Source organism: Oryx dammah, unplaced genomic scaffold (assembly GCF_014754425.2).
Source record: "Oryx dammah isolate SB20612 unplaced genomic scaffold, SCBI_Odam_1.1 HiC_scaffold_25, whole genome shotgun sequence".
Taxonomy (NCBI): Eukaryota; Metazoa; Chordata; class Mammalia; order Artiodactyla; family Bovidae; genus Oryx; species Oryx dammah.
Window position 1 is genome coordinate 43,282,651 of NW_024070209.1, and position 51,450 is coordinate 43,334,100.

General features: G+C 42.0%; 1 protein-coding gene and 2 pseudogenes across 1 annotated transcript; 1 reads left to right on the forward strand and 2 right to left on the reverse strand.

Annotated features, from left to right (window-relative positions):
- Nucleotides 1-4,826: 4,826 nt before the first annotated feature.
- MRPL19 (mitochondrial ribosomal protein L19) lies at nt 4,827-15,701 on the reverse strand. The gene is made up of 6 exons (XM_040224182.1): nt 15,560-15,701; nt 15,253-15,370; nt 11,800-11,918; nt 11,458-11,592; nt 5,556-5,737; nt 4,827-5,463 (listed from the first exon to the last, which is right to left on the reverse strand). The coding sequence occupies exons 1-6, from the start codon at nt 15,660-15,662 to the stop codon at nt 5,242-5,244; spliced, it is 879 nt and encodes a 292-aa protein (XP_040080116.1). The 5' UTR covers nt 15,663-15,701; the 3' UTR covers nt 4,827-5,241.
- Nucleotides 15,702-24,417: 8,716 nt separating this feature from the next.
- LOC120852374 lies at nt 24,418-24,605 on the reverse strand (annotated as a pseudogene).
- Nucleotides 24,606-39,306: 14,701 nt separating this feature from the next.
- On the forward strand, nt 39,307-39,741 carry LOC120852249 (annotated as a pseudogene).
- Nucleotides 39,742-51,450: the final 11,709 nt, after the last annotated feature.

A 51,450-nucleotide genomic window follows, 5' to 3' on the forward strand; every position in this document is an offset into this window, starting at 1 on the left:
TCACAAAGAGTCAGACACGACTGAGCAACTGAACTGAACTGAACATATGAAAGAATAAAACTAGACCCCTGTATTTGACCACTCACGAAAATTAATTTAGAGTGCAATGAAGACTTGAATGTAAGACTGGAAACCTTAAAACTCCTAAAAGAAAATATAGGAAAAATGCTTCTTTACATGGGCCTTGGAAATTATTTTTTGAACATGACTTCTAAAAGAAAATAAAAAATAAACAACTGAGACAACATCAAACTTAAAAATATATACAGAACAAAAGAAATCAGCAACAAAATGAAAAAAACAGCCTACACAATGGGAAAAAATATTGGCAAACCACGTGTCTGATAACAGGTTAATGTTACATATTAATATATATATATTATATATATATATATTAATGCAGTGCTATGCTTACGATGAACACCCTGAGTCAGACGTACAAATATGCTACTAGAGAAGAGTAGAGAAATAGCCCAGAGGAATAAAGAGGCTGAAGCAAAGCAAAAACAAAGCCCAGTTGTGGATGTGTCTGGTGGTAGAAGTCACGTATGATGCTGTAAAGAATAATAATACATAGGAACCTGGAATGTTAGGTCCATGAATCAAGGAAGTAGATGATGCCTTAGTTGAAATGCTTAGTTGAAATGCACTGGGTTGAGGGCCAGAACACGGATTTGATGAACCAGCTTTGAACTTATATATGTAACCAAATTTTCAGGCTTGTTGCTAGTTAACTCCAAAATTCTCGCACAGTTGGGAAAGTTCTATAAAGCAGCTTGTTTGAAGAGTGGCCTGGCAGGGGGTGGCAAACTGAATTCCATCATTAGCCCACTAGTAACTTATATGCAGAGTACATCATGAGAAACGCTGGACTGGAAGAAACACAAGCTGGAATCAAGATTGCTGGGAGAAATATCAATAACCTCAGATATGCAGATGACACCACCTTTATGGCAGAAAGTGAAGAGGAACTAAAAAGCCTCTTGATGAAAGTGGAGAGAAGCTCAACATTCAGAAAACGAAGATCATGGCATCCAGTCCCATCACTTCATGGGAAATAGATGGGGAAACAGTGGAAACAGTGTCAGACTTTATTTTCTGGGGCTCCAAAATCACTGCAGATGGTGACTGCAGCCATGAAATTAAAAGATGCTTACTCCTTGGAAGAAAAGTTATGACCAACCTAGATAGTATATTCAAAAGCAGAGACATTACTTTGCCGACTAAGGTCCGTCTAGTCAAGGCTATGGTTTTTCCTGTGGTCATGTATGGATGTGAAAGTTGGACTGTGAAGAAGGCTGAGCACCAAAGAACTGATGCTTTTGAATTGTGGTGTTGGAGAAGACTCTTGAGAGTCCCTTGGACTGCAAGGAGATCCAACCAGTCCATTCTAAAGGAGATCAACCCTGGGATTTCTTTGGAAGGAATGATGCTAAAGCTGAAACTCCAGTACTTTGGCCACCTGATGCGAAGAGTTGACTCATTGGAAAAGACTCTGATGCTGGGAGGGATTGGGGGCAGGAGGAGAAGGGGACGACAGAGGGTGAGATGGCTGGATGGCATCACTGACTTGATGGACGTGAGTCTGAGTGAACTCCGGGAGTTGGTGATGGACAGGGAGGCCTGGCGTGCTGCGATTCATGGGGTCGCAAAGAGTCGGACACAACTGAGTGCCTGAACTGAACTGAACATTATGTGGAATTGTCTTAAAAAACCAACAAATGAGTCTATTTTTAAACACCTGTCTCCTTCTAAAAAAATAAATAATTACAGGGCATTGTAGTATGGTAGTTCAGAGAAAGAATTGTGGTGATAAGCATCAACAAAATGCCATCGGTAAACTCATAAGGGATTTAAACCTGACTTAAGCTGATCACTTTTGGAGAAGGAAATGGCAACGCACTCCAGTATTCTTGCCTGGAGAATCCCATGGACAGAGGAACCTTGTGGGCTGCAGTCCATGGGGTCACAAGAGTCAAAAAACTGAGTGACTTTGACTACTATACTAGTATTAAGCAAAATAAGACTGTAAGCCAAAAATTGTTTTAAGAAACCAAAATCCATATTACATATTGATAAAAACTCATCAAGAAGATAAAATTTATATACAAAATGACAGATGCCCCCAAATATATGAAGCAAACATTGACAGAACCAAAGAGTAAAGTAGATAGCTCTGTAAGAATTGTTAGAAACTTCAATATTCTACTCTTGAAAAATGGATTAAACCTTTAGACAGAAGATCAGTGAGGAAACAGAAGCCTTCAACAACATCATAAACAAACTAGACCTAACAGATATAAAACTCTCCACCCAACAACAGTAAAATGTGTTTCTCAAGTGCACAAGGCATGTTGTCCAGACCATATGTTAGGCCATAGAACAATTTTTAGTACATTTTAAAAGAGTACATGCAGGCCTCCATGGTGGCTTAGTGGTGAAGAATCTGCCTGCCAATTCAGGAGACACGGGTTCAGTCCCTGATCTGGGAAGATCCCACATGCTGCAGAGCAACTATACCCATGCACCACTATTGAACCTGTGCTCTAGAGCCCAGGAGGCACAACATGCTCCTTAGAGCCTGTGCTTTACAACATGATAAACCACCACAATGAGAAGCCTGCACCCTGGAACTAGACAGTAGCCCTCACTAACTGTAACTACAGAAAAAGCTTGTGCAGCAACAAAGATCCACCATAGCCAAAAGTTAAATAAATAAAATTATTTTGTAAAATGTGACTATTTATTCTATTTTATAAAAAGACTGAAATCATACTAAGTATCTTCTCTGACCACAATGGAATGAAGAAATCAGTAACAAAAGAAGTGGAAACTTCACTTGTGGCATATTAAATGTGGCAATTAACATTCTTTAACAACCAATAGATCAAAGAAAGTATAAGGGAAATTTCAAAATATGATCCAGCAATTATACTCCAAGACATGTATATACCTGGAGTATATGTTTTTAAAATATTAAAAAAGAACAAATACTGTATGATTCCAATTATAATAATCAGAATAGGTAAATTCATAAAGTGAGTAGATTAGAACTTACCAGGAGCTGACACAGAGAGAGGAATTGGGAGTTATTATTACTAGTTACAGTTCCTTTCTGGAGTGATGAAAAAGTTTTGAAGATAATGGTGATGGCCACACAATATCAAAGTAATTAATGCCACTAAAGTTGCATATACAAAAATGGTTAAAATGATAAACTTTGTTATAATCATTTTTAATATCAATTTTTATTATGATAATTAAGATCTGCTTTTTCTGGGGGGAAATTCAAAAGAATTTTAAAGAAATTTTATAGAGTAAAAAACATGACTGGCTATGTTATTATAAGCACATGTACTTATGAGCCAATCATAGATTTGCACAGCTTTAGTCTTGAAATGTAGTATTCATCTGCCCTTCTACCAACGCTGAAGTGTATTTATCAAGGTAAAAGATGAACAAACTTTAATGGTTCTCTTCTGACAAGAGAAGAAAATGTAGGACATAGACTGTTAAATTTTTACTTTGAGAGGCTATCTCAGCAAGTAATCTAAATAAGTGAATGATGGTATATACCTTGCTTTCTGAAAATAAGTGGCTGTGTAACTTTTAGTGAAAGCAAGATAGCACTGAATGTTGAGAACCTCAAGGACCAATATCTGAAAATTTCTTCAAAAGAAATCTATTACTGGGGAAAGTGGCTAAATAAGTTAATTTGTCAAATGAATTATTCAAATAACCACCAAAATATACCACAGGGAAAAGAAAACCTACACGGAAGGAGAAAACAGGACAAGACATACACAGTAGAAAATGTCGAAAAACATATGGATGAATATAAAACCACAAGAACAGGACAAGAAACAAGCAGAACAAAATTTTAAAAGCTGAAAAAACATGAATGGACTGGCAGACTTAAGAAAGGCAAATCAAGCCAGCAGTGGAGAAAGATGAGAACCAATCCAGTTAACCTCAATTGTTAGCACATCAGCAACTAGGGCGTCAAGGACAGTGGCTAAACTAGTGAGAACCTGATGAAACTATCTGGAAGTTTCAAACAGGATATCCTTTTCCCAGCTCCCCACAGTTGCTTGTCTGGCCCTCCTCTCCATCAGTTAAAGTTAGGAGGTTTCTCTAGAGAAGCTAGAACAGTTTTCTGGACTGCAGGCACTTGTGTGGGGGTAAGAGGATGGACAGGATGGCCATAAAAATATAGCATGCCAGAAATCTCATTCTTTTTCTTCAATATGTGTAAGGGTAGAAAGACCCTTAGCTTTCAGGAAGGAGATTGGAAACCTTTACTTTGGAGACTGACCAAAGCAAGATACTCATGTGGAGTATCTTTTTGTAAATTCTCATGGAAGCTGAAGCAACTATGATCCAAAGAACTTCATGCTCTCCCTGAAGCCTTCATGTAATAATGACAATGTTGGGACTTCCCTAGTGGTCCAGTGGTTAAGAATCCACCTTTCAATGCAGGGGACACTGGATCAAACCAGGGTTCAATCCCTGGTTGGGGAACCAAGATCCCACATGCCAAAGAGCAACTAAGCCCTCGCGCCACAACTAGAGAGCCCACACACAGCAAGAAAAGTCTGTGTGCCGCAAGCAGAGAAGCCCTCTCATGCTCTGACACCCAGCACAACAAAAAAAGGCTATCTTGTCCTTTTACACCTGCAAACAGATTTTTCAAAAGTAAATGTACTGTTTAAGAAAGTACGTTATATAATAAACTAAAAGAAATGCAAGGGAATGATTAACACAAAGTTGGGATACTGCCTACATGTGGGAGAAGGGACGGATACAATTACAGACACACAGTCTTCTTAGATTCTACTAAATGCTCTATTTCCTAACCTCCTTCAATATTACAAATGTTTTACTTCTTAATCTGGTGGTGGGTATATGAATGCTCATTTTATTATAATTTATTTCACAACTTCAAAAAATCATCCTACTGACTTCCTTGTTCAGATCCCAAGCTCAATGAAAAGCATTCCAGTAACAGTTTTATGCTATTATAGCTTTGCTTTCATCAAAAGAATGGACATCAGACCACTTGGCACGCACATTTTTCTTTTTAAAATAATAAACGGGTGTGATGATTTTTTAAATAGAATTCATAAAATAACGCTTAATTGATTTAATGACTATGTCTTTATATACGAGATTAAATTGGTTTCTAAATAAATCCTCTGAGAGTCAGTATATCCTCTGCCAGTAACCAAACCCATTCTCAGATCAGGAATTTTTCGATGCTTCAATTTCATTCCATATTGCAGCTTCGATCTTTGACGTGTCATATTCCCTCATCATATCAAACTCAAGCCATGGCTGACTCCACTTCTGGGCTTCTTTCATTTGCTCTTCGGTTAAACAAAGGTCAAATCTGATCCCTTTAACATTAAATTTTGGACGTTCCCAGCGTTTGGACCAGGGTTTTGGCTTCATTTTTACTTTTAGCTAAGGAAGATATAAGAAAAGGAACAAATTAGGCTGATAATTGCCAAGAAAAGTTATTCTTGAACTTCCAGTTCCAAATGTACAACTTATACCTGATTAATAGGAACTTCTTCGTTAGGTTCTTGTGCTACTGGCTTCATGTTCATATCAAAAGTGCTGTATTCAGGAAGGGCATCTCGCAAGTATAGCAAACTATCATCGAGCCGTTTCTCTAATTTGACAACTTGGATCTCCTGGATTCGAGGATTATAAAGTTCAAAGCAAATCTCAACACCTAAAAAGAGAAAACATATTCTTACAATCTAAATTCAGATTCCTGCATACACCTCATACTACAGTAAAGACTATTTCATGGAGTTAGCTCAGGGTTTTTACATGTAGGAAATGTGATATAAATTTGTAACCTTTAAAATGAATATTATTGAAAGAAATAGAAATAAATCCACTAGATTAAAAAAATGAGGAAACCTGAGTTAGAATGATAAAAGTCTAAAGAAAAATGTCTTCTATAAATATAATGAGCCATTTATCTCTTTGATTTTGCCAGTATTAGTTGGAAGTCTGAATAAATTCTTCACTCATATTCTTATTTCCCAATTACTTTAATAAAACTGGATCTTCTACACTTAAAGCAACAGAATTAATGATTCAAAAGAGTTAAGTATAATTTTTAAGTTCTAATTTTGATTCAGAAGTTCTCGTAAGATGGCCTAGGTTTGTAAATATTCTGTGCCCTCTATAGGAGGAACAGCTTTGAGTGTTTCCAAGATGCTGATATAAAAGGTTAATATATATAATCTGTATCGGGAACATTTAAAGGGAAGTGTATTCTGACCCAAGAGAAATATAGATAGTAAAACATAAGATCAACATTAACATCTAGTGTTAATATCAGGATTTAATCAAGTTTCACTCTACATCTATTCTGTTATAGGCACTGATTTAGGAGCTGTACCTACAGCAAAATCAAAATAGGTAAAACCCTTCTCTTCTCATAAAGCTTATGTTCTAGTTCAGTTCAGTCACTCAGTTGTGTCCGACTCTGCGACCCCATGAACCGCAGCACGCCAGGCCTCCCTATCCATCACCAACTGCCGGAGTCTACCCAAACCCATGTCCATTGAGTTAGTAGATGACAACAATAAAGAGATGGCAAACAATAAATTAAAAATCCAGCAAGGTAATTTCATATAGTGAAGACAATACAGGGTGATTACATTGTGACTGAGAAAGGGGCAACTTTATTTATCCTGAACCAGGCAGCTTGTGGGATCTTAGTTCCCCAACCAGGGATTGACAGCAAAGCATCAAGTACTAACCCCTGGACCACCAGGGAATTCCCAGGAGCAACTTTAAACAGTATCGTCAGGAAAAGCTTCTTTGAAAAGATAGCATTTCAACTGATACCACAAAGGGCCAAGAATGCTCTAGGCAGAAAGAACAGCAAATACAAAGGCTCTGGGGCCTTAACAAACCTACCATGTTGGAACAACCAGAAAAAGGTCCATCTGGCTGAAGTACAGAAACTTGGTGGATCAGGAAGGTAAGCCAAGGATACTGCACAGCTGTGGGCAGGAGATGATGGTGGCAAGGACAAGAGCGGTAGCAATGGAGGTGGAGACACAGACAAAGCTGGGATAAGTTTCTGGAGATTAAGCCATGAAAACTTGCTGACTGGATGTGTAAAAATGAACAACTAAAAAAGCTCCTAAGTTTTGGGTTTAAGTAAATGGGTATGGAGTAATACAACTTATGGAAATAGAAAAAACAAAAAACAAACCTGTGAAAAGAATACATTATGAAGGAAATGGAGTTCTGTTTTGAACTTGCTTTAACAAGATACCCAAATGGAGATGTCAAACAGGTAAGTGTATGTGAGTATCTGGAATAAGGAAAGGGTCAGTCATCAACATAAATCTGGGCATTTAATACCACATGAATGGTATCTGAAGCCAAGGGACTAGGAAGAATCATCAAAGTAGGAAGTATCAATGCGGAAGGTACAAGCAAGTCACAGTCAAAATGTTAATGGTAGAAAATGCCAAGACGGAGCTAATACTTTTGAGAATTCTGTGTCAAGTACTTCACATACAACATGAAAATTAACTGACCACAACCCAGGGAGGTAGATCTGATGGCCAGAGTGCCTGAAGAACTACGGATGGAGGTAGTGACCAAAACTATCCCAGAGAAATAAAAAAGAAAAAATGGTTGTCTGAGTAGGCCTTACAAATATTTGAGAAAAGAAGAGAAGCAAAAGGCAAAACAGAAAGGGAACTCGATGCAGAGTTCCACAGAATAGCAAGGAGAGATAAGAAAGCCTTCTTAAGTGAACAAGGCAAAGAAACAGGCGAATACAATAGGATGGGAATGAGTAGGGTGCTGGGGAAATATTCCATACAAAAACGGGCACAATAAAGGACAGAAATGGCAAGGACGGTAACAGAAGCAGAAGCGATTAAGAAGAGGTGGCAAGAATACACAGAATAACTGTACAAAAAGATTTTCATGACCCAGATAACCATGATGGTGTGGTCACTCACCTCAAGCCTGACATCCTGGAGTGTGAAGCCAAGTGGGCCTTAGGAAGCATTATGATGAACAAAGCTAGTGGAGGTGATAGAACTCCAGATGAGCTATTGCAATCTTAAGAGATGATGCTGTTAAAGTGTTGCATTCAACATGCCAGCAAATTTGGAAAACTCGGCAATGGATACAGGACTGGAAAAAGTCAATTTTCATTCCAATTCCAAAGGCAGTGCCAAAGGATGTTCAAACTACTGTACAACCGTGCTCATTTCACATGCTAGCAAGGTAATGCTCAAAATCCTTCAAGCTAGGCTTCAACAGTACCTGAACCAAGAACCTCTAGATGTACAAGCTGGATTTTAAAAAGGCAGAGGAACCAGAGATCAAATTGCCAACATCCACTGAATCATAGAAAAAAGCAAGAGAATTCCAGGAAAACATCTACTTCTGCTTCACTGACTATGCTAAAGCCTTTGATTGTGTGGATCACAATAAACTGTGGAAAATTCTGAAAGAGATGGGAATACCAGACCACCTGACCTGCCTCTTGAGAAACCTGTATGCAGATTAAGAAATAACAGTTAGAACCAGATATAGAACAAGGAACTGGTTCCAAATTGGGAAAGGAGTGTGTCAAGGCTGTATATTGTTATCCTGCTTATTTAACTTATATGCAGAGTACATAATGTGAAATGCCAGGCTGGATGAAACACAAGCCGGAATCAAGACTACTGGAAGAAATATCAACAACCTCAGATATGCAGACGACACCATCCTCATGGCAGAAAGTCAAGAGGAACTAAAGAGCCTCTTGAGAATGAAAGAGAAGAGTGAAATAGCTGACTTCAAACTCAGCATTTGGGACTTCCCTGGTGGCCCAGGAGAGCTTCCCACGTGGCTCAGTGGCAAATAATCTGCCTGAAATGCAAGAGACCCAGGTTTGATCCCTGGGTCAGGAAGATCCCTTGGATGGGAGTACAGCAACCCACTCCAGTATTCTTGCCTGGAGAATCCCATGGACAGAGGACCTAATGGGCTACAGTTCATAGGGTTGCAAAGACATGACTGAAGCTACTCAGCATGCATGCTTGGTGGTCCAGTGGCTAAGACTCTGAACTCCCAAAGAAGGGGGTCCCAGTTTGATCCCTGGTCAGGGAACTAGATTCCACATGCCACAACTAAGACCCAGTGCAGCCAAATAAATAAAATAAATTGGAAACAAACAAACAAAAATACCTGAACATTCAAACAATTAAGATCATGGTGACCAGTCTCATCACTTCATGATAAATAGATGGGGGAAAGATGGAAACAGTGGCAGATTTTATTTTCTTGGGCTCCAAAATCACTGTGGACAGTGACTGCAGTCATGAAGTTAGATGCTTGCTCCTTGGAAGGAAAGCTATGACAAACCTAGAAAGCCTATTAAAAAGCAGAGATAGCACTTTGCTGACCAAGGTCCATATAGTAAAAGCTATGGTTGTTCCAGTAGTCATGTACGGATGTGTGAGTTGGACCATAAAGAAGGCTGAGCGCTGAAGAATTGATGCTTTCAGACTGTGGTGCTGGAGAAGACTCTTGAAAGTCCCTTGTATAGCAAGGAGATCAAATCAGTCAATCCTAAAGGAAATCAACCCTGTATATTCATTGGAAGGACTGATGGTGAATCTGAAGCTCCGATATTTTGGCCACCTGATGGGAAGAGCTGACTCACTGAAAAAGACCGTGGTGCTGGGATAGATTGAGGGCAGAAGTGGGTGCCAGAGACAGATGGTTGGATGGCATCAGTGACTCATGGACATGAGTTTGAGTAAACTCCCAGAGATAGTGAGGGACAGGGAAGCCTGGCATGCCGCAGTCCATGGGGTTGCAAAGAGGCAGACATGACTTAGTGACTGAACAACCAACTACTGGGAGACAGAAACTATTATCACAATTTTACAAAAAAAAAAAAAAAATCTACTGAGGTCTATCACACCTTTGCTCGTGTCTTTCTATGATAAGATTTCTCCAAGTACACAACATGATTAGAGTCACAAGTTTCTATGATCATTTCTGCTGAGGTCCTACATGCACAGCACCATAGGATAAGGGAGACAAACCATTTTCACATGTTCAATTTCTTTCAATATAGTACTTCCCTGCTGGGGACCATGAAGCATACAACTTTAAGTATGAAAAGTTTACTGTTCTTACCATTTTTTTTGCCTTTTATTTCTTTAAAAAAGATCTTTTTTAGTTTTATTCATGTTTATTTTATTGAAGTATAGTTGCTGTATAACATTATGGAAGTTATATGTGTATAATCAAGTCATTCACAACTTTTAAAAGTTACATTCCATTTGTACTTACTGTCCAGTGTTGCTGTTGTTGCTCAAAGGGTCGTGTCTGACTCTTTGCAGCCCCATGGACTGGAGCATGCCAGGCTTCCCTGTCCTTCACCATTTCCCAGAGTTTGCTCAAACCAGTACAATATTAACCATATTTCCCGTGTTGTACAACATATCTTGTAGCTTATTTTATACACAGTAGTTTGTACTTCTTAAATCTGCCACCCCTATATTGCCCCTCCCTTTTTCTCTCCCCACTAGCTACCACTGGTTTGTTCTCTGTATCTGTGAGTTTGCTTCTTTTCTGTTATATTCACTAGCTGTAGTTTTTAGATTTCACATAGAAATGATAACTTGTCCTTCTCTATCTGACTTATTTCACTTAGTGAAATGGACTTCCCTGATGGTTCAGACAATAAAGAATCTGCCTGCAAGACAGGAGACCCGGGTTCAATTCCTGGGTTGGGAAGATTCTTTGGAGGAGAAAATGGCAACCCACTTCAGTATTCTGGCCTGGAGAATTCCAAGGACAGAGGAGCCTGAAGGGCTGAAGTCTAGGGGGTCACAAAGAGTCAGACAAGACTGAGGGATTAACACTTTCACACTTTCAATACTCTCCAAGTCCATCCATGGTCCTGTCATTTTGATTCATAATTTTTCTAGAATTTTACCACATATTCCCCAATCTTATTGGCATAGCAAAAATAATTTTGCCTTTAAAAAAATTCCTCCAGTTCTTATTAATTGTGGTGAATGTTGTAATATAAAGCAAAATGGGGGCCATTCATTTCAGGGGAAAGTAACTTATAAGGACATTATTATGTTTGTCTTAATGTTTTCAAGGGTTATTTGGTCCAAAAATTAAATGTCCCTGCACTGTTTTATAGTCACCTGTCTCATCTTTTGATGTTGCTATGATTTGGAAAGTCCACTTCTAATGGCTATTGTCTCTGTAACAAAAGAAGCCTTTGGAAGCAACCTCAGTTCTCATGTTTTTAGGCCACAGGCTCCATGTCATCCCTCAGAGTTCTCTTTCACTTTCAGGTTCCAGATGTCTTATTCCAGAATGAAGAAAACAGAAAAGACTCCTGAGAGAACATTTTCCAGAAAATGAAATTAATGAAATGAAACCTACCTTGTCCTTCAATAGTATTCCTAAGGATAAAAGTAGCTCCAAGTCCTTTTCCCGATCTCTGGATGCAAATCCCCAGAAACTGGCTGGTTTTTCCAGTGGCATATGGGTCAGCAGTAGTAACACGAAGAATGCTTCCTACAAATTCAAGGAGAAGTAAACTTTTACATGAGATGCAGAATCAAACAACAGCATTTCCACTAACTCCAAAACTTCCAAAATATATTAATATAATATTGGAAATAAGTACCTCATATGGGCAAAACTTGTTTGAAAAACAATTTCATGCATCATGAAAACTAACCCTCCTACCACTAAAGATAAAAGCATCCAGCTCTTACTGACCAACATAGAACTCTGGAATGTGCAGTATTTTTCTCCTTTCTAACATATCTTTTCTTTCTATTTGAAATTTCAGAGGATTTGTTCTTTCCCTTGGAGGAATGAATTCAGGACTCAAGAACCTATGAAAAATATAGAGTAAAATAAATTAAAAGCAAAGTTAAAGACCATTAAAGCAGAAACCATTGTTTTACCAAAAATAGTGAAAGATTAGGATGCCGACATGTTTTATTCTTTCTTCTCTAAATAAGAAAAGTCCACCTATTTCTATAATTGTTGTCAATTCTCATAAAAATAACTAACAATTCCTGAGTACTCACCAAGCATTGTGTTAAGTTTTATTAAACATGATTTTGGTGTCATCATTTCCTTTTCACAGATGAAGAAAATGAAGCTTGGAGACAGTAAATAACAGATTTATTATTACATTAGCTATAAATATATCATTAAATGTAGGCATGTCTGTCAGATTCCAAAGTCTGTAACCCATAGGCTTTCACGTTACAGTATTATGTTGGAAAAGATATAAACATATAAATCATCAACTGCAAACTAACTTTAAAAATAATCTCCCTATTCTCAAACTAATTTTAAACTAATTATAAAATATTTAATTTATAGAAGAGTATAAACGACATTATAATGAGCATACCTATCCCTGTCACACATCTCAAGAAATAAATTATCAATACCGTTGAAGTTCCAGTGTACCCCTCCCTACCCCTACAGTTAATTTTGTTGTTGTTGTGTGTTAGTTGCTAAGTTGTGTTTAACTCTTCAGTGACCCCATGGACTGTAGCCCACCAGACTCCTCTGTCCATGGGATTTCCCAGGCAAGAATACTGGAGTGGGTTGCCATTTCCTTCTTCAGGGGATCTTCCCAACTGAGGTACTGAACCCAGATCTTCTGCCATTTCCTTCTCCAGTGGATCTTCCTGACCCAGGGATCAAAACTGTGTCTCCTGCATTGGCAGGTGGATTCTTTACCACTGAGCCACCAGGGAAGCTCCACAGTTAATTACCATGGGATAATTTAATTTGGTGATGATTATTCCTAAGAATTTCTTCCTTTTCCTCAATTTCCTACTTTAAAATGCTTCAAACTTACCAAAAAAATGAAATAGTAATACAATGAACACTCATATATACTTCACGTAATTTCACCAACTACCAACATTTTGCCAGATTTGCTTTATATATAATTTTTTCCTGAACCATTTGAAAATGTAAGGCATTTCATCCTTCAATACTTTAGAAGGCTTCCAATAAGATAAGAATTTTTTTACATTTATCACAATACCTTTATGACACCTAAGAACTTCAGCATTAATCCAATAGTATAATCTAACATAGTTCATATTTAAATGTGCCTAATTGGTCCTGAAAAAGGTCTTTTATAGCTTCTGTTGCCCATTTCAAACTATAATCAAGCTTCACACATTATATCTGGTTTTTATTGTGTTAAACTAGTACTCTTCCCATATCTGCAATTTGTAATGCTTTTTTCTTTGAAGAGTCAAAGCTTATCGTATTATAGACCACTGCTGGATTCTGGATTTGTTTATTGTTTCCACATGCCTAGACTGAGGTTAAACATTTTGGTAAAAATATTACCAAGGTGATGATGTGATCTTCTTATTCTGTCACATCGGGAGACACATAATGTCAGCTTGTACCACTATTTGGAAAACCAGATTTGATTGCTCTGTGAAAATCAAGAATTTCCCTTCTACATTTTTTAAACTTTACATATGTATGAATGTATGGGCAATATAAAAATGCTACAATACTTGTCAATTCTTCTGCAGATTGCTTTTTTACACATCGTATTTGTGAAGTTCATCCATGTTAACTCTAGTTTATTTATGTTCCATTGCTGTATAATAGTGCATTATGTGAATGTATTTGGCCATTCACCTCCTGAAGGATATCTAGGTTACTTCTAAATTTTTATTACAAACATTACTTTTCTGTTCATTTTTGTACATGTCTCCTTGTACATATTACATGTCTCTCAGTACATATTACATTCCTTAAACTGTATACTATCTAGGTAGAAAGGTACAACCTCAAATTTACTAAGTCTTGTCAAATTATTTATCAAAGTAGTTATTCCCATTTAACTGAAATATATTAAGTGTTGCCATTTAAGAGAAATATTCCTTTCCACCTTAAAAAAAAGTACAGAGAAATATTTTCTGAGTCTCTTGGTTCCATAAATTCAAGTTTATTTCAACTTACAATCACAGGATATTTAAAATGTTAAACACAAATACACACACAGAGATAATCCAATCAACAATATAGAACTCTTTCATACAGCCTGTGGGTGTTGGTCGCTCAGTCCTGTCTGACTTTTTGCGACCCCATACCATGCTCCTCTGTCCATGGAATTCTCCAGGCAATAATACTGGAGTGGGTTGCCATTTCCTTCTTCAGGGAATCTTCCCAACCGAGGTATTGAACCCGGATTTCTGCATGGCAGGCAGATGCTTTACCATCTGAGCTACTAGGGAAGCCGTTCATATAGCCTAAATCACACCAATTGTCCCCCCTAATATTTGCTTTTTAATAAAGTTGTTACACAAGTTTACAGAAACAGTTACTGCAAATCCTAGATCATCTAAATTTACATGTACTCCAAAGCTACCACTGTACACTTAAGTGAACCAGGTTTTTAGAAAATATTTACTTTTAATTAATTGTTTGGTATTCTTGCCTAGAGAATCCCAGGGATGGGGGAGCCTGGTGGGCTGCCGTCTATGGGGTCGCAGGGAGTCGGACACAACTGAAGCGACTTAGCAGCAGCAGCAGCAGCTGGGTCTTAATCGCTGCAGGCAGGATCTTCCATCTTGCAGCCTGTGGATCTTTAGTTGCCACATGTGGGATCTAGTTCCCCCACCAGGGATCCGAACCAGGCCCTCTACATTGGGAGCACCCAGTCTTAGCCATTGGACCACCAGGAAAGTCCCTTAACCAGGATTTTAAGCACACTGTTTTAAAGAGCAAATTTCAGGCACAAATTAGCGGAAATTTCTACCATTGTATCGCTTTTGCAGGGACACTAAAATACGATAAGTTGGGAAACTACAACAGGTTGTTTGGGCCAATTCATTTCCACTTAGGGAAGTAAGATCCCTTCCTTAACATCAACAGGAAAAATACGACGTACTTCACAGAAAAATTCTTGGTACAGGCCAAACAGCTTCCAGTCTGGGGAATCTCTACTTGAAGTTCTGATCTAGTATGACTGCAAAAAGTGCTGGCTTGGGAGAGGCAGGAAGACAAACCTGAGCTCGGTGTGCTTCCCAGATTCATGAATTCTGCACACAAGCTCTTATACTGGGAGTTCTAGATCCTAGGATAAGACCCGCTTCAGACTTCGGAACCAACTATAGGTTTGAGAACGCACAGACCCTAAAACGCAAGAATCGCTTCTAGGTCTGGTGGCCTCACCTGCTTTCCCGGCGCTGGGGGCCGCGCTTGTCCACTATAACCGGTTTCGGCGGTGGCTGGAACACTCCAGGCTCAGAAGGTCCAGTGATCTGCCGCCGGCCCGGCCCCGCCAGGACCCCTGCAGGGGCACACCACAGAGGTCAAAACTGCTTCCCGCAGCCCAAAGCCCCTGAAACCTCGCACTCTCCCCCAACTCCCGGTCCCAGGAGAGGCTGCTCTCAGGTCGCCCGTGACTTCAGACTCGCCTCTCCCCTAGCCTGACCCGAAGCTCCTTCTGCCTCCGGCTAGCAAGCTCCGCTGCACTTACGGCTGGCGACAGAGGTTGACACAGGGAGTAGAGCCCTGGCGGATCGAAAGCTCGGGCCCAGACCCTTTGCAGCCTGGCAGCCCCTCGCGATGGAGGCCGCCATGCTTGCGCTCTCTGTTTAGACTACAACTCCCAGTGATCAGTGCGACAAGGAAGCGGTCGCCTACGGCCAGATGGCAGCTTCTAAGGGACAAAACAGTCAAGTCTTTCTCTACCCTCCCCGAGTCCCACTACCCACAAGGGCCTGACTATCTTAGGGAAAGTGCCCTGTATTTCTCTGCAAGGAGATCCAACCAGTCCATACTAAAGGAAATCAGTCCTGAATATTCATTGGAAGGACTGATATTGAATCTGAGACTCCAATACTTTGGCCATATGATGCTAAGGGCTGACTCATTTGAAAAGACCCTGATGCTGGGAAAGATTGAAGGCGGAAGGAGAAGGGGACGACAGAGGATGAGCTGGTTGGAAGGCACCACTGACTCAATGGACATGAATTTGAGTAAACTCCGGGAGTTGGTGATGAACAGGGAGGTCTGGCGTGCTGAAGTCCATGGGGTGGCAAAGAGTCGGACACGACTGAGCGACTACACTGAACTATATTTCTCTAGTTTTCCATAATGTGCCAAGTTATATCCGTCCACTGGGGTGATCTCTCAGCCTAGAAAGCATTCCTTCCTCTTTGAATCCTCAATTATTTATCTTCAGTTTCTCAGGCAAGACTTCAGCTTGTCAAAATTCTCATTATAGACTTTCATCATTCCATTAGCAACTCTGATGTCATTTACAATTTTAATTATTAATTTAATTTTTAATTACTTGTGTATTTATTGGATTAGATTCTAACTCCACCCTTATACTGCAGGCTCCTGAGGGTGTGGAGGTTGTCTTTCTCACCATTTTCTCTCAGCATCTAGCTGGTCCTCACTCTTTGTTGAATGCAAGGAAACGAAAAGAAAATAGTTGTTGACAGAGGAGCAGCGCAAGTCTGAGACTACACAGAGCATTACTTCCCTAAGGAGCTAAACTTGAGTTTGGACTGGACAACTGTAGGTAGTCACAATATTACCCTGAAAACTGGGTGCACCTTGAGGCAGGAGGTAGATGGTTCCTCCTAGGGTAAAGCGATTAGAGATTCATTCCCCTTAGACTGAAACTCTAAGAATAGCAGGACAATCATGGACAGAGGAGCCTGGTGGGCTGCAGTCCATGGGGTCGCTAGGGGTCGGGCAGGACTGAGCGACTTCACTTTCACCTTTCACTTTCATGCATTGGAGAAGGAAATGGCAACCCACTCCAGTGTTCTTGCCTGGAGAATCCCAGGGACAGGGGAGCCTGGTGGGCTACTGTCCATAGGGTCGCACAGAGTCGGACATGACTGAAGCAACTTAGCATGCATGCATGCATTGGAGAAGGAAATGGCAACCCACTCCAGTATTCTTGTCTGGAGAATCCCAGCAAGCAGCCTGGTGGGCTGCCATCTATGGGATCCCATAGAGTTGGACCAGCCTGAAGCGATTTAGCAGCAGCAGCAAGGGAGAAGGCTGGGCCCTGCCCGGATCACATATTTCTCATTCTCAGCCAGTAGAGAATTCTCTTTTCTGACCACACATGCACAGAAAAGGCTCCTTGGAGGCCACAAGGGTGTTATGTCAAGGGATGTACCCTGCTGAGACGCATTTTTAGTAAAATTCATCTTTGCTAAGAGATGCATGCATACTCATGGGAGGATCCTGAGAAATACCAAATATGAAGTGTGAACCAGGCAAATCAAAATGATCGGCCAAAGGAAACCCAGAAGAAATACCCTATAACAGTAATTCAAACTGCCAGAGGGCGCAACCCAGGGACTCTCCCTCTGAATGTGCCCTTGTGCCTATACCCACGTACTGAACTCTTTTCCGCTTAATAAATAGTTTACTTGCTTCACTGCTTTCCTTTTATGCAAAGCCGAAGGGCCAGGGCCCTTGTCACTGACCACTAGTCTAGTGGCTAGGATCTGGTGCTTTCGCTGCCACAACCCAGCCTGAATCTCTGGCTGGGAACCCAAGCCCTGCTCCAAGCCATTGCAAGTGAGGCCACCCGAGATCGTATCTGCTGCTGAAACGTGGGAATTCAGAAAGTCAAGGTAAATGCTGGCCTCGCCCAGCTGTAGCTTGAGGCCCCTGACTTTTGCTCCTGCCTTCTTTCTCTCACTCTTCCCTTTGCTTTCAAGACCTGCAGGGCATAATTTCTGTCAGTTCACAGCATTATGGCTCCCCCAACATAGGGGGTGGCCGGGGAATTCCCCAGGCAGTGCAGACTCAAGTAATGCATGGGTGACACAGCTGACGCCAACCTCTGGGACATGGTAGAAGCGTGATTTCTGACTGTGCAGGGATCCAAGGGGCCGCTGACTCTTGCTTCCTCTTGCTCTCTCACTCTCACTCTTCCTCTCACTCGCACAGCAAGGTCTCTTTCTCACTTCTTGTCTCCGCACCTTCTACAGAATGATTTCCCAGGTATCATCCCTAAACTGCGTCCTCACCACTGTCACACTTGGTGCCGTGATGGACAAAATTGTCAGACGAGTCTCAATTCTACCTTCGCTGCGAGGAAGACAGGGCAAAGGGTTTTGGGTTCTTCTGCTGTCTAGTCTCTCATCTCACTCTATGTCCAGAAATCTACTATGAGAATTCTCTGCCTCCCAGCCCTCAAGCCTTGAACCATGTGCCATCTTCCATAGCACCCAACTCTAATTTCTCCAAGAGGTCCTCTTTGCATCTATTGGACCCCTTCACTCCAGGCCTTGGCAGCCTCCACACTGTTACAGATAGCCTATCGGACCGGCTGCTACCCAGAAGCCCAAATTATAAACTTTGTAGATGCTCAGTCTTGAGGAATACACCCCAGCATAGGAAGACCTATCATAGAACATAAGCTCTATAGACAAGGAATCCCTCCTAAGAAAAGTCCTGACAACCTGTCTACACTAGAAAGCCCTTCTCTGGCTGTAGTGCGTTGGGCACCCTGCACAGGGTATCACAGGGGCCAGGGACGTCTGGTCAGAAATCGATGGAAGAGTAGAGGATTCTTGAAACCCCATCAGGTTTGAAGGGAATTTGGGGGACTCCCTGAACCCCTTCAGGTTAAAGTCTTCGGTAAATGTATCTGGGACACTACATTCCATTCCAAGAGTGCTGTCTTGTTCTCGGTTTCGGGTAACTCAACATGGGAGGATCCCTCTACAAGCCAGAAGAAACACTTCTGGAGTGTATCCTTAAGAACTGGTAGTTCTTTAAAATCGAAGGGTTAAAAAAGGAGAAACTTAAGTTCTACTGTAGCAGTGCCTGGCCTTTTTGTAAGTTGGGGAATGGAGAAAAATGGTCTGAAAACGGGTCTCTAAATTATAGTACCATTATGCAATTAGATCTTTATTGCCACAGAATGAAAAAAGTGAAGCGAGATTCCCTATGTTCAGGTTTCCATGGTCCTTTCATGGTCCAAAATCCCATCCTGTATGGCTTTCGTAATGTAAAACCTGGAGAACCAACCAAAAGATTTTCCCGACATTTTGGTTGATCCCCTTCTAAGCTCTTCCGGGGTTGGGGGTGGGCAGGAACTGAGCTTTTCCTGCTCCAAACCTAGCTCTTCCTGCTCCTGAAAGTATTCCCACCTAATCAGTCCACCCTTATATTAGGAGAGCTTCCCTAATATCAGATGGTAAAGAATCTGCCTGCAATGCAGGAGACCCAGGTTTGATCCCTGGGTCAGAAAGATCCCCTGGAGAAGGGAATGGCTAACCACTCCAGTATTCTGTGTAGGGTAAGGGAATTAGAGAAGGCATGGTTCAGAAAAAGAACCAGACCAGCCTTTTACAGGAACAGATCACCTTTAATAAAGTGAGAAGGGGCAGCAGTCAGATTAGTGAGCTGCTGCACTAACCCAAGAAAAGAGTAAGTATATATAGGCATATATGTCGAAATCGACTGTCTTAAGGGGGCCTATTCTTCTCCAAGGTTGTTCGGAGTAGTTATCTCTTAAACGGCTGGGGCAAGGAATTCTGGAGATTGGCCAGAGGCTGGACCAGCTGGGAGTTGAGTGTAATCAATCTTAATGTCCATTTTTTTTTTCCTTCGGGTGAGAGAGTACTTTGTTTTGCATAGAATGGTGGGGAAGACCTGGAGGGGAGTTTTAACTCCAGGCTATTTTGAGCCATGTAACTTTCCTTCACTCTCCAGTATTCTTGCCTGGAGAATCCCATGGACAGAGGAGCCTGATGGGCTATAGTCCACGGGGCCTCAAAGAGTCGGACACGACTGGAGAGACTTAGCATGCGGCCTGCAGGAGTAAAGAATTATTTCTAATTGTATAATAATGTCGATTAGTTTGCTGTCACAGGGGTAACACATACTTGAAGGAACTGTGATTTAATTTTCCCCTGCTTACAGTGAATATGTTGTTTTTGTCTCAACAGTGGTAAAAGACATGGGACTCCTGAGACAACAGACTTTATTACTCATGGCACAAGAAGAACGTTGAGCTTCAGCATGTTCGCACGCTGAAGTTTGCCCCTAAACTCTGCGCAGGAGTCACAGTGGACACGGATGGGGCACATGCTGAGGAACACTGAACTTAGTAAATCCTTCGCTTTTATAGCAACAGTAAACAAGCCTGTGTCCTGGGGAGACATGCTTTTATCCCTTGAGGTTGCTCACGTAAACTCAGTCTTGAGAAATGGTCTGAATGGCATACCCAGTGAGACACCGGAGAAGGCAACGGCGCCCCACTCCAGTACTCTTGCCTGGAAAATCCCATGGATGGAGAGGCCTGGTAGGCTGCAGTCCATGGGGTCGCTAAGAGTCGGACACGACTGAGCAACTTCACTTTCACTTTTCACTTTCATGCATTGGAGAAGGAAATGGCAACCCACTCCAGTATTCTTGCCTGGAGAATCCCAGGGATGGGGGAGCCTGGTGGGCTGCCGTCTGTGGGGTCGCACAGAGTCGAACACGACTGAAGCGACTTAGCAGCAGCAGCAGCAGCAGCAATGAGACACATAGGAGCTCAAGAGACCCACAGAAAATTCTCTTCAAACAATACTTACTCTGTGTGTGTGTGTGTGTGTGTGTGTGTGTGCAGTCTCTTCAGTCGTGTCTGACCCTTTGTCACCCTGTGGACTGTAGCCTGCCAGGCTCCTCTGTCCATGGAATCCCCCAGGCAAGAATGCTTGGGTGGGTTGCCATGCCTCCTCCAGGGGATCTTCCTGACCCAGGGATCGACCTGCATCTCCTGCATTGCAGGTGGATTCTTTACCGCTGAGCCTCTGGGGAAACCCCAATACTTACTTACATTTCCTAATGTGGGGGGAAAAAAAAACAAGGAAAATCTACCCTCTACTTATATATCCCAGCAACTTCATTGTTAATTTAGTTCTACAAACTAGATCTGTCTAAAATTGAGAAAGGTGTATGGGCAGCCACTGGAACCACATTTAAAGTTCGGGTGATAATATTTTTGAAACTCACAAAAATACTCCGGTTAGTGACAGCTAAAGCTTCTTACACATTGTCAACCTCATGATTTGGGATTGCAATTACTCTCTCAGGTGGGGTCACCCAGGGGCCTCCATTTCCCAAATTCTCAAGGACAGTCCTTCAGGCTTCCCAGTGATGGAGTGAATGTCTTCTGTCTTTGAACATGGTGAGAGTTTCCTCACAGAGCCTGTCCACTTCTAAGCCCTTGCCTCTTCCTCAGTACACTGTCAAACAAGAACAAGTCACGAAAAAAGCTTGGAATAGAACAGATATCCACAGCAGAGCATCCAGACGAAGGCCACAGGCAGCCTTGGCTGCGGAAACATGTAACACAGTGGTCTGTATATGTTAGTGGGATGTTTCCCACTGTTTGTGCTTAGTCACTCAATCGTGTCTGTCTCTTTCTCACCCCACGGACTGTAGCCTGCCAGGCTCCTCTGTCCATGCGGATTCTCCAGGCAAGAATACTGGAGTGGGTTGCCATGCCCTTCTCTGTGGGATCTTCCCAACCCAAGGATCGAAGCCAGGTCTCCCACATTGCAGGTGGATTCTTTACCTTCTGAGCCACCAGGGAAGCCCAAACATTTAAGTGAAAGTGTTAGTCGTTCAGTTGTGTCTGACTCTTTGCCACTCCACAGACTATTGCCGGCCAGGCTCCTCTGTCCATAGAATTCTCCAGGTAAGAATACTGGAGTAGGTTGCCATTCCCTTCTCCAGAGGATCTTCCCAACCCAGGGATCAAACCCAGGTCTCCTGCACTGCAGGCAGATTCTTTGCCATCTGAGCCACCAGGGAAGGCTACTAATACTTCTTGGCATGTAGGCCATGAGTGGTTCCCGAACCTGCTGTTCCCTCTCAGTCTTTTGTATTGGATTTTTCTCTGTACTTGTTTCCTGAGTTGCTGGGTATTCCCATACAATCTCTCACAGGGATCTCAAATTCAGCATGTTCCAAATTGACTTAATCATTCTCTACCTATCCAGATCTGCTCTTGCCCCTGTAGTTCTGTCTTGATGGATGAAATACTGAACCACTCCACTGCCCAAACTACAACCTTGGGAATCCTGGTTGACCCTTCCATCTAGCTTACCCTGGATCATCCATCCAAGACCAACCCTCGTTGACTTTACTGCATAAATATTCCTATATCTGTTCTACCCCTGAATTCTTTGTCATTTCTCTGACTCAGCTCTTCATTATTTCCTCAGAAGATTTGCAAAAACTTCCTTACTAATCTCTCTTCCAGAGTTTCTCAGGGGAAATGCTATTGGCATTTTGGGAAATATAGGTGATCATTTGTGCAAGATGGTTCCAGCATCTAATGGTTGCATGCGTGAAATGTCAGTGGTGCCGTCTAGTTGTAAGAACCAATCTCTCCTCCCACAAGTGGTGATAGAAAGGAGTTAATGCTGATCAGAGACCCAAGAATACCAAGGGCAAAATAGAGCCACAGGAACCATCAAGGCTGATGTGAGCCAAATCTAAAGGTGGGAACTTGATGGGGAGCCTAGGGTAGGAGTGCAGTGCCCCCTAGGGGTTTTAGGTGTAGCAGACACTGCATCTCTACCCGGTGCCTCGTCCTTTGTCTTTGCCTTTCAGATTTTCTTCTTCTTACTCTACACATTATCCTCAGAGATTGTCTTCACTTGCAAGATCCAAGTGTCATGGAAATGCCAATTTCTACCAGACACACAACTCTTGCCAAGATACCTCTTTGACCTTGAAATTTTGTATATATTGAAATTTAGTATATATAAAAAAGTGGCTATTCAAATCAGTTCAGAAAGGTAAACTAGTCAACAAATTGTATCCATACATACAGAAGGAAATTGAGATAGATCCTTAACCAATTATGGAAATCTGTTCCTGATGGTTAAAGAAATTAATATAAAAATTATGAAATTATAGAATAAACCTAAAGGTATTTGAAGATTCCAGTTTGATGGTGACATAGGAAGATCCTGAATTCACCTCTTCCCACAGACACACTGAGTCTATAGCTACATGTGGAACAATTTCCTCTGGGAAAAACCTAAAGCTTGATTAAGTAACAACTACACACTGGCAAATGAGAAGAAAAACCACATGGAAGTGAGTAGGAGAGGTTGGCATACAGTCTGATTATAAACCCTATCCCCAGTTTATAACTCACAATCAAGAAGGAATTCAAAACCTGGAGCTTCTCCCTGAAGAGTGAAGGGTTTGAACCCTATATTGGGCACCCCACCTTTTAAGACCTGCACCAGAGAGAGAAGCCCCCAAAACATCTAGCTTTGAAAACTAAAGTCTGAGATCTTTGACCCTTCTCACCCCTTTCTCCCACCCACCCACCCAGCTACAGTTGAATTCAGTAAATACACATCTTATCTATCCTAAGGAAAATTCACACATATGCACACACAAGAATGTTCATTGCAGAAATGCTTCTTATAGCAAAGAGTGGAAAGAAACTTGATGGTTAAGTATAGTATGATATATCAATGGCTAAATATACTGTGGTTTGTTCTATCTTAAGACATTACAAAACAGATTATAAACTTACATATGGACAGATGTGGGCATTCAATGAGGAAAATATAGGTTCAAAAGTAAAGCAGTACTGGGAATTCCTGGTGGTCCAGTGTCTTGGACTCTGTACTTTCACTGCTGAGGGCCCAGATTCAATCCCTGGTCAGGGTACTAAGATCTCCCCACAAAAAAAAAAAAAGAAAGAAAAGAAAGAAAGAAAAAGGAAAATAGTAGTGGGGAGATCTTAGTTCCCTGACCAGGGATTGAATCTGACTCCTCAGCAGTGAAAGTGCAGAGTCCAAGCCACTGAACCACCAGGGAATTCTCAATATATATAAAAATAAGCAGAGCTAAAAGAACTACTTGCCTTATAAAGGAAAGGAAATATTTGGTAACATTTGGCAAAGGGTGAGTAGTCATGAAGAAGTTAAACCTGTAACTTTTTTTGAAAGTGTAGAGTCCTAACCACTGAACTGCAAAGTAATTCCCACTTTTAACTTTTTGAGAGTTTTGTTACTGAAAGTTTTGTTACAACGCACACCCTCAATATAAAAAATTAAAATAATAGAATATATCAGATATTAACCTTTCCCTTTCTTCTTCAGGAAAGGAAGCAAACCATGAGAATGAAGAACAAAACATAAGAAATTACATCAGAAAGGAACCCTTCACCTAGCATTCTTTCCCTTTTATCCTTCCCAAAGGCAGAGAAGAGCTGCTGCTGCTGCTGCTAAGTCGCTTAAGTCATGTCCAACTCTGTGTGACCCCATAGACGGCAGCCCACCAGGCTCCCCTGTCCCTGGGATTCTCCAGGCAAGAACACTGGAGTGGGTTGCCATTTCCTTCTCCAATGCAGAGAAAAGCAATCAACTGCAAACACTAGGCCCACCAAATGGTTCTACTGGCCAGTTTCACACTCAGAAGAAAGGACTGCAACTCATCATGGTTTTTGAAGCCTGACACTATTTTGAAACATTTCTCTGGTAACATTCAATAGAAATGGTCTCTGAAAGTGTAGTCTCAAGCCTCTGCCCTTCACCTTTGTTGAAACTAAGAAGTTTATTCTTGTCTCATTGATGGAGAGATTTCTCCCACTCTCCACCCAAGAGTCCCTCAGAAGAATATATTTCCTTAAAAAAATTTTTTTTAACTTATGTATTTATTTTCAGAAGAATGTATTTCTTATAATTACATTCTACAAGTTTAACAGAGCACTTTGGAATCCATTAAGTAATATTTCTTAGAGAAAGCTTAAGCTACAAACCTCCTAATTAGTACCACCCCACTAACGGCAATCCACTCCAGTATTCTTGCCTGGAAAATCCCATGGATGGAGGAGCCTGGCAGGCTACAGTCCATGGGGTCGTGAAGAGTTGGACACGACTGAGCGACTTCACTTCTTCTTTACTTCACTTTACTACCCAATCAGAAGCCATTATCATCCAACTGATAACAGGCCCCTAATTCTGTAGCTACTCTAATATACAAGAACCAGCTCCCCAGTTGGTGAGGCTCTTCTCTGTGATTATGATACTAGCAAGTTGATGCTACCTCAACTGGAATGAACCGCATATGACTTAAGTATAGATTTGAGGTTATTTTAAATTCTGCTTTGTGTCAGGGATTAAGTGTCAATGGAGATTGTTAATGCTCAAAACAGTAATAATTATGTTGTATCATTGTGCTTCTTAGATATCTAAGTGAAGTTGGTGACTTGGTAGTTTGAGTATTAAGCACAATAAAATGATCTGAGCTAGAGATAGGGTCTTTGTACGGCTGTTAGTATAATTGGTGCCATCCTGGGCCCATAGAGTTCCTCCAGTTCTTCCACTGACCCTATTCAGGACTCTACTATGTGGCAGATTACTTATCTGTCATCAAGGGCTTTGTAGTTAATACATATTATTTAATAATCAGGTGACTGAGCATAGCATACACTGCACAGGACCAGGTGACTTCTATGTTCTGTTAGTACCCAAGCAATGATGAAGGCCTTTGCTGACATAATTCTGGCACCCATGAGACTAGTTACTCATTCATAAATCTTGACATAGGAATACATATCTTATTTCCAAGCATGTACTCTTATACCCTAGGTTAACTATAAAACAGTCCCAATGGCTTCTAATTGGTGTGGAATGCATTCATGAATGCTTTCCTATTATCCCACCGTGATCCCACCCTGTGAGTATGTTGCCCTGTAATAAACTGATCCATTGGTTATACGGAGCTGCCTTCCTCATTTTTCAATCTCAAGATGCCCTCTCACTTTGGTGAGCACTTTTTGTTCCCTCCATCCTCCAACAGCCCTCTTCTGAGAAAATAAAACATAAGATTAAAGCAATATTTTGAGATATTGATGTTTTTCTCTTCTGTGTATTTTCCTTTATTATTTTTTTTCAGAACTTTCCCCTAGCCATCTCCATCCCAGAAGTTGGTCCAGTTTAATTTTCTCAGGGAAGGAGAGCAATAGCAGAGAACACCCTGATAGTCTTTGGCTAAAACTCAAACTCACTAAGATTAAGTGAGATGCCTCTGAGGATTAACACCACAATAGAGGGAGTGACTTTTAGTCTAAAATCATAATTAAAAGTTCCTTTGGGCAGGGTGGGGCTAGGAGGAAGATGGGAGTCTGAAGAGTTAGGAAGGTTCCAGAAGGGAATGGTCATAGCCTCCTAGTGTTGGTCTCCAAGTCCAAGACCCAGAGCATTGGGTAGGTCCTGAAGAGGGTCTGCTGATGATGCTATCTGGACAGAGTCCCTGAGTGAGTGGGGAAAGGAAAAGGCAGTAAGACTCCAGAGAGATCTTAGGGGACCCAAGTCCAGTGAATAGGCAGTGGTGTCACAGAGATGGCACAGAGGAGGCAGAGAGATGTGAGGTGGGGCAGGGATGAACTAAAACATATTGGGATTAATTTCCACACTTCCTATGGAACAATGGCTTTGCTGCTGCTGGTGGGGCCCCAAATAGAAATTGAAGTAAATCTAGATGAAGTTATATTTCTTTTATATGAATCTGAGAGTCCTCCCTGAAACACAGATAACATCTTGTTTTTATCAATACTACACAGTAATGCAGAAGAAATGAAGGGGAGGAGAGAAAATCTTGAGACACCAATGAGGGAGAACAGCCTTAATGACCAAATTGATGCACAGGGGAGGCAGGACCAGGGCACCGGAGGCAGGAAGAAAGAAATAGCATCTACAATGAGCCCCAGGTTTCTTGCTTGGGGCTTTGGCGGTAAAAGTTGGGGTCATTTACTAGGGCTTGGAACACATGAACAAGAGAGGCTATGTGAGCCTGGGAGACTGAGTGAAGGGAACTAATTCTCTCTCCTGCTCATCTTTATAAAGTAGGGACAATGCTGCACACCACTGGGCCCCACCGATTTCACAAAGAGCCGTTAGAATGATGTGGCTAGAGTTGATAACTAAGGAGAGGCTAACAGTTGAGAAGAACAACAGTTGATGGAGAACATTAGACAGGGACAAAATCTTTAAAATGAAATTTTAAAATATGAAATTAAAAAAATTCTCTCTAAGTGAATAGATCAGAGCCAGAGACATTCCTTCCATTTGACACTATTGCTTCATATCCACATCATGGCTCACCTTCATTAGGTCTCCATCACCTGTAAAATGAAGATCGTAGTGTAGTCCCAAGACAAGAAAGGGGCAGGGCACAACATTTAAAACAATGACATTGTCCAAGGACAAGACACAAACTGATTAGAACCAACTAGGTCCAAGATGGTGTACAAGTGGACTTCCACTAGACCTGGAGACTCCGTGTATGCTCACTGTAACACATCAGCAAGCTAAATGACACATCCACAGGTGTCATGACAGTTCTAAGACTGAACAGAAGGTCAAAAAATGGATGGTGGCCCAATTTATGGAAATCCTCAACCCTTTCTCAAAATAGCTAGAATAGTCTTCCCACTCATTAGCCTATGAAATTACTCACCCTTGTAAAAACTAACAATTCCATACCCTGTTGCCTCTCTTACCTTCCAAAAGGGTCTACATTCTGTCTCTGCAGTGTGTTTCCTCCCTCAATAAACCTTCTTTCACTTTACTATGGCGTGCTCTTAAATTTTTTCCTGTGTGCAGCCAAGAACCCACACTTGGCAGCTGTGCCAGGGACTCTAATGGGACCTGGGATGTGACCATTTCCTCACGCCCCATTCTCTTTCTTACAACAGTCCCATTTCTAAGTAGGGGCAGTCATGAGGAAGGAGGCAAGGGGGCTTCAGATGATTGTTACTACTGATTGATCTGTCCTCAGAAGCATGGCAGCAGCATGCAGGATCAGTATGGAGCCAGATCAGTGCCCAGAGAGGACTGGATGCTGCAGAAGGACAGACGCAGGAGAGACATGAGACGTGGGTGAGGGATTGCTGCCTTGCAGATGGTTGGGGGATAGTTGTGGAGGAGGGAGTTCAGAGATCATCTATGACCTAGGAAAATCAGGGTGGTTCAGGTCTGAGACTGCCACATCAGCCCCCTCCCTGGGCCCTGGAGAGCATTATCAGACTTAGGGCAGCCCCAGGATGGCAGTATTCTTTGAGAGATGGGCACAGGACTCACAAGGCAGGCCCTCACCACAGGGTCCTCAGCGTAAACAGGAAAAGAGAGAGGAGTACATTGGCTTCAGTGATCTCTGAGCTAAAGGGCACCCAGTCTGGCCCTGGACTATTTCTTCTTCTGGCTAAATGTCACAGTAGAGTCACTAGACTTTTCTCCAAAGTAACCGGCAGGCCTTTGAGTGTAAGAGCTCTTATTCTTCCACCTCCTCTGTGTTCCAAAGCCCCTGCAAGGCATGGCAAGGAAACAGTGCTGGGTAAAGATTCAGGTCTCACTCAAATAGTTAGAAAGGCTAGTTTGCATAATAATAAAAATTCAGGACGGAGGGGCTGTCACAGAAAGCAGAGAAAAGATGGTGGGCTTCACTGGTGACTCAGATGGTAAAGAATCTGCCTGCAATGCAGGAAACCTGGGTTCAATCCCTGGGTTGGAAATACCTCCTGGAGAAGGAAATGGCAACCTGCTCCAGTATTCTTGCCTGGGAAATTCCACAGATAGAGGAGCCTGGTGAGCTACAGTCCATGGGTTCACAGAGTCAGACACAAGTGAGTGACTAACACTTTTTTCATATAAAGCATGGCCTTGAAGACAGGGGCTGGCCTTAATCATCTATTTGTGGACCATCCTGAGACATTGCTGCACCTTAGTAATGATTCATCAAAGGGAAACTGCTATCAAAAATGATATTTAGAGGAGGTCATGATAGCAGGGCAGTAGGACGTAGAGTTCATCTCTTTAGACAAATGCACCAAGAATACATCTACAAATGGAATAATTCTCACAAAGCACCAGCTGAACACTAGCAGAGGACCTGAGAGGCCTCAAAGGACAAGAAAGATCCCCAAGTGACTGGGTAGGGTGCAAGAAAGAAGGGGGAAAGAAGAGAGGAAGCAGGGTGAGGCTGGTTCCCAGGGGTGGGGGTCTGAAGGAGAGGTTCTCACATCTTGGGAACTCCCGTCACCAGCAGGGAGATCAGCTGGGACAGAAGGAGAACTTAGGGGGCTCTCCGAGGAGAGTTCAGTAAGCGATCTGTGGCATGCAAGAGAGTCAAACTCACACCGACAGTCTCTGTCACAGCCCTGTGAACTCAACCCTGAGGCGTGTGTCTGCCACTGTGAATGGGAATTGGGTGCTGGAACCTGGGGTTTGGAGAGCAAACCTGGGAAGGGCTGTGAGGAGACAGCCTGAGGAAGCGGGAGTGAGGAAGTTTGCAACTAGGAATGTTTCTGGAGAAAACTTGGACTGCCATAGGAGCAAAAAGTGAAGTGTTAGTAACTCAGTCATGCCTGACTCTTTGCGTTCCCATGGACTGTAGCCTGCCAGGCTCTTTTGTCCATAGAATTCTCCAGGCCTTTATCAGGACATCACAGGTCCAAGCCCTGGGCCAGCATTTCAATGTCCCATGACCAGAAGTGAATAGGCTCTGGGAGAACAGATCACATCAACCAAGTTCTCAAGAAAATACATCAACTAACACTCTTATTGACAACTGCAGAGCCACTTGGCACAAGATCTAGATCAGATTATCTTTTAAATAAGTTGACCCTGGGGATTATCTTGTCTAGGGTAGAATTATGTGCTGTGTGCTATTGCTCAGTTGTATCCGATTCTTTGCAACCCCATGGACAGTAGCCTGCCAGGCTCCTCTGTCCATAGAATTCTCCAGGCAAGAATACTGGTATGGGTGGCCAGCCCCACTGTTAAGGGATGCATGAGGGGCAGGGTTGCCACTGCAGCCTCTCTCCTCACATGATAGCCCGGCCTCACGGGCACTGGCAGGGTCCCCTCCCAGTTCTGGCTCCTTCAGGCCCACAGTCTCTGGCTCCCTCACATGACATTTTGTCACTGGGACCAGCCCTCTCAACTCTGTGGCTCCAGGCTTCCTTGCACACCTCAGAACACCAGGGCTGGCTCTTTTGCACCAATGGCTGGGCACTAGGAAAGACCCCTTCTGGGGCTGATTTTCTCTCACCCATAGCTGCTAACCTCCCTACATGCCTTGTCAACACTAAGGCCAGCTCTCTTATGCCCATGGCCAAGCACTGGGAAGGACCCCATTGGGGCTGATCTTGCACCTGGGGCCACCAGCTCCCATATGTGCCTGTCATTGCCTGGGCTCCCATGACCCCATCCACAGAACCACCTCCACACTCCCTCCTTGAATGGGTGGACTTATGTGCTCCAGGGAGATCACAGAAGCAGACCTGCTGTGGGTGGTCCACACACAGAAGTGGGGCTAAAACCACTGAACTCGAGGCAGCCACGCAACTAAAGAAGGAAAGCTCAAATCTCTCCTTGCAACTGCATAAACAGTGGATTGAGAGTCTTGTGACTGACTTTGTAAGCTCAGTACCTATAGATCATCTATATGGACAAGTGCTCCTATAGCCAAGATGAGTCTGGCTTTAGTAGTGTATACTTTGTAGGTAAATACACATGGGGGGTTGGACCAGGGTAGAATCTAAGCTGCCTCCATAGCACCCACAGTGGGTCTAAATCCATTATTACTGCAATCCTGGGACCTGAATCCAGTGCGTCTATGCTGGTGGCCTGGTGAAAACAATGTCTGAGACACTAGGGCCAGTGCGGTCATACCCACAGTTAAGCTGGGGCCAAGAGCAGTGCCAACAACAGTGGAATCTGAGAGCTCACACAGAGGGTGAAAGGTGACACAATAAAGCACACCACATGTGAACAACTCCAGAGGAGGAATACTCAGTCACTTCCATCCCAGTGGGAGTGCTCCAGTACCACCTATCTTGCACTATGCATCAGAAACACAGTGAAGAAACAGACCCGGGGGCCTCTACTCCAACAAATAGGGAGCAGACTCCACCTCTGACAGGACAGTGCCAAACACAGAGCAAAGGGGAGGCCCTGCTCAATATGTAGGGCAGCCTCCGGTTATGACACTGGTCAGACCTCCCATCAAGAGGATAATAGCACAAGCCTCTGGACCAATGTCATCCACCAGTGGGCAGACACCAGAAGCAAGAGGAACTACGATCCTGCAACCCGTAGAAAGCTGACCACAAACACAGTAAGTTAGACAAAATGAAACAAAGAAATATATTGCAGATGAAGGAGCAAGAAAAAACCTATAAGAACACTTAAATGAAGAGGGGATACACAATCTATCTAGAAAAGAATTCAGAGTAGTGATAGTGAAGATGATCCAAGATTTTGGAGAAAGAATGGAGGCACAGAATGAGAAGATACAAGAAATGTTTGATAAAGACCTAAAAGAAAAGCAATTATCCTCCAACTAAAAATTTAAAAAGACCTAGGAGAACTGAAGAACTAAAGAACAAACACATACAATAACTGAAATGAAAAATAAACTAGAAAGAATCAGTAGCAGAACAACTGAGGCAGAAGAATGAATAAGTGAGCTAGAAGACAGAATGGTAGAAATTACTACCATGGATCAGAATAAGAAAAAAGAATGAAAATAAATATCAGAGTATCTGGGAAAACATTAAACACACCAGCATTGAATTATAGGGGTCTCAGAAGAGGTAGATAAAGAGAAAGGGTCTGGGAAAATATTTGAAGAAATTATAGTTGAAAATGTCCCTAATATGGGAAAGGAATGAGCCACCCAAATCCAGAAAGTGTGGAGAGTCCTGTACAGGATAAACCTAAGGAGGATCATACCCAGGCACATATTAATCAAACTGTTAAAACTGAATACAAAGAAAAATACTAAAAGCAAAAAGGGAAAATCACCAAACAACATACAAGGGGCTTCCCATAAGGTTATCAGCTGAGTTTTCAGCAGGAAGTCTGTGAGTCAGAAGGGAATGACATGATATGTTTAACTTGATGAAAGGGATAAAATTATAATCAAGAGTGCTCTATCAGGAAAGATTTGCCAAGGAAGTCAAAAGCTTTACAGAAAGGTAAAAGCTAGAATTCAGCACCATCAAACCCATAAGAGAGGAGATGGTGGGTAAAGATGGTCATCAAACCACAAGAGAGGAGAACAAAAGAGGAAGGAAAGAAGAAAAGACCTACAAAAACAAACCAAAAATAATTAAGAAAATGGCTATAGAAATACACATATCAAAAATTACTTTAAATGTAAATGGATTAACTTCTCCAACCAAAAGACATAGATTGGCTGAATGGATACAAAAACAGACTGAAAGTTGTAAAAGGATTACAAAAAATGCTACAGGAACTTCTCTAGGCAGAGGAATAAAAATAGATCACAACTAGAAAGAAGAAAATCACAAATGGGAAATCTCATTGGTAAAATGAAACCTAAAGTAAAAGCAGAAAATCAACCACACACAAATATGACATCAAAACTAGCAACCGTAAGAAGAGGAGAGCACAAATGCAGGAAATGGGAAATTGAGAGGCCAGCGATTTAAACTTGAATATGAATATAGTGGTTTCCCTGGAGGCTTAGTGGCAAAGAATCTGCCTACCAATGCAGAAGATTCAGGTTCAGTCCCTGAGTCAGGAAGGTCCCCTGGAGAAGGAAATGGCAACCTCCTCCAGTATTCTTGCCTGGGAAATCCTATGGAAAGAAGAGCCGGGTGGGCTATAGCCCATGGGTCACAAAGAGTCGGACATGACTTAGTGACTAAACAACAACAATGACACCATATATGTACATATATATATATATATATATATATATATATATAGAGAGAGAGAGAGAGAGAGAGAGGGAGGGAGGGAGGGAGAGGCTGCTCTATCAAAATCTCAGGGGAAATGCAAATTAAAAGCTATGATAGATACACACAAAAATAAGAAAGCAACCCAACCACAACACTAAAGATGGTCATCAAACCACAAGAGAGGAGAACAAAAGAGGAAGGAAAGAAGAAAAGACGTACAAAAACAAACCAAAAATAATTTAAGAAAATGGCAATAGAAATACACATATCAAAGATTATTTTAAATGTAAATGGATTAAATGCTCCAACCAAAAGACATAAATTGGCTGAATGGCTACAAAAACAGACTGAACGTTGGAAAAGGATATTTCATGCAAATGTAAATCGAAACAAAACTGGAATAGCAATAGTCTTATCAGAAAATAGACTTTAAATAAAGACTGCTACAGGAGACAAGGAAAGACACTACCTAATGATCAAGGGTTCAATCCAAGAAGAAGACATACCTTTGTAAATATATATGCACCCAACAAAGGAGCACCTCAATATATAAGGCACATGCAAACAACCATATAAGGGGAAATCAGTAATAACACCCTAATAGTAGGTGACTTTAACACCCCACTTAATCAATGGACACTTAATCCAGTCAGAAAATAAATAAGAAAACACTAGCCTTAAATGACACATTAGACCAGATAGACTTAATTGATGTTTATTGGAGCATTCCATCCAAAAGCAGCAGAATCCACTGGAACTATCTCCAGCAGATACATGGAACTATCTCCAAGACAGATCACATCTTGGGTCACAAATCAAGCCCTGGTAAATTTAAGAAAATTGAAAACATATCATGCATCTATTCCCACCACCATGATATGAAATTAGAAATCATTTAAAGGGGGAAAACTATTTAAAAAAAACCCACATTCACATGGAGGCTAAACAATATGTTCTAAGTAACTAATGGATCACTAAGGAAATGGAAGAGAAATTTAAAAATACCTAGAGACAAATGACAATAGAAAATTACCCCAAACCTATGAGATAGAGCAAAAACAGTTCTAAGAGGGAAGTTTATAGCAATACAATCTTACCTCAAGAAACAAGAAAAATCTCAAGTAAACAACCTAACCTTATACCTAAAGCAACCAGAGAAAGAACAAACAAAACCCCAAGTTAATAGGGGGAAAGAAATCATAAAAATCAAGGCAGAAAAAAATGAAATAGAGAAAAAGAAAACAATAGTAAAGATCAATGAAAATAAAAGATGGTTCTTTGAGACCCAGAGAGATGGTATGTGGAGGGAGGTGTGAGGGGGGTACAGGATTGGGAACACGTGTACACCCGTGGTGGATTCATGTTGATGTATGGCAAAACCAATACAGTATTGTAAAGTAAAATAAAGTAAAATAAAAATAAATCTTAAAAAAAGTGATAAATCTTTATCAAGTCTCATCAAGGAAAAAAGGCACAAGATGCAAAAAAATAAAATTAGAAATAAAAAAGGAGAAATTGCAAAAGACACTACAGAAATACAAAGGAGCATAAGAGATTACCTCAAGCAACTATATGCTAATAAAATGGACAACCTAGGAGACTGAACAAATACTCAGAAAAGTATGATTTTCTAAGACTTAACCAGGATGAAATAGAAAATATGAGCAGACAACCACAAGTACTGAAATTGAAACTATGATTAAAAAACAAAAACCCAGGGCCAGATGGCTTCAAAAAACAAATTCTATCAAACATTTAGAGAAGAGTTAACACCTATCCTTCTGAAAATATTCCAAAATATTGCAGAGGAAGGAACACTCTGATGCTCATTCTATGAGATGACCATCACCCAGATATCAAAACCAGAGAAAAATATCAGAAAGAATAAAATTACAGGCCAACATCACTGATGAACATAGACACAAAAATCCTCAACAAATTATTAGCAAACGAAAACAACACATTAAAAGAATCATAGTCCATAGTGAAAGTGAAAGTCAATTAGTCATGTCCAACTCTTTGTGACCCCATGGACTCCAGGCCAGAATACTGGAGTGGGTAGCCTTTCCCTTTTCCAGGGGATCCTCCCAAGCCAGGGATCAAACCCAGGTCTCCCACATTGCAGGCAGATTCTTTACCAGCTAAGCCACAAGGGAAGCCCATGGTCATAGTCCATTGTCAAATGTGATTTTCCCCAGAGATGCTAAGATTCTTAAGCATGTGTAAATCAATCAATATGATACACCATATTAACAACATAGGATAAATATCACAAGATCATTTCAGTAGATACAGAAAAAGCTTTTGACAAAATTCAACACTCATTTATGATAAAAAAATAATTGCTCTCCAGAAGGCGGGCACAGAGGGAAATTACCTCAATATAATAGGCAATATGAAAAACTCACAGCAACATCATTCTCAATGGTGAAAAACAGCATCTCTCCTAAGACTAGGAACAAGACAAGGATGTCCACTCTCACCACTGTTATTCAACATTGTTTTGGAAGTCCTAGTCATAGCAATCAGAGAAGAAAAAGAAATGAAAATAATCTAAATTGGAAAAGAAGAAGTAAAATTGTCACTGTTTGCAGATAACATGATACTCTACAAAGAAAATCCTGAAAATGCTGTCAGAAAACTACTAGAGCTCATCAATGAATTTGGTAAAGTTGCCAGAGTTATACACAGAACTCTCTTGCACACCTATACACTAACAACAAAAGATCAAAAAGAGAAATTAAGGAAACAATCCCATTTACCATAACAGCAAAAAGAATAAATTACCTAGGAATAAACCTACCTCAAGAGGCAAAAGACTTGTACTCAAGCTGGAATCAAGATTGCCAGGAGAAATTTCAATAACCTCAGATATGAAGATGAAACCACCCCTGTGGCAGAAAGTGAAGAGAAACTAAAAAGCCTGTTGATGAAAGTGAAAGAGGAGAGTAAAAAAGTTGGCTTAAAGCTCAACATTCAGAAAACTAAGATCATGGCATCTGGTCCCATCACTTCTTGGGAAATAGATGGGGAAATAGTGGAAACAGTGGCTGACTTTATTTTTCTGGGCTCCAAAATCACTGCAGATGGTGATTGCAGCCATGAAATTAAAAGATGCTTACTCCTTGGAAGGAAAGTTATGACCAACCTAGACAGCATATTAAAAAGCAGAGACATTACTTTGTCAACAAAGGTCCATCTAGTCAAGGCTATGGTTTTTCCAGTGGTCATGTATGATGTGAGAGTTGGACTGTGAAGAAAGCTGAGCACCAAAGAATTGATGCTTTTGAACTGTGGTGTTGGAGAAGACTCTTGAGAGTCCCTTGGATTGCAAGGAGATCCAACCAGTCCATCCTAAAGGAGATCAGTCCTGGGTGTTCATTGGAAGGACTGATGTTGAAGCTGAAACTCCAATACTTTGGCCACCTCATGTGAAGAGCTGACTCATTGGAAAAGACCCTGATGCTGGGAAAGATTGAAGGCAGGTGGAGAAGGGGGTGACAGAGGATGAGATGGTTGGATGGCATTATCAACTCGATGGACATGGGTTTGGGTGGACTCCAGGAGCTGGTGATGGACAGGGACGCCTGGCATGCTGCAGTTCATGGGGTTGCAAAGAGTCAGACATGACTGAGTGACTGAACTGAACTGAACTGAATGACCTATATTGGAGTGTCCCTGGTGGCTCAATGGTATAGAATCTGCCTGCAAATGCAGGAAATGCAGGAGACATGGGTTCAATCCCTGGGCCGGGAAGATCCCCCCAAGAAGGAAATGACAACCTACTCCAGTATTCTTGCCTAGGAAATTCCATGTACAGAGGGGCGTGGCAGTTTATGGCTATGAGATTGCAAAAAAAGTTGGACACAACTTAGTGACCAAACAGCAACATCAATGACCTATATGGGAATGGAATCTAAAAGAGAGTGGATATATGTACACATATGACTGAGTCACTTTGCTGTACAGAAGAAACATTCTATTGTAAATGAACTATAGTTCAACAGTAAATTAATTAAAATAGCAAAAATGAAATTAGCATTCAATTTTTCCCTTCCTCCTAGCTGCAGCAGAACGTAGATGAAAATCTGCCATTTTTAGAGCCCTGGGTAGTCAGATTCTTGCTTTTTTAACTCATGGTTCCCCAACCCACTATAGAAGGTTGGCAATGGAACTGGACATGAGTAATTAGGGGACAAAGACAGAGTCTCCTGACCTGGCACTCGTCTCTGACAAAGCCTCCTTGAGAAGTGGATAACTGAAGCTGAGTCTTTTCCTTGTGATATGCTTGTGGGTTCTTCAGAGATTCCCTGCGCATCCCTCTGACCATAGGCCCTGTGACATGGGCAGTTCTTTCTGTCCCTTTGGATGTCATCCTCCTGGGTCCCTAGTGTGCTCATGGCCCATTCTGCATCAAATCTCACTGTTGGGGTCCCTTCAACCTCCAAGACTCAGCTCTCAGCAGGGCTTAAAACTTCTTTAATTAGGTTGTTCTGCCTCTTCATGGTCTGTGAAACACTCACACATCCTTACTCTGACAAATTCTGGGAGTCCAGTTCAGTTTGGGGGCAACATATTCTGTCCTGCTGTCCAGGCTCCCTTGTTGTTAAGTCACTAAGTCATTTCTGACTCTTTGTGACCCCACGAATTGTAGCCTGCTAAGCTCCTCTGTCCATGGATTTCCCAGGCAAGAATACTGGAGTGGGTTGCCATTTCCTTCTCCAGAGGATCTTCCCAACTCAGGAATCAAACTGGCATCTCCTGCACTGCAGCCATAGTCTTTACCACTGAGCCACTAGGGAAGCTCTTAACTATTTCGAAATTTCCTGTACCCTCTCTGGCCTTTGGGAACACAGTCCAAGGTCTCCTACTGCAACCATAGAAGTCCCCTCATTAAGCCGGATGGAAAGAGGCTGCTTCTAGACCCTCCCTGAAAGGGAGTAGGGACTTGGCACCAGCAACCTCCAGATAAATCTTTTCGAAACTCTTCTTCCTCTCTCCTGTCTAGATACTGGCTCTTCTATATTCTCAAGTGGGCAACAGTGCTTGAGGACCATAGAACCAGATCTGGAAATTTCCTTTGTGAATTCTGCACATTGTGAGCTGGCCTATACCCAACCTTGCTCAGGTCTCAGTTGAGACTGAGTCAGGAAAAACCCCATCTAACATGATTTGACGTAAAGCTCTAGTAGGATGAGATGTCAATTCAGAGATTCACAATATACTCGTTTGCTCCCTCATCACTCACACAGCACCTGTTCTTTGAGTCAGACACCTGGAAACACCCCAGAGACTGTCCGACCTAACTGGACAGTCAAGCAGCCTTTACTGCGTTCAATTTGGATTGCTTCATCAGTTTTTAGGTGCAGCTACTCACTGGGACTGGGGCTTTCCTGGTGGCTCAGTCGTAAAGAATGTGCCTCTAATGCAGGAGACGTGGGTTCGATCCCTGAGTCGGAAAGATCTCCTGGAGGAGGAAATGGCAACCCACTCCGGTATTCTTGCCTGGGAAAACCCATGGACAGAGAAGCCTAGTGGGCTATAGTCCATGGGGTTGCAAAAGAATCGGACATGACTGAGCAACTAAACAAAACCACAATTGACTGGGACTAAATTCAGCAGCATATGGAAGCTGTCAAGATGGTTCCACAAACTTGGGGTGCAAATGTGAGCAACTCTCTCTCATTTTTCCACTGGCGTGGCAAATAACCTCCAACCACTCTGCCTTTCCTTGAGGGCACATTCCTCACCTGAGATGATCTGAGAAGGTCCAGGACGTACGAGGGAGAGAGCAGTGGGATCCATTGTCCTCCAAATGCTGCCACATGGTGGCAGCTGTGGAAGGTCCTGCAGCCTTCCACAAGGGGGCTTTTGCTGTGTCCCCACAGAGCCACTCAGGTTCTCTGAAGGAGGATGAACTCATTCCCTCAGCAGTAACCTCAGTCAGGGGTGACCCTCCCACTGGAGCTCACAATGTTGCAGCTTAGCTGAGTTCTGCTGTCAGTTTTCTTTCACAGCCCCTGTTTGGGAGCCAGTTGGTCCCAGGATTCTCAGGGTAGCACAGGTTCCCAGGAATCCCAACAAGTGTTTGTTTTCAACTCAAAACACAGTTACTGTCTCTATCCTGTTACCATCTCCTCTTCCTGGACCACCAAGATATTTGCCAATCATCTAGAATTCTGGAAAAAAGTAACCTCAGTAACTCACTAGGGAATTTCAGCATGTCTATCTCTTCCCTTCCCCTTCCCTCCACTTCAAGTTAGCAGCTCATGGAGTTCAAATTGGTTTTCTGTCAGAATCTACGGACCAATAAGCAGTTGGCAATTTACTCACTTAAGAAAGGGACTGCAAATGTAATTTTTAGATTTTCCTTAGACATCCCTCAACGTAAGAGGTGCCTCAAAGTCACTCTGCCTGAAAGTAAAAGCCTGTCTTACATGCTTTAAGATCTGGAACTGTCTATGGCCCTGATCTTCAGAGCAGACCTCTGGAGAGTCCACAAGACTCTACAGCCATGGCCAAGATTAAGGTTCAGGACCTTTGCGACAAGAAGAAGGCGGAGCTGCTGAAACAGCTGGGGACCTGAAGGTGGAGGTGTCTCAGCTGCTGTGGCTGAAGTGACAGGTGGCATGGCTTCCAAACTCTCCAAGATCTGAGTTGTTCATAAATCCATTGCCATCATTAACCAGACTCAGAAATAAAAATTCTATAAGGGCAAGAAGTACAAGCCCCTGGATCTGCGGCCCAAGAAAACATGTCCCGTGTGCCGCTGACTCAACAAGCATGAAGAGAACCTGAAAGACCAAGAAACAGAGAGGAAGGAGTGGCTGTACCTACTCTGGAAGTACACATCTGAGCATCCAGGGAGCAATGAAACAACGAACTGGCAAAAAGGAAAGAACATCGTGCCACAGTCTAATCTCTCTGACTTAAGACATTGATTTTAGATTCAAAAGGCTTCATGCATGGCAGTTAGTTTTCAAAGCTTCACGGAATAAAGGTTAGTCCCCATGGAGATGCAGAATGGGGAACCCGGTGTTTTTGTGGCAGGGCTGCAGGTCACGGAGTGCTGGATGTTGCATCAGTGACTAAACTACTTCTTACCTTTACTCAGTAGGAGCCACCCACTGAGGGGACCAGAGGGCTCACAGGGTGAGGATGAGACAGAACATGCTACAATCTGGGATAACAACAGTTAACATCTTTGAACATGGGCTATATGCCAAACATCTTTGGGCTTACTTTGCACATGTTCTTTCTTATTTTCACAATCACTCCATTTGGTAGATGTTTATCACCCCCATTTTTCAGATGAGGAAAATATCTCAGAGAAGTGAGCAGTCCAGTGTCACACAGCTATTAGTGGAATTGGGATTTAAACCCACTTTTCAGGACTCTACAACTCATTCTCTTCCTATTGTCCTATGTGGCCCTTTAAGAATAGTATCCATCTTGGAAGATGGATGACAAGGAGAAGGCAGCTGGGAATGGATCTTGCAGGGTTCTTTGTGAGATTTAAAGTTTAGAAAAATGATAGGCTTGCCAATAAGGCAAGAATGAAAATTATTCTCAAGACTCTACACATGGACATCACCAGATGGTCAACACCGAAATCAGACTGATTATATTCTTTGCAGCCAAAGATGGAGAAGCTCTATACAGTCAGCAAAAACAAGACTGGGAGCTGACTGTGGCTCAGATCATGAACTTCTTGTACCAAATTCAGACTTAAATTGAAGAAAGTAGGGGAAACCACTAGACCATTCAGGTATGACCTAAATCAAATCCCTTATGATTATACAGTGGAAGTGAGAAATAGATTTAAGGGACTAAATCTGATAGACAGAGTGCCTGATGAACTATGGAATGAGGTTCGTGACATTGTACAGGAGACAGGGAGCAAGACCATCCCCATGGAAAAGAAATGCAAAAAAGCAAAATGGCTGTCTGAGGAGGCCTTACAAATAGCTGTGAAAAGAAGAGAAACCAAAAGCAAAAGGAGAAAAGGAAAGATATAAGCATCTGAATGCAGAGTTCCAAAGACTAGCAAGGAGAGAAAAGAAAGCCTTCCTCAGTGATCAGTGCAAAGAACTAGAGGAAAATGAGAGAATGGGAAAGACTAGAGATCTCTTCAAGAAAATTAGAGATACCAAGGGAAGAGTTCATGCAAAAATGGGCTCGATAAAGGACAGAAATGATATGGACCTAACAGAAGCAGAAGATATTAAGAAGAGGTGGCAAGAATACACAGAACTCTACAAAAAAGGTCTTCATGACCCAGATAATCACGATGGTGTGATCACTCATCTAGAGTCAGACATCCTGGAATGTGAAGTCAAGCGGGCCTTAGAAAGCATCACTATGAACAAAGCTGGTGGAGGTGATGGAATTTCAGTTGAGTTATTTCAAATCCTGAAAAATGATGGTGTGAAAGTGCTGCACTCAATATGCCAGCAAATTTGGAAAACTCAGCAGTGGCCACAGGATTGGAAAAAGTCATTTTTCATTCCAATCCCAAAGAAAGGCAATGTCAAATAATGCTCAAACTACCGCACAATTGCACCCATCTCACATGCTAGTAAAGTAATGCTCAAAATTCTCAAAGCCAGGCTTCAGCAATACGTGAACTGTGAACTTCCAGATGTTCAAGCTAGTTTTAGAAAAGGCAGAGGAACCAGAGATCAAATTGCCAACATCTGCTGGATCATCGAATAAGCAAGAGAGTTCCAGAAAAACATCTATTTCTGCTTTATTGACTATGCCAAAGCCTTTGACTGTGTGGATCACAATAAACTGTGGAAAATTCTGAAAGAGATGGGAATACCAGACCACCTAACCTGCCTCTTGAGAAACCTATATGCAGGTCAGGAAGCAACAGTTAGAACTGGACATGGAACAACAGACTGGTTCCAAATAGGAAAAGGAGTACGTCAAGGCTGTATATTGTCACCCTGCTTATTTAACTAATATGCAGAGTACATCGTGAGCAACGCTGGGCTGGAAGAAGCACAAGCTGGCGTCAAGATTGCCGGGAGAAGTATCAATAACGTCAGATATGCAGATGATACCACCCTTATGGCAGAAAGTGAAAAGGAACTAAAAAGCCTCTTGATGAAAGTGAAAGAGGAGAGTGAAAAAGTTGGCTTAAAGCTCAACATTCAGAAAACGAAGATCATGGCATCTGGTCCCATCACTTCATGGGAAATAGATGGGGAAACAGTGGAAACAATGTCAGAGTTCATTTTTTGGGGCTCCAAAATCACTGTGGATGATGATTGCAGCCATGAAATTAAAAGACTCTTACTCCTTGGAAGGAAAGGTGTGACCAACCTAGATAGCATATTACAAAGCAGAGATATTACTTGGCCAACAAAGGTCCATCTAGTCAAGGTTATGGTTTTTCCAGTGGTCATGTATGGATGTGAGAGTTGGACTGTGAAGAAAGCTGAGTGCCAAAGAATTGATGCGTTTGAACTGTGGTGTTGGAGAAGACTCTTGAGAGTCCCTTGAACTGCAAGGAGATCCAACCAGTCCATCCTAAAGATGACCAGTCCTGGGTGTTCATTGGAAGGACTGATGCTGAGGCTGAAACTCCAATACTTTGGCCACCTCATGCAAAGAGTTGACTCATTGGAAAAGACTGTGATGCTGGGAGGGATTGGCAGCAGGAGGAGAAGGGAACGACAGAGGATGAGATGGCTGGATGGCATCACTGACTTGATGGACATGAGTTTGGATAGACTCCAACAGTTGGTGATGGATAGGGAGGCCTGGCATGCTGCGATTCATGGTGTCACAAAGAGTCAGACATGACTGAGCGACTGATCTGAACTGAACAGTCCCTTACAGAAAGAGTGGTGGAAGCCAAAGGCACAGAATAAATGTGACCACCTCACTTCCTTGGTAGTGGGTGGGCTTCTTGTTAATTTGACATCCTCTTTCATGTCTCTGTAGTGTTGCCTCTGCTGCTTCCCTCCTTGGAGTTACCTTCAGCCCCCACTCTGCTCCCCTTGGAAAAAGTCTGACCATCTCCTTTGAGAAAGAAGGCCTTTCCTGATGGGTCCTCTAATATGCAGGTAGAGTTAGGCACTCTCTCATCTGTGTCCCCATTGTTCCTGTGCAGGCCCTAGAACAGCATGCATTATTCAAAGCACAATCATTGTTTAGGCCTGGGGCTGATTGCGATGGCAGGGGAGTTATTTTTTACACAAGACAATAGCAGATCCCAGGAATGTTCAGAGAACAGGAAGATCTGAAGGGAGTCTACATGGCCCAAAGGCAGTTATGTTAGGGGATGAAGCTGGAGCCAGGAACCTGGAACCTGGAGAGGATTAGAGAAACAAGCCCTAGCAAGTCAAGCTGGAAGATGCAGTATCTAGTGAGGGCCCTGCCTGTAGATGGCTGGTCCTCAGTAAGCAGGTGATAAATTGGAGAGGAACTAATAAAGTATGATGAACAGCCTTTCTTAAGTCAAACCTGAGGCTGTATTTGTCACAGGCAGCTGCTAAAGTGAAACTGGAGTCATAATTCTCCCAAGAACTCATCATATTCTTGAAACTTCCCCCTGTGTTTCCTGAATGACTTCCCCACAGGTTTGACCAAAGATCTGGACCACTTTAATTGATAAGCCACAACAACCATCCTGGCCAGCCATGCTCTGAGAAACACTTCCCTCTCTAGGTGCCTGCATGCACAGCTGGGAATAGCTGAACCAAAATGACAGTTCAGTATAACTCAGCTGCCTCATTTGGGAGCCAGCCTTTACTCCTGGTCATAAATCTAATTGTACCCAACACCCTCTTTGTTTTTCTGGAAGTTGGGATTTCTTTGGTTAAGCCTCCAGGTCTTCCCTATTTCTGCATTTAATGAATTCATTTATTTTTCAGTTAGCAGGTTTTAGGGCTGGTTAATGAGTGGTAGGGTTCTCTTTAACTGCCCAAGTGGGCCAAACTCAGACATTTTTCTTGTAATTTCCAGCTTTCAAGTCCCCAGTGTCTCTTTCAGTCTCTCCTCAACTCTGGAAATTGCCTTCCTTAGTACAGTTCCAATCTGTGGAAATTTCTGCAGTACAATGACATATAGGCCTCAGGTTTTGTTTTGTTTATTCACCTATCTTCCCTTGGACAGTTGCTTCAAGATGAGCTTATTCTTTTTAAAAAGAAATCTGTGTTGAAGTGTCAGGGAGAGAGATTTGCTTTTAAACATAGTTTCTTCTCTGGGATTTGTCTGAAACTTTTGGTAGATTTTGGGGTGGGGGTTGGTTATGAATCCCAGAGAGATTTGCCAGAGGCTGTTTCAACGTTCTTCGGGTGAAGCTGTTATAAAGAGCTGCCAGGAGGGAACACTAATGAAAGGGAACTTAGAAGCCTTGCTTGGTGATTGGCACCTGGGAAATTTTCAGCCTAGAGCGAATGAGTATAGGATCTGTGTGGCAATAACAGGAATCTACAGTGACTCAACGGCTGACTCCGATCCCAGTAGCTCCTTGTGGTAATGACATCCCAGCTGCTTTATGGAATCATGAACCACAGAAAGTTTAACCCATAGGATCTCTGTATTGTTGATCCTGTTTGTGACGCCAATTGTCTTGCTATTCACACTGTCCGCACTGTTTGCTGAACCCAGGGTAGGCAAGGTGCGAGCTAAGAGGCTGGAAGGAGACTTGAGGAGCCAAACTGCAGACACGTTTATTCTCTTCTGGCTGACACAGCAGCCGTAGCAATGTTCACACTTTAGTCGCTCCTCTCATGGCTGACCACACAGACACAGCCCTGATGCAGTGACACTGCAGTGATGCTGACACTTTTTAGGTGGATCTCACATGTACGTACAGCACACAACCTGTGACCAAGCAAGAACCTCATAACACGCATGTGCAGTGCTATGAGTGATCTCAGCTGTTATATGGTCATTAATTACAAAACGTAGGGCAAGAGAGCCTAAACACACTATCTTGGCTAATTTGCTCTCTCCACACAATCTCCTTATGTGTTTGCCCACCATCCTTTGATCTTCCATCCATTGATCTTCTAGCTATCCGTCTATCTATCCATCCAATAAATGAAGGCTGACCACTTACTGTGAGGCAGGCACTGGCCTAGGTACTAGGGTAGCAGGAAGAACGATTAGACACGGCACCTATGATGAATAACTACAGGTCATCTTTGCACATTTCACAGTAAGGATTCTTGTGTGGTAGAGGCCAAAAGACAGTAGGGAGGTGATAGAGAATAATTCACAGAAACCTCAGCATGCCATGCCTGGGTAGTTCACAGAGCAGTTGTTAACTCTCTGTCCCCTGCTGAATCTCTAAAGCTTGGGCACAACACTGCCTCCTCAACCTCCGCTCCCCACTATGAAGTCACAGCTTTCATCCTGCTTCTACATGGGGTCTAGGCAGTGGGTAGCATTAGGGAGTCTGAGGTGCTTCCATCTCAGGTGAGATTAGAGAGACAAGTTCAGGTGGGGAGGCAGTCTGCCTTCATCTGTGTGCCGTTGCTGGGCTTCCCAGGTGGCTCTGCTGCTGCTAAGTTGCTTCAGTAATGTCCGACTCTGTGCGACCCCATAGACGGCAGCCCACCAGGCTCCCCCGTCCCTGGGATTCTCCAGGCAAGAATACTGGAGTGGGTTGCCATTTCCTTCTCCAATGCATGAAAGGAAAAGTCAAAGTGAAGTTGCTCAGTCATGTCTGACTCTTAGTGACCCCATGGACTGCAGCCTACCAGGCTCCTTCATCCATGGGATTTTCCAGGCAAGAGTACTGGAGCGGGTGCCATTGCCTTCTCCATCTCAGGTGGCTCAGTGGTAAAGAATTCACCTGCCAATGCAGGAGGCAGAGGAAACTAGGGTTCGATCCCTGGGTCAGGAAGATCCCGTGGAGGAGAAAATGGCAACCCATTTCAGTATCCTTGCCTGGAAAAGTCCCATGGACAGAGGAGCCTGGCAGGCTATAATCCATGAGGTTGTAAAGAGCTAGACACAGCTGAGGACATTAGTTTGCTAGGGCTGCTGTAACAGAGCACCACAACCTGGGTGGCTTAAACAATAGAAATTTATTTATTTATTTATTTTTATTTTTTAAATTTAAATTTATTTTAATTGGAGGCTAATTGCTTTACAATATTGTATTGGTTTTGCCATACATCAACATTATTGTCTCATAGTTCTGAGGCTAGAAATCCAAGATGAAAGTGTCAGTAAGATTAATCCCTTCTGAGGATTGTGAGAGAGAATCTGTTCCAGATTCATATGAAATCTGCTCCATTTTTCATCTGGTTTCTGGTGGTTAGCTGATAATCTTTGGCTGCTCTCGGCTTTTAGACATGCTTCCCTGGTGGCTCGGATGGTAAAGAATCTGCCTGCAATGCAGGAGACCCAGGTTCAGTCTCTGGGTTGAGAAGATCCCCTGGAGAAGGGCATGGCAACCTGCTCCAGTATTCTTGCCTAGAGAATTCTATGAACAGAGGAACCTGGCAGGTTACAGTGTGTGGGGTTACAAAGAGTCAGACATGACTAAGCGAATCTCTGTCTTCATTTTCACATGGCATTCTCCCTGTGTGTGTCTCTGGGTCTAAATTTTCCCTTTTAATAAGGGTACCAGTCATATTGAATAGACTTTAATATCTACAGTGACCCTATTTCCAAATAATGTCACATTCTATGGTACTGGGGGTTAGACTTTAGTACATAAATTTTAGGGAGACACAGTTCTACTCATAACATCTTGTTTCTGACTTTATCCTCTTCTTCTTGCCATCAGCAGTGCCTGTGAAAAGGAGGCCAGAGTGACTTGTGCTGGAGAGCAATATGGCTTGTAGAAGTCTCATGGGCAGCTGCAGAAGCAAGGGACAGCAGTCAGTGGGTGCCTGGGATTTGGTCCTCTATGTATTTGTGCTCAGAAATAGCAGGAACTGTGGGGGAAGAAAACCCAAGCATGCAGCCCTTTAGCCTGGGATAGAGTTACCAGAGGAACTCTGGGTGCAGGTTGCTCCTAGGAGTCAGAGGCAATCCCTGGGACCTGAGGGAAAGGGGAGGATAGGGATCAAGGCCCAGAGTTCTGTGAATGACTTGGTGTTCATGCATGCAACCATCCAGGATTTGCTGAGATTCTCTTAATCACCTCTTTGAAATATAGGTGCATTTAATTAAAAAGCGTAACAATAGTGGAGCATTGCAACAGAGTACTTGTAGAGTTTGACAGATAATTTGTAAAAAGAAAAAAGGGGACATTTGCCTTACCAAATACTAGAATTTAAGATAAAATTGTCATCAAAATAATATGTTTTGGCATATGAATGAATTTCTCAATGGAATAGACTAGATTTCAGGAATGGACACAGTATGTTTACATACTTAAAATTTGATAAAGGTGATATTTCAGTTCAGAGGGAAAATTATGATTCATTCAAGAAATGATGTTGACCTAATTGGTTCTCTATCTGAGGGGAAAAAGTGAGGTAGATACCATCTCATGCTGAATGCAACAATAAATCCAGATGGGTTTGGGTTCAAGAGTTAACTGTAAGTAAACAGATAAACACATATATTAAATATTTGAAGAAAATTTATTGGAAAATTCATTTTCCAAATTTGTATAACTTTGTAGTATTTAAAATTTTTATTAATTTTAATAATTTATATAATAATTTTATTAATAAAATAAAGGGATTAAAAATAATTTTGAAATCTTAAAATCTACAAAGGGAGAAAGAAAAGGATACATGGTCTTACTTTTTTTTTCAAAGTTTAAGGAAAAAGCCACCATAAAGTCAAAGGACAAACTGTAGGCTCAGATGAACATGGGGGAAAATATGAACAGGCAGCTCACAGAAAAGGAAATAAAGTTTTCAATGGTGCTAAGAAGGATTAACCAGAGACAGTCAAATTTAATTATTTAGAGAGTTCCTTGGTGGTCTAATGGTTAAGGTTTGGATCTTTCACAGCTGTAGCCCAGGTTTGTTCCCTGGTTGAGGAGCTGAGGTTCCACAAGCCACACAGTGTGGCCAAAATAAAAAAAAAAAATCATTTATTCATCACACTGGCAAAAATTAAAAAGACCAGTGACATCTTGTGCTAGAGGGAATGCAGGGAAATGAGCACTTATTATACGTTGCTGGTAGGACTGTGAACTGTTGAAACCTCCAGGGAAAACTAATCTGGTAATGTTTATTAAAGTCCACAGAGTCAGCAACCCTGTTTTTTGCTTTAATCATTTAATACCATTAAGTCCATTATGTAACTTTTATTTGTTTATTGAAGTTAGTTGATTTACAATGCTGTATTAGTTTCAGATGTACAGGAAAGTGATTCAGTTTTGTACATATATACATATATATGTATTATTTTTCAGATTCTTTTTCCTTATAGGTTGTTACAAAATATTGAACATAGTTCTCTGTGCTATACAGTAAGCCCTGATTGGTTATTTATTTTATATATAGTAGTATGTTGGAGAAGGAAATGGCAACCCACTCTAGCATTCTTGCCTGGGAAATCCCTTGGATAGAGGAGCCTGGTGGGCTACAGTCCTTGGGGTCGAAAAGAGTTGGACACAACCAAGTGACTAACACTCATGGAGAAGAAGGGGCTTCCTTGGTGGCCAAGATAGTAAAGAATCCACCAGCAATGTGGGTGACCTGGTTTCTATCCCTAGGTTGGGAAGATCCTCTGGAGGAGGGAATGGCAACCCACTCCAGTATTCTTGCCCGGAGAATCCCCATGGACAGAGGAGCCTCGTAGGCTACAGTCCATGGGGTTGCAAAGAGTTGGACATGACTGAGCAACTAAACACACACACATAGGAGTGTGTATATGTTAATACCGGACTTCTAATTTATCCCTCCCCCTACTTTCCCCTTTGGTAACCATAAGTTTGTTTCCTATGTCTGTGGATCTATTTCTGTTCTGTTATATAAATTTGTGTGCATAGTTTTTCCACATACAAGTAATATCATATATTTGTCTTTCTCTGTTGGATTTACTTCACTTAGTATGATAATCTCTAGGTTGATCTATGTTGCTACAAATAGCATTATTTCATTTTTATGGCTGAATAATATTCCAGTGTGTTGTGTGTGTGTGTGTATGATATCTTCTTTATCCACTCATCTGTCAATGGACTTTTAGGTTGCTTCCATGTCTTGGTCATTATAAACAGTACTTCAATGAACATTGGGGTGCAATTTCAAATTATTATGGTTTCCTCTGGATACATGCCAAGGAGTGGGATTGCAGGATCACATGGTAGTCTGTTTTTAGTTTTTTAAGGAACCTCCATACTGTTCTTCATAGTGACTGAACCAGTTTACATTCCTACCAATAGTGTAAGAGAATTTCTTTTTCTTCACACCCTCTCTAGCATTTATTATTGTAGACTTTTTGATGATAGCCATTTTGACCTGTGTGAGGTGATAATTTATTGTTGTTGATTTGCACTTCTCTAGTAATTAGCAATGTTGAGCATCTTTTCATAACCTGCTGTTTATTTGTAAGTCTTCTTTGAAGAAAGTCTATTTAGATCTGCCCATTTTTTTTTTGATTGGGTTGTTGGTCTTTTTTATATTGAGCTGTATGAGCTGTTTATATTTTGGAAGTTAATCTCTTGTTGGTCACATGGTTTCAGCAGCCCCACTTTAAGCTGTTCTTCCAGTGAGATATAAAAGTACTTGTACCTAAGAATGTATGACAGGGGTACTTGTGGAAGTACTGTTTGCTGTGGCAAAATACTGGACAATGCACCAGAATCTGTCAATGATAAAATGGCCAAATAAACACAGTGCCTCCATTCGGTAGGATGTAGTGTGACTATCACAAAGAAGTAAATTAGATTTATCAACGTATTCACATGGAAAAATGTTACTATATTAAGTGCAAAAGCAAGTTGTTTTCAAATGTACATACCATAATTGCATTTTTGTAGAAAAGTTGATAAGCAAATAAAACACAATACTCATGCCTATTCTGTGTTTATATTTATAACATCTTGGAGGAACATGGCTTAACAGCATAAATTGCCTCAGGGAATAGGAATAATGGAGTGGTTTTTAACTTATCGTTTCTATACCTTGAGTTGTTCTGCTTTTTAGAAGAATCATGTTTTTGCTTTTTTAATTAAAAGCAATTGGTTAAAGGCAATTTTCAAGGGGAGAAAAAAAGACAAAGTGCTTAAAACATTTTTGTGACTCACTGGGCTCTCAGGTTAAAGTCCTTTAATGGACTCACAAGGCCCGTGGGATCTGATGTCTGCATACAATAACAGCCTTTCCCCCCTTTATTTTGCTGTTTCTCCTCTGTTTCCCAACTGTGCAGGACCAGGAGCCTTCTTAGCAGTATTCTTCCCTCTCTGCATTCCTGGATCTCACTTCCCCTGGGAATCCCTGAGACTGGCTTAAGTACCCACCTAACTATTCCTACAGATCCCTGTGCCTATGTCCCTAATGGGATTGCTGTAATTGTCTGTTGCTTTAGTTTTATTCCCCCTGGATGGTAGGTACCATAAAGGGAGAAATAGCTTTTTTCATGGTGCCCTCTGTGCCTTGTCCATCTCATTGTAGGTAATAAATACAATAAAAGTTTGCTGAATGAACAAAGGAAAGAAGAGCAAAATTAATGAATGAATGTCAAGCATTAGAGATACAAAGAAGAAAACATAATCTGCCCTCAAAATTGCATGGTGGAGAGACAGGCATGTAAATAGCACAGTTATAATAGAAAAGAATGATTATTGTTATAGGACAGAAGGACCATAAGCTACCTAAAATTGCCCAGAGAAAATCTGGAAGATTTCACCAGTAAGGAAACATTAAATTAGAGATCTAAAGTATAAACAGACATTTACTAGGAAAATAAGAGGATGGCGTGATTTTCCTGGCAAAAGGACAAGCTCCAGCAATGACATAAAAGAGCATAACATATTCTGAAAAACCTCAATAGGTTTAGCATTGCTTGAGTGTAAAGTTCAAGGTTGGGAAAAGAAGTATATGAAAGGTCATAAATGGAGGCAGTTTTATTGGAACCAAATCATTAATGAAGGTCCCTGCTTGGACATGACCATGACTTTAGAGATTACATGGGGAACTACCAAGAAAGACTTTAAGAAGGGGTATGATATGAGAGGAGAAGGCAATGGCACCCCACTCCAATGCTCTTGCCTGGGAAATCCCATGGATGGAGGACCCTGGTAGGCTGCAGTCCGTGGGGTTGCTAAGAGTAGGACTCGACTGAGTGACTTCACTTTCACTTTTCACTTTCATGCATTGGAGAAGGAAATAGCAACCCACTCCAGTGTTCTTGCCTGGAGAATCCCAGGGACAGGGGAGTCTGGTGGGCTGCCATCTATGGGGTCGCACAGAGTCGGACACGACTGAAGTGACTTAGCCGCAGCAGCATGATATGAGAAGTTTTAGAACATACTGATAAGATTTGAAGTTTGGAGCAGGAGATGATTATCAGATAAAGGGAGACTGGCCAAGAGTGCAACAGAAAGGAGGTTATTACAACCTTCTGAAGGTGAAAGTCGCTCAGTTATGTCCAACTCTTTGTGACCCTGAGGACTATACCAGTCCATGGAATTCTCCAGGCCAGAATACTGGAGTGGGTAGCCTTTCCCTTCCCCAGGGGATCTTTTCAACCTAGGAATTGAACCGGGGCCT

Excerpts from the sequence above, each read along its gene's own strand:
- MRPL19 (XM_040224182.1), bottom strand. The coding sequence starts at position 15,662 with ATGGCGGCCTCCATCGCGAGGGGCTGCCAGGCTGCAAAGGGTCTGGGC. Across the intron at positions 15,371-15,559 it reads GTCAACCTCTGTCGCCAGCC|GGGTCCTGGCGGGGCCGGGC; the intron begins GTAAGTGCAGCG and ends GTGCCCCTGCAG. Across the intron at positions 5,464-5,555 it reads AAGAAGTTCCTATTAATCAG|CTAAAAGTAAAAATGAAGCC; the intron begins GTATAAGTTGTA and ends TATCTTCCTTAG.